The sequence below is a fragment of the Magnolia sinica genome, chromosome 6 (genome assembly GCF_029962835.1).
Source record: "Magnolia sinica isolate HGM2019 chromosome 6, MsV1, whole genome shotgun sequence".
Classification (NCBI taxonomy): domain Eukaryota; kingdom Viridiplantae; phylum Streptophyta; class Magnoliopsida; order Magnoliales; family Magnoliaceae; genus Magnolia; species Magnolia sinica.
The window spans coordinates 96,024,833-96,079,123 of NC_080578.1; the positions used below are offsets into that span (position 1 = coordinate 96,024,833).

Consider the following 54,291-nt stretch of genomic DNA (forward strand, 5'->3'; position numbering starts at 1 on the left):
TTTTCATATGGTGGTGGTCCTGGTATAACAGACGGCTCAAATTTTAGAAAACTCTGCATGTGGGCCCCAGTGAGTCCCCACAACAGAGGCAAAACAATCCTAAACTCTGATTAGGGAACACTTGTTTGTTGAAATAGGACCATTGTAAAATGCATGTAATCAAGGTATTAATAATAAAAGACTAATATAAAGTTCGTATTTGGTTATATCAGGTTGCCCTAGGCTTCAACACGAGCCACCCTGACATGAACCCAGCCCAACGCAACCCCCCCGACCAAAATTTTGGGTTGGGCCAGTTAGGTGTGGGTTGAGCCCAATCCAAGTTGAATATTCTCAGCCATACCATCAAAGTTTTGTACATGTTATTTAGCCCAAAATCAAGACGGTCCATTTTAGTATGTGCTGGCAAAAGTAAAAAATTTCTTTCTTTGAATAATCCACCAACGCAAGAAAATAACAAGCTCTGGAAAAAAAAATGGTCCAGCTTGGTTTCCCAAGAGGTTCTAACACTCCCTAGATGCAACATGGCCAAGGATCCCACTCAGTGAACGCCTTTGGATTGTTTGGGGTGAGGATTTTGCAGTGGGAATTTGTGAAACCCACAGGCTTCAAATTTTCCCTATTTGTTTATGCTGGGGAATTGCCAAATCCACAGCTCCATAAACTAATGATTTAGGGCTAATCCAATCCTGAAAAACACTACGGACTGGCAAATCCTCAAAATGAGAAACTTCAAAAAAGAAAAAAGAAAAAAACAATTCCCTTTGTTATAAATGCACTACAATGCAATAAAAACTGCCTGATTTATAGTTTGATTCCCAAACAATGGAGTTTGGAATTTGCCAAATCCAAATCCAATATAAATCCATGAATTTAACAAGTTTGTGAATTTACCAATATTCTCATTCCTTGATCCCAGACAGGGCATAAAAGAAAAGAAAGAAATTAAAAGGAAAAAGAAAAAAGGCCATCTTCTAACAAAGGGGGAAGAGATGAGAGCCTCAAGGAAGAGATGAGAGACACACGCCATGCATGTTCATCAATCCTGACAATTCAGAATTGTGACCCACAACATGGATCAGCCAATCAAAAGATCTGATCAGAGGATCCCAACCATTGGATGTTGCCACAGACATTTCGAAGGGCAAACAGGGATTTCTTGAAATTCAATATCCACAAAGCCCAATTTTCAGGCTATTCTCCATCCACAGCAGGGCTAACAATTTGAACTGACATAACTGTTTTCCATGTGAACAGTCAGATGTATGGGTATGATCAACTTCACATAATTTTTCACCATAATACATGACATGACTATGCATTTTTCACTACAACTTTATAAAATATGGCAACTCATCATCCCCCATAGAGGCTCACCTGAATTTTGGGGCCCACTTGACAGAGCACAGCCTGAAAATTACAGTAATCCAACAATTATAACTGTCCAATTGGCCGACATCAAATGGACTGCAAGAAATAAACTGGTCAGCATCCCACATTCAATGGGAAAAACAGATGGATAAGATCATCATATCAGCACAATATTTTTTACTATCCTCAATCCATTACATGGCACAAAATTTATATGGTGTGGATTCCTGTGACAAAACATGGAGAGTAGATGATCCACCGCCATCTAGAACACTCGTAAGCATCATCATCTCAGCAAAATAGCCAGCTTATTTTCTGTAAGAGTTGGTTGAACCGACCACAAAAAAGGAATATGAAAGCAATGAATGAAGAGAAATCCTATGAAGTCTTACTTGCCTCCTCAAAATATGAAAAGGTCATCAAGACCCATGTCATCTTCTACTAGCATAGCCCCTTCTCTTTGCAGCTTTCACTTCTCAAGAACCAAAAGAAAAAAGCCGCTGATGCTAGTACCCAATTGCGAATTTCGTCTGGGAATCCCAATACATTTTAGATTGCTTCACCATCTCGGCCCGCTCACTTCGCATCCTCTCTTTCCAGTAAGCTTTGCATCTGAATGATGAAGTGAACGTCAATGAGCACGCTGAGAATGAGGGGTTGTTGGGACATGCTCACCCACAGATGCATAGTTTGCTGATGAGCATGTAGGACGTAGTTAAATGATTTAAACCGCCCACATGCTCTTAACCGTCAATATGTTGATTCTCACCATGAAAAAGATTGTAAAGTATTTTTCATGATCCATGCAACTGTAGATGAGGACTTGAGGTGCCGGACAGCAACCTGACAGACATAACATGTCTGTGCAGTATATAATGATACAACTGTTACAACATGAGTTGGACTCCACAGTATGCTTAGCTACACCATGTTAAAAGGTGGTGACTGTATGTTGCATGCAAGTACATCAGTCTAGACTGTCAATACTGTGGGCCTCCATGAATTCCACACCGACTGAATGACTCATGACTGTTCAAATATCAGATGGACAGCAGAAAAGGAAATTATCAGTGATCCAAAATGGGCAAGAAGTAATGGTTAATGCCATCCCTTGTTAATTCAGAAATCGCTGCTTCTACAATAGGGCCCACGATTTGGGTGGTGGATGAGTCACTGCCATTTAAAATAGCGGGGGATGAACATACATGGCTCTAGCTCTTCAAATACTAGTACTATTTTGTAAAAGCATTAGATTTGTAGAAAAATAGCTAGATAAATACATTAAGAATAGAGGAATGATTGCCCCTAATGCACTGAATGTGAAGTCACATGCAATGATTGCACATTTGACAATGTGCCACTTCTGTAGGACATCCAAGCACAAAAGGCAGGCCAACTCGCCAGGCAGCCCACTCATCAGGTGGCCCCCTAATAGGCTACTGTTGTAGGCAAATATACTACCCCCCACTCATCATCAGAAAAGAATAAGATTTCTAAGAAGCGTAGACGGTTTGAGCGGCCCCATGTGCAAAAGAAACCTTGTGTTAAGCAATTTTTAGGCTTTTATCTGTCACAATATGGGGGCACGGCTTTGAAGCTAAGCAAAACACCTATGTTTTAGGAAAGATAGTTCTTACGTAATTATGTATCCTATTTTGTAGGAAAGAGTTTCCAAGAAGTTGGAATCCTTTAAAAGGCCTGTCATTGGTTAGCAACTGGGTCCATTTTTAGTACAGTTATTAATGTCAAAAGTGGACAACTTTAGTAAATATTGTGTTTTAGTGTTTCTTTTACACCACATGTGGGATCCAGAGATGTGTGCATATGTACAAAGAATTGGAGTTGGAACCAATAGAAGCACTTTTGGATGTTAGAAGAGTAAGACTTTTCTTCTCTCATTTCTTTGCAAAGGGTCTATACATCCCCACAGTTGGGATCTACGTAGGAATAGGGGGTGAAATTTCCTCTTGTTGTCAAATCTCAGTTATTATCTTTCCATTCTTCCATCCACATTCGACACAAAGATCACCTGGTGCAAAACTCACAGCAGCCTAGTCATCAGGGTCACACATGTACATTGAATCAGACTGTCAGAAAATATAGTTTAAACTGCCCGTCATTTTCATACATGTGAATCCCACCTGATGAATGGACTAGCTTGATTTTTGTACTTGGTGATCTTCGTGGTGGAGTCCACCTTTCGCATAGCTAGCTACATCTGACACATTGGCATGTATGCGTTGTACTGTATTTGTTCCTCCCATGAAATGCATTATAAGTGATCATTAGATAATAATAATAATAATAAACAAAGAAAGAAAGAAAGCATTATTGTATATTCCATTACCTATTCTTCAAGAGCAAATCCAGTTCTGTCATGTGTACTGAATCAGCATATACTCCAACCTGCATGCTTAAGAACCAAGAAAATAAGATCTGGCAGAGGACAAATGTAGCAATTCTGCATACTTTGGTTTTAATTTCATCTGTTTGCTGGAATATCTCCATGCTAAAGAAATGAAAGACTGTCTCACTGTTGAGAAAACTGTCTAGCCATCATGATAGATGGGATTGGCATCTCTCTGCCACATAATTTGCTAGAGATATCCATAGGAAATATTAAAGCACTCAACATGACAATTCACAAAACTCCATCTTTGTATTTTTTTTAAGAGAGTACAAATTTTGCTAAATAAAAAGATTGAAGTACGAAGATGCCTTCGATTACAAAGACCAGTAAAAACCTTGCAAATTCTTGTGGAATTAGAGTTTGGAGTTCTAACTCAGTGCCTGGGAACCGAGCCTGACTCGATGAATTTCTGAGTCAATCAGCAATCCTATATGGTGTGGCTCAGTAGAATTAACTCATATATTGATGCATACATGATCTAACAGAAGAACTTCATCCTTTTGGTTGAAAAATCTCAAACAATTAGAACTTCACACAAGTTTCATTTTGGACACATGCATACACATTGTGAACGTTGTTTCAGACTCCACTTCATGGCATCCAACTTAACCAGTTTAGGTAAATTGAAAAAAAAAAAAAAAAAAAACACTGAAGCCTTGAAAATTGGTTATCAAGTGCCTAGAAATTTTTGGGCTAGTTTCATGCTTAGTTCCTTGTTTTTAGGTTGGTTATGACGACCAATTTTGTTAGGAGTATGCCCCCGCTGAAGTCCGTTTCCTCATTTCACTGGGGATTAGGGATTGAGTCCATACAAATATGGGTTACTGAGTCAGTAAAGACGGGTTCTTTTGATTGATTAAATAAAATTCATTTTACAGGCTATATTTGGACCCTCCCCTTCCCTTTCCTTCCCTGGAGCAGTAGACATCAAAGCCAGTCTCACGTGACAGAAGCTACCAAATCCAGCCAGTAGTGAACCAATAGACCTTGTAGTGAATGATTTGGGAAAATGATATGATGCTTTTTTCATATGCATCCCTGACACAGGACTAGATCAGTCAAAATTACAACAATACAGTGTATGCATAGTGATATGTGCTGCTGCATAATGTCCTGGAATCCACAGAAACATGCTCCAATACCATTATTGAAAATTGTGCCCAAGCACTTTATGAAGGCAATTGCAGCATCCGCAAAGGCTGTTGTGCAGCTGGAGTTCACGTAGCTGCTGCTCACACAGTTATCCCTGCTAACCCGGACCTCATGCAGCAGGGTCAAGACACCTTGAATATGGAGCATTGTAAAGAAATGCACATCCACACTAGAGATCAATGGGTGAAGGGAAGCAGCAGCCAGAAATGTGGAGGCAGTGGCAAATATAGACTCCTCTAATGATGAGAAATCTCTACCAGATTAGCATACCTTTTTTAAAAGATCTCCAATTGATCGTGGATTGCTTCATTCATACATTGTCCGCAACGTCCCTTGAAATTTCATCATAGAATTGATATATGCATTGAAGAAGCAAGAAAGGATCGGAAAGGGGCAAAGTGCCAATCAACAATACCCTGTTTTTGTCACTTATTTTGTTGGCCACTCTCTTAAGAATGTTGGTGATATCAGAATTTTTAGGATTGACATTAGCACACGCTTTTAAGGTAGTTGGTAATTCACCATTATGAATGATCTCGTGGTTCCCTTCATGTGGTAGGGGAGGCTTCTTGATCTAATACTTCCTAGGGGAGCTGGTTCATGCGAGCGTAATGTGCCATGGAATGTTGAATTGTATTCATAGAATGTAATGGAACTCCACTTGGTAGCAACGAGCCAGCTGCCCCTAAGCTCAGGTGAAGCAATGAAAGAAGAGGCTTGATGTGAAGCCAGTTTTTCAAGCTTTGCCAAACAAATAATGGAAATTCGTGTTTTGAGTCTTGGGTGAAATAGGATTCCAAAAGCCAACCCAAATAGCCGGGACAAGGCTATGGTGATGAGGACCACTTCCAAATGATGTTGAATGGCATGAAATCAGCCCCAATTGAAAGCCTATTGAGTTAGCTTTAGAATGAGCCCAATACCGCTTGATTCATACGAGATTTGAGGAAGTTATGAGCCAAACAAGTTAGGGTGTAGGAGTCTAATGCAAATGTAAATTTGCTTTCATTTCAATAAGTTACTTATTAGGAGTTTTTTTACTACTATTATCCAGAGTTTTTAGTTGGATTTTATTTTTATCTCAGAAAAGAAAAGATACATTGGTTTAGGGATTATTTTAAGTTAGTCGTAAGCCTGGGATTAGATTGAATGAACAACTAGGAGAAGTTTAGTTTTTGTTTTTCCTATGCTTTGGGGAAAATATGCCACACCCCGAAATCTGGGTACCTGAGTAAGGCTACTCAAGACCCAAATCCCAAGAACATAAACTAAATACTAAGTTCTTCCATGATGTAGCCAATGCCAGGGCTAGAACTAACTCAATCTCCTCCTTTAGTGTTGGTGAGGAGATTGTGACGTACAAAAGCTCCATTTGCCAAGCCATTGAAAATTTTTACTCTAATCTATTGTCTTTTGATCAGTTGTCTCGCCCTCGTATAGATGACATGTCATTCTGATCCTCGTCTAATAAGGATGTTTTGGCCCTCTAAAAACCTGTGGATCTTGACAAAATTAAAGATGCACTGTGGAGTCTTGGAACGCATAAGGCTCCTGGTGTAAACGGTTTTCCAATGGCTTTCTTTCAATCATTTTGGGACCTTTTGAAGGGTGATCTACTTTCCTTTGTTGTCAATTTCTTTAAAAATAATAGGCTGGCGACTGAGCTGGGTAGTACCTTCATAGCCCTAATTCCAAATTTGGAAGGTGCTCAAAATCAAAAGGATTTCCGCCCTATTAGCCTCCTTGGTGGCCCATATAAAATTATCTCCAAAATTTTGGGACAAAGGCTTATGATGGCAATCCCTAAGGTTATCTTTCCCTTCCAATTTACTTTTGTTGAAGATCGTCATATTCTGGATTGTGTGCTGATAGCTAATGAATGTCTGCATTCTTGTGCTCAAGCCAAGAAACCGGGGATTATCTTTAAGCTGGATATTGAAAAAACATATGACCATGTTGATTGGTCCTTTTTGGACTATCCGTTACAAAGAATAGGCTTTGGGCCTAAATGGAGGGGTAGTATTAGAGTTTGTATTTCTTCTCCAAAATTGTCGGTGCTTGTTAATGGCTCCCCCTTTAGTTTTTTCAGAGCTTCCAAAGGGCTTTGGCAAGGTGACCCCATGTCCCCTCTCCTTTTTGTTATTGTTACCGAAGCTCTAAGTGGGATGTTATCGAGGGGGCAAGATGTGTGTCTTTTTAGAGGTTTTCGGTTGAAAATTTCCACTTCTTGATCACCCACCTCCAATTTGCTGATGATACGCTTCTGTTTTGCGAAGTTGATGATCATATGGTTAATTTTCTAGGAATGATAATCTGCTGGTTTGAGGTTGTTTTAGGGCTGAAAGTCAACTTATCTAAAAGTGAAGTCTTTGGGATCAATATCCCTAGTGAGGTAACTGTATTTCTAGCTACTTCCTTTGGTTGCAAGGTAAGCAAACTTCTCACTTCTTATTTTGGTTTGCCCCTGTGCATTAGCAAACCTCCTTTAGCTCTCTGGGATAATTTGATCGAAAGAATGGAAAGGAGGCTTTTGAATTGGAAATTGAATTTTCTATCGCTGGGAGGCAGATTGAATTTGATAAAGGCTTCTCTTTCTAATCTGCCTACTTACCTTCTCTCCTTGTTTAAATGCCTGAAGTTTGCCTGGTCGAGCATTTTGCGTATGGCTAGATTCTCTTGGTCAATGCCAAATTTTGGTGGAACTTCTATTCTATAAATGGCATGGGGAGCCTGGGGCAGGCCTTGAGAAAAGGAAATGGAGGACCCTTCTTTTAGCTGTGTTGTGGGCTATTTGGGCTGAAAGAAAAAATCGCTGCTTTCAGAATATCAGTGTGTCTGTGGCATGGGTTTTCTCTAGAGTTCTGGTGCTCTTTAGGGATTGGGCTCCTTGGTTTTTCTGATGCCAGTTGTGGGACTGGTTGTTGTAGTTGTCTAGATTCTTAGGTTTTCATTTTCGGTTTTAGTTTTCTGTTTGTTCTTGTTGCTTTCTGTTTTCGTTTCTTGCTGCTTTCTGTTTTCGTTTCTTATTGCTTTCTGCTCTTCTTTCTTGTTTTTTGGCTTTGTGCTTGTTTTTAGCAATAAATCATCACCTTTCAAAAAAAATAAATTGAACATAAATCCTAAATTTCTAGGAAAATCTTGTTGAAAAACAATCAAGGAAAACAATGTTCTCTTTCCCACAGTTTCCTATAAATAAGTTTCTCAAGAAATATTATTTCCTTTCATGTGCTTTATACGTATCCAAACAGGTCCCAAATGAAGTCACAGAAATTTGGGAAGTATAAAATGTGGATGTCGTCCAACGTATAGTTTAGATTTCACTTGCAAAAAGTCTGCAAATGGCTTAGATTTTACCCGAAAAAAGCATTCTTCTGTATATACCCCGCAATACCTTTCGTCTCTTTTCTTTCTCTGCATGTAGCCCACAGCTAGTCTCTCTCTCTCCTTAGTCCTTCCCCTCCCTTATGATCTCTGTGGATTTCTCTCTTCCTTCCTCTCTCCACATGCATTGCACATGCCATGCCCCTAGCGTGGATATGAAATTTAAAGTTTAGCAGTGTAAGGTGGTAATCCTTTCATTGAGTACATCTCAAGGTTAAATACTCATGCATCAGCTAAGCCTCAGGGCTTATCATGCCTCCATTGTACGAATGTAGATGCACTCGACACACATTCTACTCATTTTTAGAAGCAGTGAAATGCAAGCAAAACCTAACCACAGTCAACAATGGAGCGAGTAGAGGTTCTCGATCAGATGACCAGAACCACGCAAGCAATGCAAGTTGTTAATCTGGACACTTTCCAGTATCTCCCAGCTTTACCTGTGTACATTTAAATTGTAATGTAGCAAGCACAATGTTTAAAACATATTCATAATTCTGATGGAGCTATACAGGTTATTGTGAGAGAAAACATTAAACATATTCATAATTCTGATAGAGCCATACTGGTTATTGTGAGAGGAAACATTAATGTCTTCCCCTTCAGCAAAATTTGAACTGAAAGCAAGATAAGACGTACCGCTCTACAAATAGGACACTTTGATTCTGGATGTGCAGCCTTAAGGCCTTCGAAAAGTAGAACAGAAGCTGCAGAACAAACACAGCCTTTACAGAAAAGATGACCACAGCTCAGAGCATAAGGATTGAAAACAATGTCCTGTGATTCCAGCACCCAAAGAAGAGTAAGTGCAACCCTCATCCCAACAAAAAGGTAAAAGAAAAATAAATTAGAATATCTAAGAAATTTCAGGAGAAAATAACCAGAAAGCCACTGAAACTTAGGGATGAGTAGAGAAGGAAAATGCAACGAAAACTAGAAAGCACCTAAGATAGCAATCGAATGAGACGAATGACAAAATGTACAATTATTGCCAATAAGATAAAAGACATCCATTTACAAAATGTACAGAAAGGACATAGCACATGCAGAGAAATCAAACATTGCAGAATATCCTAAATAAGTTGATATTGATGAACACAAAAAAAACATGATCATGAAAGCATGGACTTGAATTTTAAAATAAAAAATAAAAAATTGTTGAGATTTCAACTTCAACATAACCAGTTACCAGTGAGAGAAAGCGTCCCAATGAAAAATCATGGTTATGTTCTCTCAAATGGTACCAAGAACCAGGATACTTCCCAATAGTTTCTAAGAGACAGGAATGTGAACCATTAAGAGAAAGAGTCCTGTTGAAAAATCCTGGGTATGTCAGGCTTCTGTCTCAAATGTACCAAAAACCAGGATACTTCTCTAAGGTTTCTAAGAGAGAGGAGAATGAACCATTGAGAGAAAGTCCTATTGAAAAATCATGGGAAGGTCATACCTCAGTCTCAAATGGTACCAAGAACGTAAAGTTTCAAAGAGATGGGAGCATGAACTAAGTATGAGTAATGGAAGAAAAGAATCACCCACAAGAATTTTGAAAAAAGCTCTCAATTTCTTCCATTAACAAAACTATTTACCATCCTGAAAAGCATTTATAACGTCAATAAATTATTTTATTGATGCCAGGATAAGAAATTCCATGTTTTATTCAACAGAAAGAGAGACCCTACCAAGCAAATAGCACAGGTCAGACTGTACTCAAGCTTAACAGAGTCTGAAAGTGTCAATGTCATTACGGATCGAGTATCACTGAGATCACAAGAGAATTTACTGAAGAACTGCCCAGATTCTCCATCATCTGACCCACGGCAATTTAGATAGAATGCGCCCAGTTCTATAAGCCAAGGTGACTGCAAAAGTTCTATGTGTTTCGCCTGCATCTTGGTCTTGAAATTTCTGCCATTTACAGAACAATGCACCTGCCAGGTACAGTTGATTTATTTTAATCTTCTTCCTCCTTACAGTCGAATATTTTGTGTTTCATGGTACAGAAAAATAAATCCGAAGAGGAATTATATGATCATCAAAAAAAGGATATGCTTAGTGCGTTTCAGTTTGTACAAGGTCACCCCATGGTTCAGTGACCAGACGATTGATCTGATGGGCCCCACAGTTAATGAATCATGCACCAAAAATATCCCAGATCGGAAGATCCTACCCATCCAAACTTTGGCCTGTTCAGTTGAGTGCGAGGACCATAGTTGTTATATATCAACTGCCTATTTGCAGACCCCCAATCAAAAGGTTAAAATTCTACCATTGAGGAAATTTCTGCTATCAGATTAATGGTATTCTATTACCAAACCATGCATCCTTTCTTGTAAAAATTATGAACCTGAGGCTACTATACATATCCTCAGTGAAGGATCAGATAATTCGTCAATGCAAAACACTGCAGATAGCAACCAAGGAATGGTCATATAGTCCCATTAGATACTTACTTTATCATATTTCTTTAGAATTTTCCGTATGGCAATGGCGTTCATTGTAACATATTCAATTAATAACTGCCCTTCTTTGACCATGGTTTGCTGATCATCCGTGAAACAATGTCGCAGGCGCCACATGTATCTCAACAATCCAGTGGACACGTGAAGATGTAGGAGGTGCCTTACTCTTGAACTAAAACAGCCAGCTATTGCAGAAGCCTCCTTTGTCAATTCAGAAAAGAACATCTGATCACACACTACAAAACAAGCATTCTTTAGTACCAAGAATCCTGTTAGCGGTTGTTTGGGGTGAGGGATTTGAGGCAGGGATTAATGAAATCCACAGATTTCAAATCTCCTATGCTTCTTTATTATTGGGGATTTGCCAAATCCGTGGATTTCCCAAATCACGCCTCCATAAATCCATGGCTTGCGGCACATACAAGTCCCAAAAAAATCTAAAGACTTGGCAAATCCTCAAAATGAGACTCTTATAAGAGCAAAAAAGGAAATTTCTTAGCAGCGGATGCTCTACCACTACAATAAATGATCATCCATGGATTTGTGGTTTGATTCCCAAATACTGGACTTCGGAATTTGCCAAATCCAAATCCAATTTAAATCAACGAATTTAATGGATTCACCAAATTCACATTCTCATTTCCTTGATCCCAATCTTTCAACAACAAAAAATCCTTGATCCCAAACAGGTCCTTAATAAACTTCAATTCTGGCAAGAGCAACGAAAGAAGTTGCATGTGTTACACATAGAAAAAATAATGTGTTAACTATGGGAAGTCCAAGAAATGATATGCACCATTCTCTTACCAGCACTTCTTTGCTGCTTTTGGAAGAACAAAAGGCAACCAATATTAAAAGAAAATATTGTGTAACAAAGGATAGAGACCTGAAGTAGGGCTGTCAATGGGTCACGTTTGGGTTGGGTCCTAGAGTTCCCTCACACAGGTTGGTTAGAGTTGGTCTGGACAGGTCCCACTTTCAGGTCCAGGTCTCGTTTTTGAGGACCTAGATGTGATTAGGTTCGGGTACACATCAGATACCCATCGGGTCTTTGCACCTTGGTCTCATATAAGGTCCACATCAAATAGAGCATTTAAATGCTCGGGCCACCCAAATGGATGGATTAGTTCACATGAGTGTGCCACTTTGACATATGAGTGTAAATGGCTCGCTTACATGCGTATGGGTAAACAAACCTCTTTTCATTGCTAGAATACTTCTATATATCCAATAAATATAAGATTACTATCGAAATTAACTGGAACCAGCATGACCAGATTTTATTCAGGTCGAAGATGGTGGCTACACAAACCCTCTTTTCATTGCCAGAATACTTCTATATATCCAATAAATATAAGATTACTATTGAAATTAACTGGACCCAGTCCAACCAGATTTTATCCAGGTCGAAGATGGTGCACCTGAACTGAACTCATTGAGAGTTGAGACCTATTTTTAAAACCTGGCCCAACATGGCAGACCCATTTTTTAATTTCAGATCCTAACTTGTGGTAGTGGGCCAAATGATTGTAGTATTGACCATATTAGCCAATACCATCGATATCACACAGTAATGATACGAAAATGGGTTGTAATTAGGAAACTTCTCAGTATTGATCGATATATTGCAATTTATCATAATGTAATGATGATATACTGATACATTGCGATATTCTGAAAATATCACTGTTATAAATTCCCCAATAACATCGATAAGTATCACATGTATGATGTATCAATACGCATCAACGATATCGCACTTGCCTTGGGCCTTTCCAAAGAATTTGAAAAAAAAAAATGCTGAAAATCCATGAAAAAATGATTTTCTCTATAAATAATAAACTCTGGGATTATGTTGCTACGGGATTTCAACCGATCCTCTTCATTTTGTATGAAGAGAAAATGGGATTTGGGTGCAGAAATCGAGATCGGAAAGTGTGTAGTACCAGAAAACCAAGCAGTGAGTTTTTGCTAATTTAAACTGTTTTTTCTTGTTTAAATTGCTTAGAATCTATAGAATGAAGTTGGTAATCCATGAATTTGCATGTTTTTTAATGCTCAATCATAGATTTTGACCTCCAATTTTTGAATTTGGGGAAAACGAAAGAACTTGGGAAAAATCTAAAATTTTCCAAATTTCATCCATTCAACTTGTGCTTAAGAGTATGGAACACCATATAAGAGTGTTTGAGGGACAATCTACAGTTGACAGAACTTTTTGAAATTTTTGAAAAAAAAAAAAATTAAAAATATCAATAAGTAAATTTTTATTTATTTTTAAAAAATTACATTGACTAGATGTTATTTGTGCCTTATATTGATATATTTATGGGTGTATGTTGAATGTTGATCTCAACATCAGCTAAACTCCTTTACTTATTTCGAAAAATAAAATTATAATATTAAAAAATATATAGAAAATAATTTTAGAATATATTTTTTAAATAAATGCATTGTATATTCTAGGACAGATTTGATTTTGAATGTATTTGTTGTGTATTCATACTTGTCTTCTATGATTTAAATTATATTAATTGATTTTGAATATAGTTGCATAGTTTAGGACCTATCATGTGCACTTGTTTTTTATGATTTGTTGAGTTTTGAGTGTACGTTAATGTCTTTGTTAAAATCCCTTGAATTTCATTGAAAAAATCGACTAATTTCCAATGTTTCTCAAAAACAACGATACATTATGTGATACATGTGATATTTCACAAGTGATACCAGATATGTTTTTCTATCTCAAGGGTGTGATACATGCATTGATACAGAAACTAAAAACACTGAGTGGGCTAACCTGAATTTCACCCGAGTAGACCTCCATGGTGTGGCACACCTTTTGCACAATTTAGAAGCTTAACATAAGTGAGATTTTCCCATACCAAGCTTGGATGTGACAATTTCTCATCCTCACAAATTATAAGATTGAGAAGACAAGCATCATAAAAGATTATCAGAATCATTGAGTATTTAGATACTTAGACAATCTGATGTAGCCATGCAGGCCCACAGCCCACCATAGGGCACAGCATGTGCTAATTTTTTACTGTTTATTTATAGATTTGGGGCCTAAATATCAAAAGCTACAATTTATTATTTGTAGGAGATATGTGATGGATGATATAGGGTTGAGTTAAACATATGATTGAAGATTTTGAGAGTTATTTTCTAGATTTGTTTTTACCATTATTAGGCCTGTTGCCATATTAGGCAGATTATATTAACAATTAGATTGATTTCAAATCAATCTAATAGTTGGGGGAGGATTTCATTAAAGATTCATCTAAGGTCTATAAAAGGGGGTTGTGCAAGAGGAGTGTGAGTTTTTCTTTAGGATTGTAAGAAGAATGTTGATATCAATAAAGTATTTCTTCCTCTCTACTCAAATATTCTTGTGGGTGTACTCTTGTCCATGCCTTTGCAATTCAGGTATGGAGATCTCATCGACTTGATAATCGGGTCGCACCATAATCATCAAATTCAGATAGACTGAGTAGTCATAAACAGATGGTGCCAATAAGTTGGATGGCCCGGATTCAACAATGCAATCACCAATCTTTGCAATTATAGAATCGAACGATCGACACACTGAAAAAATCATCAAACTCTATAAAAATCAATGTTGCAGGATAAGAAGAAGACGTACGTGGACAAGATTCACACCGGCAGTGCGACAATTCACCGCCACTCTTCTCTTCGTCCACGTCCTGCGCTGCAGACGAAGATGCTGACGCGCGGCAGATCCGACAGCTCTTGAGAACCTTCTTCAGCCGCTTGTATGGGACGTGCGAGCATTTATCAAGAAACCGCTCCTGATCTCCGTGGAGATACTCCGTGAAAGTCTCTCCAAACTTCATCGCTTCTCAGAGGGAAAAAAAACAAAAAAGAAAGAAAATAGATTTGACAGATTTCGATTCTTCACAGCTCAAAACCCTAGGAAAAAGGAGAAAAGGGGAGAAAAAAGAAAAATTCCTGTTTTACGTATTTATTTTCTTCATAGAAGAGGAAAACGGGATTTTTTTTTTTTCTATCTGGAATTCTGCAATCCCTTTTGTGAATTTAAGATCTTATTTTTTTTTTAGATTTTACAGAAAATTCAAAGAAAATGAAAGGAAGAGAGAGATCCTTAATGCGAGGAAAAGCCCGCGCTTTTTCCGATTTTGATTGGGGAGAGGGGAGGTTCCTGGAACCCGGGACGGGCATCGTCGAACAGAGAACTGATGTTGGTACTCTGTATATACGCGGCAAAACTCTGGGCCCCACAATGGTGTTTTTATCTTATCTACACCGTTCATCTATTTTTATAGATCATTTCATTAAATTATCCCAAAAATGATAGATATCTAAAGCTAAAGTGGACCACACCATGTGAAACAGTGAAGATTGAAATCTTACCATTGAAAACTTCTTTAGAGCTAGAGATATTTTGGATCAAGCTGATATTTGTGTTTTCCCATTGTCCATGTCTTCGTCACCTTATTAAAATGTTGGATGGAAAATAAACATTATGGTGTGCTCTAGGAAGGTTTAAACGGTGAGCATTCAATGTCCGTTAATTTCCTGTCTTGTGGTCCACTTGAGATTTGGATCTGACTCATTTTTGGGCTCATACGATAAAATAATCTTGAAAAATAGATGAACAGCGTGGATAAAAAATAGATCATGGAGGGAGCCCACAGAGTCCGGCCACATACATAGTACCGAGAATGCTATGTTCTTCCCTGGCAACCCGAGTCCAGATTCCTGCAAATCTGCAACACAAAGGCCTACAGGCCCACCACAATGTTGGTGAAAAGATCTATTCCGTCCATCATTTTTGGAACATTATATTAGGATTGTACTACAAACATTAGCCTGATTAAAGAACCAAGTGAGCCACAATACAGGAAAGAGTAAGGATGAAAATGGCCACCATTAAAATCTTCGTGATGTTTATATGCCATCCAAACGATTCCTAATATGATTTCCACGAGGAAAAACGCAATTATCTCTGTTTCCCACTAAGATTTCAATGGTGTTAGTTTATTTCAACTATGACTTGCGGTGTGGCTCACGAGAATCTTGGATCTGGTTCACTTTCGAGGTTTTATTGTAATTTGAACTGGCGAAACTGATGGACGGAGTGGATTTGGCTGAAAAATCGTAGTGAGATCCACAAGGCTTTGTATGGCTGAAACTCCAGTAAAAACTAAAAAGTAACGGTTGTTGCACGAAACGCGCGGCCGTTTTAACCTCTCTCTCCGTGTCGCAGGTTGAAGAACAGGGACGCATAAAAAGCTCTGGTCGGCCATATATCGTGAACCGTACACGTGTAGTGAGCGGATGATAATCACAACCGTGGATCTTCTGGATCAATCGTTGATTGGCCACTGAAGAAAGTTTTATTTGATCGGACAATCTCAACCGTTAATTTGGTGTTCAATTGTTGCGGCAGCTGAATGGATCAGATAATAAAGGCATTGTTATCTTTGGACCACCATTTGGGAATGCGAGCAGATGAGGTGTTAACCGGGTTAACACCGTAGTAGGTGTTGTCCTTACCAAAGGGCCATCTTGATTTATGTGCTTTATATCCACGCCGTCCATCATTTTTTTCAGCTCATTTTAAGGCATGGTCCCAAAAATAAAATAAATCTAAATATTAAGTGGACCACACTATAAGGAAATAACAATCATGGAACTCCGACCATTAAAAACTTCCTACTGCCCACTGTAATATTTATTTTCCCTTCATAAGGTCATGCAGATATTTATAAAGGAAAAACACAAATATCAGCTTGATCCAAAACTTTTGTGGCTCTAATGAGTTTTTAATAGTGAGAATTTAATCCCTACCGTGTGGTCCAATTTATGTTTGGATCTGCTTCATTTTTTTTATCTTATCCTAAAATGAACTGAAAAAACTGATGAACGGCCTGGATATACAACGTATACATCAAAGTGGGCCCCACATTCAAGGCAACACCCGCTAACGAGTTACCCGAGTAACACCCGTTCCGCTCCCATTGGGAATAGCAAATGAACAGCTTCGCTCTGGTGCATGCAGCATGCGTGCCACGTTTACATGGGTGTGTCATATACGGACCCGTGGCGGCACAAAAATCTGGTCATGCGCAGAAAAATCTTTCGATTTTGGAAAATATTTTGTAGATCTGAACCGTTCATTTTGTGGGGTTAAAGATGGGATTTCTTTATTCAATAAAATGTATTAATTTGATTATCATTTGTGCCATATCCATGAGAAATAAAATGTACGATTGGAAGTAAAATCACAGCTTATTTTAGTTTTAGCTTGAGGCTCATGTGATAAGTGGACTAGTCTGGTACAAGATTGGTACAAGATTCACCTGATACATGGCAGGGATCTCTTGTAGGTGCGTGCGTTGGCACGTGTGTTGCAATTCATCCATCCAGCTTGTACTCGCTCGGTGTTGGACGTGGATTAGATACTGACAGGTTGAGTAGCGCGAAGTGACGTCACCAAGTTCTGTGGGTCCCACAAAAATGTATGTTTTGTATCCACACCGTCCATAGATTTGGAGAGGCCATTTTAGGGCATGAGCCAAAGAATGAGGTAGATCTAATTCTTCAGTGGACCCCACCACATAAAACATTAGAGAGAGCGACGCTCACCATTGAAACCTTTTAAGGTGCACCGTGATGTTTATTTGAGATCCAACTTGTTCATTTGTTAAAACAGACATTGAATAAGGGAAAACACAAATATCAGCTTGATCGAAAACTTATGTGGCCCTTGGAAGTTTTTAATGGTGGAGGTCACTCTCTCCACTGTTTTTTGTGGTGGGGTCCACTCGAGCTTTCGATCTAAAAAATTCTTTCAAGAATGCCTTAAAATGGTCTCTAAAAATGGATGGACGGTGTGGATACAAAATATACATCATTGTGGGACCCACAGAAGTTGGTGACGTCACTCCAGTAGCAAGTCTCGCTACTCAACCTGTCAGTGTCCTAACGGCGTCCCTCGGTGTTAGTCTTTGGTTTCAAACAAAAGCAAGCGCAGTCCGCACTTTGGAGGGACTGGCAAAGGCCACGTGGCATGTCATTATATTTTAGTTGCGATGTGCTCGTACACAAATTTCATACGACTCATTGGTAACTAAAAGCTCTGTGGGACCGTATATATGTCTTTGATAAAATCCACCCCGTCTATTTGTTACATCAGATCATTTTAATATGTTATATAAAATTTCATATATATTAAATACTTACATGGACCACACCATAGGAAAGAGTGGTGATTGAAACCTAGGCATTGAAACCTTCCTGAGGCCCACCATGATTTTTATATACCATCCAGACCGTTCATAATGTGATTCTCGTATGGATTAAGGGAAAATATAAAAACCAGGATGATCCAAAACTTCTGTGGGCCCCACTAATGTTTCAATCATAAGTGTTCATTCCTGACTGTTTCTTATGGTGTGGCCAATATGAGTTTTCAATCTACCTGTTTTTTTTTTTGACGTACTACCAAGAGCTGGTACAATGGATGGACAGAGTGGATATAATAAATCCACCAAGGTGGGCCCCATAGCGTATTGGTAAGAGACGCCACTGGTCTTGGTTAACGCCATAGGAAGGGATCAGGTTCGTTCAACACGGTTTCGTGCTGCGGAAAACTGTGATGGAAGATCCACCGGCACTTAATAAATAATTAAGAAATTGAGTGGGCGGCGCCCACGAACACATTAATTGAATAATGGAGGAAAGCTTTTGTTCACTCATGAAGTTCTCCATTAACCATTTTGTTTAAAAAAACTTATAGTCATAACCCTATGTTTATGTTTTATTTATCAATTAATTATTTAATTATAATTATGCTTTAAGAATTTTATAAAAGCGTGTGTGTATCAATGTAGAGTATAAACCTAAAAGAATTGAAGAGGCGCATTCGGTTGACACTTGGTTTGTTTTCTTCCACGAAGAGTGTGTGCGGGCATTGCAGAATCAATATAGCAGCTCAACTTAAGTTGATTAACTTTGACCACAAGCACCAAAATAGTTAGATACATCTGACTTGACAATATATGATCAAAATTGAGGAGATCAATTGCTTACCTAGCCACTTGAAGAATATTTGTAATGAAAAGATGATAGTTAGATGGTAGTGTTCTTCATCCAAAGAGGGTTTGCTCCTTGAGTTAATTTTTATTAAAAAAAATAAAAAATAAAAGATTAAAAATTTCAACTTACCACTCAATCAAACAAAAGAAAATGCTTACCATTAGTCATGAAACAGCAACTGCAAGAATACTTCTTCCGAAAGAATTGTTTCTATTGGATAAGAATAAAGTCTAGTGTATGAGCGCAAACTTGGAATACAACTAAGATATTACCGTTAGTGGATTGTTACTACTCTTAAGATAGACTAAGTTAAAATAAATTGATAGATTTAATTATGTGTTTTATTTTTCTAATCTTCTAGATACTTATAGATCTTCTATTATAGTTATTCTTCGTATGTTTCTCTTCTTCAATTTAACAGTTGTGACGGTTGAAGCTTCGCCATCTAGATCATTCCCTTGGTGTGTTTCCTTCCTGAATGTTCATTTTCTCTCGACTGTGTTCTGCTTCTAAGCCTCTCAGTCACATCTTGCCCCCTCAGCCGCTCTTCGAGTCTTTCAGCTGCAATCTGCTTTTGGTTTTTCGACCACGTCATCCGCTCTCCAAATCCCTCAGTCGCACTCAAATATTTCCAAAGGTCTTTCACATGTTATACATTTCCCGACAATGACACTTGGTCGTTCATGATCTGTTGTTTTAGGAATGGTCATAGGTTGGATACAACATTGCTCCCCACGTCACCTCGTCTTTGGTTGAAAATGTGAGGGTGATGCTGATTTGTCATTTTGTGCAATAAATTGATTGTTCAGTCGTGTAAAAACATTAATTTTAGCATCTTAGTTGAAAAACATCAAATTTGATCGTCTTGGTTGAACTCGGCCGACCATCTTGATAAAAAAAATATATTAAAGTCGGCCATCTTGATCAAACACGACCACCTAGGTCAACAAACAACAAAGTCGACCATCTTGTTCGAACTTGACCATCCAAGTCGAAAAACACCAAAGTCGCCCATCTTGGTCAAAAAATGTCAAAGTCAACTACGACAATAGAGATTGTCGATCATTCCATTTCGAATAAGGCTTGTGGTAGACTGGAGTGGTAGTTCAATCAAGAACTTGACTTACTACTTCTTGTACCAATTACGTGATTTGGTCACAATACAAATGGTGTGATTCAACTATTGGTGGTGATTTTAAACCTACTTAATTTCATCTTCAATGATACAATGGATTCCCAATGAAGGGTTCCCCCACAGGTATACATTGGTTTTCTTCACCTCTCATTCTGGTCGCGTAAACTCAACAGGTGACGGAAGATTTCGCACTTCTTGCATCAAAAGAAGCATCAAGTGATGGACCTACAACTAATCTGAATCGTCCATCACAAAAATCTAATTCATGACTGTAATTAATCAAGAAAATACAACCAAAAAAAAAAACCCTACCAATATGAAGTTCTCTCAAACCCTCTCTCTCTCTCTGCTTTAGGGTTTTCTTTATGATAGAGTTTAGGAGAAAACCTCTGAATCTCTCTTTTTAAGAAGAGAGGCTAGAGATAAGGGGGAAGTTACAACCGTGAGATTAAATCTCTCCCCTTTTGAAATTTTAAATTGGGGGTCATTGTAGAGATCCCAACACACAGGTGAAAGAAGGGTACCTAACCCCTGCCTCTTCTGTAATCGAGACCTTTACTCAGAATCTACAATGCAGGCCAACATATGAGTTAGTTGGATCGAGAAATCTTGCAATCACTCGTCCCCTAATCGATTATACGGGTTATACCCAACCATAAATTCTGAAGTCATATCTTGTCTAGTGATGATTGCATGTCAAATAAACTTTTATATCCAACTCAACTTTGCATTTAAATCAAATCAAAACCAAAATTGACAGAAGGCAAAGAGCTGAAAAAGTGAGTGCATCATTCATCATCTTCGTGTGCAAGAGGGCATTCACATTATCCCACCTAAATTCATGATCTAATCTTGGATCTGATTCACTATTGAGATATCATTATAAACTTAGTTGGAGAAAATGATGGACATAGTATATTTCGCATGAAAATGACAGCAAACTATGAAATTTCACACACGGTGTAATAGGATTACCATAGTTGTGTTACGGAACTTATGCGGGGCTATGGAATGAAAGCTATGTCCTAGAAAAGGGATAATTAAGAACAAATAAAATTTTCGTCTTTTAAACTACAATTGCCTACTTAAGCTAATATATAAATTAAGCTAAGCAAAACAATTAACTCTAATGCTTACAAGCCAATATATGGTCCAATCATATAAACTATAAATGATATGTTAATCAATCAACTAGTCTATAAACATAATAATGTATATGTATGTGTGTGATGTGCTAACTATTAACTCATATCATTTATCTAATTATGCATGTAGTATATCTTTTTCCTGAAACCTAGAAAGTTTAGTCAAAATTAGGTTGCAAAGTTGGCTATCCAAAAGAGTCCCTAAGGACTTATGTTTAAGTAATATACTAGATGGCCAGCAGTGTAGGATATATCTCATATTAACTCACACCAAAGCCCTCCAATCTCACACACCCTACATCCCAAGTGAGCCATATGCCAATCAAGAACGGGTCCACTCCTAAAAGTACACACGCGCACAAGCTGATGAATTAGATTTATTTTTACAAGTGGGTTTCACAAAATCTCATATTGTTACGTATGTGACCAGCATAAGAGTTTATTGTCATTGCATCTTGTACCAGGGAATGTGATATTTTTAGCACACAGATGCAGAGGCCTTCTTATCAGATGTTGGGAAATCCATGTACGTTGAACAGCCGGCGGAGTCCCCATGAAGGCACCGGATTTTCATGCCTCTAGATCGTGAATGGTATGATGATCACAACTGTCTATATTGTAGATAAATAGTTGATTTGGCAACTGATAAAAATTTTATATCAATCTCAACCAGTCTTCTGGTGTTCAATTGTTGTGGCAGTTGAATAGATCAGATAATAAAGGGACTGTTATCTTTGGACCACCATAGCCAAAGGGTCCACCTTGATTTGTGATTTATGTCCAAACCATTCAGGTTTTTCTAAGCTCATTTTAGGGCATGGTCCCAAAAATAAAGCATATCCAAATCTCAAGTGGACCATGCTACAGGAAATAGCAATCACCGAACGCACACAATTAATAACTTCCTAAGGCCTACCTTAATGTTTATTTGCCATCCAGGCGAAGGGAAAACACAAATATCAACTTAATACAGAGCTTCTGTCACCCCAATGTTTTTAATGGTGGGAATTCAATCCTTACCATTTGGTCTGTTTTAAATTTGAATCTACTTCATTTTTGGTACCATATCCTAAAATGAGATGGAAAAACTGATGGACGGCGTGGATATATAACATATACATCAAAGTTGGCCCCACGGTCAAGGCAACACCCACTAAGCGAATGCCTGGATAACTAGGGCTGAAAGTTGGGTTGGGTTAGGTTGGTCCGGTTGGTGCTCAACTCTAACCCAAGGTTCATATATCTCAACCCTAATCCAATCCAGGTTGGGAATTCTCAATTCAAGCCCAACCCAAGCGGGCTCTATCAGGTTATTCAGGTGGATACATGTTACTATTTTTGTTATTACATTAGTTTATTATATTTCAATACGTCTTATTTTTTGTACCTATGATTTTATTAATTATTTAGTGTAGAGAATTTATTTATTTTTTCTAAATAAATAAGTTAAAATATAAGCCAAGTATTGGTTTAGAAGTCGTGTTGTATAGCACCCAATCTATTTGGGAGAGAGATCTGTCATATCTTGTTAACTTGATTCATAAGAAATGACGTGGACTAATGAGACCCTATGTCACTTAAATTTTTTGTGCCTTCAATATTGACAATCCACACTTAATATTATATATATATGTATATATATATAATATTATACTATTATATAATATATATATATATATATATATATATATATATATATATATATATATATATATGAGGGTGGGGTTGAGTCAAGCAACCCGAGACCTCAACCGGAACCCGACCTGAGTTTTATTGAGTCAGTGTTTGTATAGTCCAAGCTAGCCGAACCCAATACATCCTACGCCAGGCCATCCCAATGCCGGATCGGTCACGTTTCGTTGAGTTGAACCCGCCCAACTTTCAGCCCTACGGATAACACCTGATCCGCTCCCATTGGGAATAGCAAATGAACAGCTTGGCTATGGTGCATGTGCGCAATGTTTTCACATACTCTCACGCCACGGTGTTATTTCACCACAATGGGTAATGGAACCCATAACCTCATGTTAAAACTCTTGTGAGTCTACCACCACGCATGAGTATAAAGACTCCCATTTGGGGAGTCGATTGGGAACTAACCCTATCACGACTTAGCAAGAGACGGACGGTTCTGACAGGAGATCCACAGGGCAACGTGGTCTATATGTTTTTATTCACCCCAGGCACGAGACGAAAAAGGAAACAGATTGGAGGCTTAAGCAGACTACACCACAAAGTGGTGATTTAACTTTTAACGGTTGAAAACTTCATGAAGCCCACCTTGATATTTATTTACCATTCAACCATTTTATAAGGTCACATGGACCTGTATGAAGTGAAAAAATAATCCAAAAGTTGTGCGGCCTAGGAAGTTTTCAACAGTAGACTTAAAATCCCCGCTACTTCCTGTGTAGTATGGTCCACTTAAGCTTTAGATCTGCCTTTATTTTGGGCTCATGCCCTAAAATGATCTTTCAAAATAAATGAACAACACATATGAAATGTATAGAGCACAATGGGCATCACAGAGCCCCTAACAAGACCGTCCATCTCTAGTTAGGTCTTGTAGGAGTAGTAACCCTAGTCCACGACCGACTCATGGAGGCACGAAAATCTGGTGCCTGAAAAATATTTTCCTAAAAAATATTCCCATTTAGGAAAATATTTTGGCAAATTTTCATCAAACTATGTAACGGCAGGAATCGTGGTCGGGAAAGTGACTTGATCATGTGCATCCATTGAGTTTATTATTTGACTTTTACTTATTTCTTCAATCCATAAATCATGTGTAATTGTTCTCAATCTTCTTTTCTTTTGTATTATTAATTGTTATACTCTCTATTGTGAATAGTGCAAATACTTATTATTGTTGATTTGTCGGGTACTGGAATAACATACAATAATTGAATAATTATTAATTTTCTTTTATTTTACCATGAATTCCATATATCCAAAAATGCCATAAGTGATGACATGGAGAGATGGCTCCAAAATAAAGAAATGTTGTAGCATTTGTTTAACAAATCATGTTAATTTATATAGGAATTAATGTACATGACCTACAATTGAATGGTAAGATGCTTAGTTTCATCGCCGCGACAAAGAGATAATGTGGAATTAGCAGTTTTATTTTCATATTGGACGGACACCATATACTCTCCTAAAAATCCATTAAAGATATAGGCACCATGATCATCTGTTTGGCCTGTTACTACTCCGGTCTCCCATTCTTGGAGAAGCTGGTCGACCACATTCCCAGCGGGGAGGTTACGCAGATTGTTGTCTGTAAGACACATCTGATAGCACCCGTTGGGATGAAGTGCTGTCCATAGCATTATTCCATTCACTGAAGGATGGGAGAATCCTTCTCTTAATACGTCTTCAAGATAAATTGCCTGTAAACAAGAAAGCCAAAGCTAGCTTAGTACCAAGCAAATGCCAAAACAATGACTGTCTCTCTCTCTCTCTTCACCAGGTCAATCTTTCCCACCAACATAGCATTTATGTGTGGAGAGTGGATTAGCAGCTAGTTTTACCCCCAACCGGGTAGGACCAAGCTTGATGTATTTTTTGAATCTGGATATTTTGTTTGCCCTAAACAGAAATTTTTTATTTTCTTGCATTGTGATTAATCCATGTCATTACTCACTATCTCAGCACTATGATATTAAATTCACACATAACGATGTAGCTTAATTAAATTGTGACAAATATGAATTTTCTATTAGCGGCAAGCAGAGAATTCATATATATATCCTTGTTGTCTATCTGTTATCCAAATCTCAAGTGGATCATTCTACCAGAAACAGTGATGAATGACCGTTTAAAAAAAAATTGTAATCTGCAAAAGTTTTGGATGAAGGTGATCTTCCTATCTTCTTTTCATCTGGTTCTTCTTGGCATTATAAATAGGTTAGGATGGGAAATAAGGATTAATTAAACCTTATGATGAGCCCTTTGGAAATTTTAATGGTGAGGTACTGAATCAATATTGCTTCCTGTGGTATGGTCCACCTGAAATTTGGGTTTCCTTAATCTTCAGGACCACATCATAAAATGAGCCGAAGAAACAGATGGACGGCGTGGATATACAACACATCACCAAGGTGGGCCCCACGGTAAGGGTAATACCCGCTACGGTGGTTATCCGGTAACACCTATTCCGCTCCCTTGTGTGTGACATCCATGCCGTGGAAGCAGCAATGTGGGTGGGACCCTGACTGTAGGGCCCACCTCGATGTATGCATAATATATCTACACCGTTCATCTGTTTTTAGCTTATTTTAGGGCACGAGACTAAAAAAAAAGAAATAAGTAAAAATTTCAGGTGGACCACATCACAGGAAACAATGGCTATTGAACATTTAAAATCTTTTGTGAGTCACAAAAGTTTTGGATAAGCTGATATTTGTTCTTTCCTTTCATCCAGGTCTGTGTTACCTTAAACATTACAGTGAACCTCAGGAAGTTTTTAACGGTGGGCGTTCAATCAACACTGTTTTCCAGTGGCGTGATCCAGCTGACCTTTTGATCTACTTCATTTTTGGTCTCACATCCTGAAATGATCTGGAAAAATGAATGGACGGCGTGGATAAATCACATACATCATGGTGGGTCCCATAGAGCTTTGACATCAGCTAGCTGGCTGGTGTTTGGTCGCCAGCCAAACCGCGTTGCTAGTTGCGCATCCGTAATGGCTAGCGTGTGAAGAAGATATATATAATCCGGACAATTCATCAGGTGGGCCACAGCTGAAATCTTACGCAAACAATCCTCACAATCCAATCAGTCCCTTTCAAACGAGCGGTCAAAAATCATTTTTTTTTCAAAGGTCAGCCTTCCATGATCCACTCGACAGATAGATTGGATGGTTAGGATTGCACAATAAAATTTTCTTGAGGCATGGCTCATCCATGATAGGACCCACCATTTGTAGTACTCTCTAGATCCATCGATCATAAAACCATGCATGCAATGTAATTGGGCTAGTGGCCCACATCAGCTTGAAAGTGTACTGGGCTAGGGCTTGGACTGTAGATCCAGCCCATAAGCCGGGCCCGGTTGAATTCAGGCAATGAGCCAGAATGTGTAGGTTCAAGGTTGTCTAGAGCATGGATTTAAGACTTCGACAACTCGGGCTGACTCGCTCAAGTTGGGTTGACTCAGTGAGAGTCTGACCGAGTCTGAGTCGGCTCGAACCAGTCACATCCAACTCATTACAGTCTCCACAAAGCCAAGTTACTCACCTGTGTTTCCTGATCCAATTTTTTGCTGATGTCGATCTCCGTTAGCCATATCGGAAGATTGAGTGTCGCCAATTTGTCGAGGACGGCCCGCATAAGTGGAAGATTCGGCGTCGTGAAGTGGCCTTCCAGCCCAATTCCTTCAAGTATTGCACCACCTTTCTTAAACTCTTTGAGCCTTGATACATACGTATCGACCGTCGAATTACCGTCGTCGCAAGTCTCTATAACATTGAAATCATTCATGAACAATGTGGCCTGCGGATCCGACGCCTGGGCCGTGTGGAAGAAGTCCAATGAAGCGTTTGGGCCAAGCCTTTGCTCATAGAAATCAAAGTGAAGCATTTCATTACTCACATCCCAGTGTATGAACTCTTCCTTGTATTTGCACATTAGACTTTGTATACGTGAATTAACGGCGGTTTTTAGATCATCGCTGCTGAGATTACGGACCCATGCAGGTGTGTAGATTGGGTCCTCCCAGAAGATGTTGTGGCCCCTTGTGATGATTTTATTAGCCCTGGTGAAACTCAGCATCTGGTCTGCTAGACTGTAGTTGAGTTTGCCTGGGTCTGGTTCGGTCGCATACCATTTGAGTTCGTTTTCGAACACTGCAGCGTTGAATCGCTTAACAAACCAATTCTGTAGAATGATGTGAACCATATATCAGGATAATCTTCTCATTTGGTGGACAACATGTATGTGAGAAAATTGAATGGCTAAAAATTTGACCTTCGGCATGTACAAGGTCCACCTTATTAGTTAAGCAGCGTGATTTATGAGAGTTTATGTTCATATAAGATGTGTTTATATCCGTTTTGAGCACACGTACGTGGACCAATGAGATGCTATCATGTGTCAACATTATATACTAAATAATAGACGAAATCCTATTCACGCCATCCATCATTGTTTACATTGAACTAGTGCGTCCAGATCAAATGGTTAAAAAATATCACATGGCAGCCGCGCTACATGTGGTGCCGATCAACTTTAAAATGAGGAAGTAAAGATATACATATGAGAGAAAATATTAAATGTTAAAATTCTATTAAAAAAAAAAATACTCTCACAAAAAGTAAGAATATCATTAAAGTAACTCTTTCTATTAGTATCAAATGCCAGAATTCAATTGAAGGAGGTTTTTATCTAGTATTAAATTTTAGAACTTCGCCAAAAGTAACATAGATGGCAAAGTCAAACAGTGTAAGGATCATAACAACTTTTTAATACAAAGTTATAGATGTAAGGATGTCAACTGACATACATGAGATTGCAGTACTTATACACGTGGCTATATACAATAGGTTACACTGATATAACTGATGTAAAAGAATTGACGAGATCTTGTAACAACCTTAAATTTTTATGCATTAAAATAACTAAAATAAATATTTAAAGATTTTACTTTTAAATAAAAAATAAGTCAATAGTTGAGTTGGCAGAGATATTCTTAATTGAGAGAGAGCTTTAGGGATTGATTCTTGGAGTAGTAATAATAGTTTTTTATCAAATATCATAAAAAAATTCAAATTCAGGATAATGTATAATGATAAGCCCTAAAAAAAAAATGGAAAAGAGATTCTAAAAAGGCTTGATCATATAAGTTCCAATTCTTATATCTTTTTAATTTTTTTTAAATTTTGTTAATTTCTTCTTGATTTATATAACAGATGGTGTGGATTATCCACACGATCATTGTATAGCTGTGTAGAGACAATTTTAACAATGTGATGCTTTATGATTTCAGATCCGTTTAGTAATATTTTAAGAATAAATTTAATGGGTGCAATCTGATTGTGTTAAGATAGATCTGAACAGGTCATTTGATCCTAAGTACAAAAGATACTTAAAATAATAATAGTTGACATAGTTGGAAAGCCATATATGATAGCATTAATTTAATACAAATTGAATTTTGGCAATTAATTGGTATCACTTAGTGTAAGACCTGTGAATTCATACTTTCCATATTGACGGCCTTTAGGTTCATTAAAAACCATTAAAGATATGGCACCATGATCATCGTTTGGCGAATCCTACCCGGTCCCATTCTGGAAATCTGTTCGAACCGAAATTCATCGGAGGTTACACGATTGCTGTCGTAACAATCTTAACTCCTCGATTGTGAGACGATACCGCCTATCATTAGGAATGCTGTCCGAAGAAACTCGCGTTTAGAAATGAAAATTCAGAAAGTCAATAAATCAAGTAAGTACACCACCTACCCCATGCCACTCACTCACACAAGTACCAGGCAATCTTTCCTTCCACAAGATCCTTTCAGTGGATTACCTATTTTACAATTTTCCGGAAGCCCACTCTTTAAATATTTTAAACGAATTTTTTCATATTTCTTATTTTATTGTAATGAAAATCATTATCTCCACTTCTTTTCAACATTTCAAACCTTCAATACCCATAACGTAGCTCATTTCTTTGACAAATTGACCACCCTCTCATTCTCATCCCCACATCGAATCTCATATCACCATTGGAAGTTGATCATAGGAGCTAAGGAGCTAAGGAAGCAGGAGAAGGCGATAGGTGGGTGATGACCGTTTATTTTTAATTGACATTTGATGGGACACTTATGTATGTTCTTTATTATGGGACCTTTGTGGGGTTCAAATCGGTTAGGATGGAAACTGTTATTAACCTTATATGAGCCCTTTGAAATTTTTGTGAGTATGTATCTTCTTCCTGTGTTATATCACCCGAATTTGGTTTCCTAAGTTGGCCTACCCTATTAAAGGCGAAACCGATGACGGCTGGATAACACAACACCCGTTGTGTCAGTTAAGTTAATAATAAATGGTATATCGTTAACTATTTGTTTTATATAATCATGTATGAGACATTGGGTGGGACCCACTGTATGGCCCACCCACTGATGCATATGATATTCCCTTCATTGTTTTTAGCTTATTTTAGGGCACGGACTAAAAAAAAGAGTAATTTCAGTTGGGAATCACGGAACCATGGCTTTGGCCATGAAATCTTTTGCAAGCCAAATTTTGGATACTAATTAGCCTTCATCCTTTTCATCATTATTATTAAGCATTAGCAGTAACTCAGAATTTTTACGGTGGGTCAAACATTAGATAATATTCTTTGCGTTAATACCTTTTGGTTACTTCATTATGGAATATACCTAAATTGGGTTGGAAGTTATTGGAGGGTGGAAAACAACATCATCATGGTTGGATTTCAATGGGCCCTACCTAGTATTTGTGTTTGTGGCATTTAAACCGCAAGTTGGCATCCGTAATGGCTAGCGTTGAGAAGTATATATAACCGACAATTCATCAGGGGGCCAGCTGGAAACTTACGAACCAAGGTCCTCACAATGGCCCCATCCTTTAGACGATCAAACTTATTTAAGGTCCCTTCGGATGATGGGCCCCAAAATTGGTTGTTTAACATTGACACAAAATTTCTTAGAGGCCAGGATTGATGCCTCCATTAGACCTTTTTGGGGTCAGAAGTTTTGGATTAATACGAAATTTGTTTTTCCTCCTCAATCCAGGTCCACGTGACCTTATCAACAGATTGGAGGAAAATAAACATTTTGGTGGGCCCCTGGTCCGTGTGACCTCATAAACAGGTTGGATGCAAATAAACATTATGGTGGGCCCCTGGTCCGTGTGACCTCTTAAATAGGTTGGGTGTAAATAAACATTTTCATGGACCCCAGGTCCACTTGACCTTATCAACAATTTGGATGGCAAATAAACATCACCGTGGGCCCCAGGTCCACGTGACCTTATGAACAGTTTGGGTGGCAATTAAACATTTCGGTGGGCCCCAAGCCCACCCCAAGTCCACATGACCTTATCAACTAGTTGGGTGGAAAACAAACATTATGGTGGGCCCCAGGTACGTGTGGCCTTATCAATAGATTGGGTGGAAAATAAACATTTCGGTGGGCTTCCATGTCTATGTGATCTTATCCACAGTTTGGGTGGAAAATAGACATTGTGGTGGGCCCCACATGGGACCCACTAATGTATGTATTGTACCCACACCTTTCATCAAGGGGACCCCCACCATGAGGTATATGATTTATCTATGCCGTCCATCCCTATGGGACCTACCATGATGCATGTGTTGCATCCCAACCGTCCAACCATTTTAAAAGCCCGTCTCACGGCTTGAGACTAAAAATGAGACAGATATAGGATCAAGTGGACCACTCAGTACAAAGGCAGTGGGGATTGAGCTTCTTCCATTAAAATACTTTTGTAGTCACAAAAGTTTGGATTGTTAGGAAATTGTTTTTTTTTCCCTAATCCAAGTTTGTGTGGCCCCATGACCAGATTGGATAGAAAATAAATGCTATGGTGGGCCTTAAGAATTTTAATGGTGGAAATCATTATCACCACTGTTATTTGGAGTGTGGTCCAGTTAATCTTTTGATATGATTCATGATATATATGAGGCCCATGTGACTAGGCCCATCTTGATGTAATTGTGGCTCGTTGTCGAGGCCCACTTTCATATATATGAGGCCCATGGGTCAAGGCCCAATAGGATGTACATAAGGCCCATTCTAATGTGATTCCCCATGGTTTATGAGTTGACCTTTATAGCAGGCTATGCATTGGGAGCAATGATGGTTTAATGTCCACATTGTAAGGATGATGTTGGTTAAATGTCTGCATTGTCACTCTCCCTAAGGCCCATTGATAGGCCCATACCTGTAGTGCGTAGGCCATCTAGGCTCATCTTTGTTTTGAGAAGAGCCCATCACCACATAACATGCTCAGTATGGATCCATAATTCATGATCATACACATCATATGTATGCTTGATATGAGAAGTGATTGATCATAGCATATGCCTTCGGGCAGATCTTTATTGGGCTCCCTGATAGGCGGAGTTGCCCTACATGAGCGCATGGTACGCACTGGATTGTTGCATGTCTGGTAGTGTGATTCATGTACTTACATTTGTGTAGTTATGATTATTGTATGCCGTAGCAACATTAGGGTCATAGCCTCCACAGATACATCGTGAGTGGCTAAATTGGATACCAAAAATATTGTTACTAAGCATCGGGGCGCCATAGATGTCTTTGGGTAAAAATTTCTAAACCCGATGGTACCAGAGGATGACTCCAACGTCGAGCTCGAGTGGATATATGAGCACACGAGGGCCGAATACCAAGAGGCCGCGTCTTCCACTGTGTCGTAGTCGGTTGGAAAGGGGTGTGGCCTTACTCGCCCAAGAGTAGGGGGCAATACTAATTTTTTTGACGTCGAATGGGTCCACTATCGACGTGCCGGATAGGTATTGGCAGACTATTGGTCGGGATAAGTGCTCACTTGGACTGTACGGCTAGGAGAGCGGCAGTGCTATTTGGAGTATACTGAACCCCGGTGATTATCCAGAATGAGAACTGTACTTATTATGATGAGGATTGGCATGCTTGAGTTGCATCTCGCATCGCATGGCCGTGTTATGGTCGATAGCATTCATATCTTGCATTGCATAGCCTTGGTACGACTGATTGCATTCATATACTCATCACCATGATTTCACATTACTCTGACCTTCCATTCTGAGCACGCTTATATTGCGCACGCACTTATATCACCCTCTAAGCTTTCTATAAGCTTATGCACGATCGATGTGTGCAAGTGACGCCAGGACGCAATCGTAGCCTCGTCAGAGTTGGAGCATGCAATTGAGCTTTTGAGTTTCTGTTATTATCATCATCTTGTATTTCTTTTTTTTATATATTGTACTTAAAGTTTTTTATCATAGTGAATTTTGTGATGGTGTTCTTGTGATTATTGTTCGTGGGTTATGCTTATACTGAATCAAAATCATGCTTGAAATCCTCCTTGTAGGATCCCAGGATCGGAACCTGGCGTATAGATGCCGGGAGCCGAGAATGGGATACTACGGAGGCTGTCGGCTCCAGATTTGGCGATCAGAAATTTTGTGAGCCCGGTTTCCGAGTTTGAGGCATGACACTTAGCGTAGAAAGTCGAGATGGGTCATTGATGCACATGTGGTTAGATCTACATAATGCGTTAAATATATAGAGGCAAAATATGCCAAGATCTAAAGAATCTCGATGATCCAATCATCCGGTGGGCCACCCCGATTAATTATTTGACATTCAATTTCAGGATTTTAAAAAGAAAATCTAAATCTTGATAATTAAATTTAATAAACATATAATTTTAATTATTTGATCATTTAGGGTTTGGTTACTTAGGATGTATATCAAAGGTGGGTTCCACCATGTAAAATAACTAGATGAATAATAATGTTGTTGATATAATTGATAAGATCTCTGAATTCAAATCAACCTAATTATCTTATGGATTCTATACTACCAGACTCAGGTGAGTAACCCAATGTGTTTCATGATTCATTGGAATTAAAATAAATTATTTGTAATGATTTGATTGATTTATGAATTGATTTGAATATTTTATTGAAATATTGTATGATACAGTAAATTATATGCTAATTTGTATCAAATTGTATGAAATTATAATTGTACATTGAATTTATTTATCAAGACAAATATATATAGCAGTTATGAAAATAATACATTCATAAATCATCTATCATTCATTGCATTTGCATAATGCATTGTCGATCATAGGGGCCCTCCATAGAAGAAATGTTGATCCTGGTAGAGCATTACCAAATGCGGGATATTCCAAAGCCTACCAAAATGTGGAATCTTACCCAACGGGTGGATGCGGGTTGACGACATCCAACCCAAGCAGATGAACGATCATCCCATCTGATGCATTCATACACAATTTGTATCCATATCATTGTACATACATTTTTATGTTATTTTAATTGCTATGATTATGAACCATGCTGGGATTATTTCACTCAGTCTGACCTGCTTACCTTTTTATTGATGGAAAATTTGTACAGAGGAGTCATTAGGAGATGATGTTGCGCAAGAATCAAAAGGATTTACCCCACCTGAACACGACTCATGTGGAACGTGGTTATAATTATCTGAAGATGAAGTGGCGGCATTAGACCATTTCTGATTATATGATTTATTTGCTAAAATAGTTTAATTAGCTTATAACGCATATTGGTATTAATTTTGAGATTTTAAGAAATTATTTAGAGTTATCTAATTGAAATAATGTTAGTTTGGAATAAACATATTTGTAGTATGATAATATAATAAATGAATAATTTTTAATATTTATATTATTTTAAGGGTCGTCAAGATTTATATATGTCTAGTTGATTAGTGCTAAGTGTTATGTATGTATGATTGGAGTTGGAGTGAAACTTAAACTGAATATAATTATCACATCTAATTAAACTGATTAAGAAATTAAGTTAATACACTTTATGTACGAGTTACGAACAAAAACTTGGATATAAGGGTGCACACTCTTTACTCGAATTTCGGAGCGTGACAGATCCCTCGAACCAATAGTTTCATGATGAATCTGGATCTTCTATTTGCCACAGTCAAGAAAATCTTACTTTCCTGCGGTGTGATTAGTCTACATCATTATTTTCATGTGCTGTGATTAGTCAACATCATTATTGACATTGTTGGCGTTGCTGCATTAAATGCACTGGGCGATGATGTGGTCCAATTAGATTGCAAGAAGAGGAACATGATGTCATATTGACTTATCCCATCTCAAGGTACCCTTTTCAGACAAATTGAGTAGGGTATCTACTAATCTAGACCACTGGTTGGTTGATTCACATCTTGGATGGACATACTTCAAATATTCCGAGACATATAATGGTATGTAACACTATTCCGACAAAGACCAACCATTTGATCAATGGACTTCAATATGGATGGTCATGATTGTTTACACAAAAATAGGTCCAATTCACATTTTGATACGTCTATTTTTTAGGGAAAATCGAGGATTGCTTATCATTCCAAAGAATCAATTTTGTTAGGCAATTATACCCATCCCATCGATGGCTTGGAAAAGGAATGGCTACAAAAAATATGACCATATCAAGGATATATAACCATAAGATCAGCGTAACTTTCTTATGGTAGTCCATGAAATATGTCGTGGACTTAACAGACGGTTCAGATCGGTTGATTTGACTGTCGAAATGAACCAACGCAACTAGGAGTATCCCACTGCTTAGGATTTTAGGAGAGGAATCCAAAGCTTTATAGAATTTGATTAGGAATATACCTGATAAGGCAAATTTCCTATAATGGTTTTTGCTATGGCAGAACCAAATGGGAAGTCTTTGGAGATCTGTTGGACGGTGACGATTGCTCCTGGCACTCGTTGACCACCTGCATCTGAAACGTGGACGATCACCATGCGCTTTCTTTCCTAACGAGAAGAAAAGGATTTGTGTTAGAGTGTCTCGATTAACAAATGAGCGCATGCCGAGTGAGTGACATCCGAGCCGTCAATCAGGTGGCAGGATTTGATCGGCCATCGAGTCACTACCAGAGGAAATGGGATTCCTGCTGACCCTGCCAAAGAGAAGGATATCCGTGGTGGCAAGCTCTGTGGGGCCTGCCGTGATATATGTTTTTTATATCCACGCCATCTATCATGTTTGCCAACTCATTTTAGGGCATGGACTTTGGTAAGAAGTTCCTCCGCTGGGATACTAGGGGTGGGACACAGCATGATGTTTTTGAAAATTCCATCCGGTCCATCTGTTTTTCCAGATCATTTTAGGACATGAGATCAAAAATCAAGTAGATCCAAAACTCAAGTGGGCCGTACGAGAGGAAACAGTGGAGATTCAATGACCATCGTTTAAACATTCATGTGGCCATAAAAGTTTCATATTAGGCTAAGTGTTTTCTGTTTTCACTTCATCCCAATGGGAATGAATTTATAAATAGTTTGGCTGGCGTGAAAGTACGAAGGTGGAGCCAATAAAGGTCTTAGAATAGGCAACTCTTTCTTCAGCTTTCATTCCCATGAAGTGTCCTCGAGTTTTGAATCCACCTTAGTTTTAGTCTTTTCTCCTAAAATGATTTAAAAACACATACAGACAAAATTGATTTTTCAAAAACATCATGGTGGCCCCACCTAGCATCCTAGCACAGTAATTTACTGTGAAAGGCTTTTGCTGGGAATCTGCATCCCACATGAGCCCAAAAATAAAGTAGATCCAAAGTTCAAGTGAACCACACAATAGGAAACAATGACACGGACTGCTAAAACTTTCTTATGGCCCATACGCTTATCTACTAACCAACCTGCTCATAAGGTTTTGAAGACTTGGACAAATGAAAAGCACGAATATAAGCTTGATCCAAAACAACAATACTACCAAAGAGTTTCTAACATTGTGCGCTCAATCACCATTGTTTCTAATAATCTGGTTCACTTGAGCTTTAAATCTACTTAATGAGCTAATAAAACGAATGAATGCCATGGACAAAACACATAGACATCATGGTATGCCCTTCCCACAAAGGGTCATTAGGCAATCCACTTTCCTATTAGAGATAAGATAGGTCAAAAGTATTTATTTGACTAAATAACTTTCAAACAAGCTTTGCATGGGCCCATTAATAGTGGCATATGACCCATTCAAATTCCACCTCATCAACTTAAGAGAATCGCTTTGGATAGCAATTGAAATGACTTTAGTTTGTCAAATAAAGTTCAAAAATTATTTTTTAAAATATTGATAAAAAATAAATAAAAACCATTCACTGAAGCATAAACATAAAAAAGATGCAAGTAGTTTAATAGTAGAAATAGAAAAAGAAAATTGAATTGATGGTATACCTATACCGATATGTTTATGGATTTATAGAAAACGGCATAAATGGCTTGTTGGACCGATTATAATAATTTCATTCAAGTGTGGCGGGTATTTTAATATATTTGCATTTTTGCACCAAACCAGGTGTGATCGCCTATTCGATTATCATTTAGTATAACATTTTCTTAGATGAATATTTACCCTTCTAATTCCATCATCTTGGTGCATTTTCCACTGTTGGGGCGTAAACGGTTGCAAAGAAGAGCCAGTGACCGAAATCTCGATCGAGCTCTCATCGAAACTCTGCAAAAACAACCAATATATTAACAAAAGTACTTATCATGGAATAAAATGGCCAAAAAATCGAATTTCATATAGAGCTAGTTGCCTGAAAGAAGAGAACACCGAATGTAGATGATGAGTCGGGAACGAATCCGCCTTTAAGAAATGACCAACAACCACTCTTAGCCAAGACGGTCCCGACACACTTAAATGTGGAGTTATTGGTTGAGAACCTAGCCCTTATGAGAGCTGAATCTACACCGTTGATTTTAACCCAACCTGATCAATGCCCAAAAGGTGAAATATATTTAAAAAGACTAATATTTTGAAATCCAAACTAACTATAGAATTACATGGTATTTGAAATTTCCTAGCAGAAGAAATAAGAAATGACTGTGTTTAATAAATATAGAATTTTACTTGCTATACAAATAGGCACTTCATTTTTTAATTAATCTTATTTTTCAACTAATCATGAAAATTATTATTTGATAATCATTATATTTTTATGGAATTCAAACAATCCATGCATCCAAACATGCAGTCAGATTAGTTATTATCCATAATTCATATATATTTAACAATCCTAACCTCTAAGTAATCTCAACCATTGTTTGATTTCATTTCGAACTGTCATTGAATATCCACCAATCAATCAATTATAAAGAAATCCCATTGATGTAATTTCCTTTTTGTGTAATCATTTGAGTTTTGAGTTTGAACAAAGTGTGATAAGTGGGCCCCACTGCACCCCAGAATGGAAGAATCCTAACCCTTCTTTAGGTGGTCCACGATATAGGTGGTTATAAACTTATAATAGAGAATACATCAAAGATTTAACTGATCCAACTAGTGAAAAAAAAAAAAAAACAAAAGAGGTTACAACAGATTTTTTATTTTTATTTTTAAATCATGGTCTAGAAAAAGATATATGAGCAATATCTACTATTTAGTAATGCATAAATCCGCAGACTCTAATGTGCGTTTTACACCTCATAAGACGTGGACGCCATGCAACAAATATATATATGATGCCATACCCTTGTAAATATCATCTAAACGAACAAATGGATGACTAAAGGAGTTATTTTAGCCGTCCATTTGTTTTTACATTGTGGTCAATCAGAAGACATGATCAATGTGGCCCACCTAAATGGAAAGCTTGGTTGTGTTGGCTCAGAAAATCTATGACTTACCTGAATGAGGTTGCTATAATATATCTACCCAACAAGAAGTGGTGGAGGCATCTCATGCACAAGCCTTTACGAGCCAAGGTGGCACATGATCATGACATCCAAGCCGTTCATCAGGTGCAGTCCACTGTAGATTCCCTGACACTAGAATCAAGCTAGCTGGTACACTCATTAGATGGGCCAAAATGTCAGGCTCTATCGGATGGCTTAGAAGAACCAGGCCAAAAAATAATAAAAATTAATCTTATCTGTTTTGTAAGTTGTGAGCCACCTGACGAGTGGAGTGGATCACTGACCTCATTTTCCTGGCAGGGAATCTAAGGACGGTCTGGATCTCACGCCTGTGCATGCCATGCTGGGATGAAGGAAGCGGATTGGGTGGTGACCCAAGAACACCCAGCTAGGTGGTGTTGGGCGCTGTGGGGCCCACCATGATGTACGTGTTTAGATATCCACTCCATCCATACGTTTTTTTCAGCACATTTTAGTATAAAATCCCAAAAATGAAGCAGATCTGAAGCTCAAATGGACCACACCACAGGAAACAGTGGGGATAATGACAACCACTGTTGAAACCTTGGTAGGGCCCAAATTAACGTCGATTTTCCATCCAACCTGTTAATAAGGTCACACGGACCTAGATGAATGGAAAAAACAAATAACAGATTGATCCAAAACTTCTGTGGTCCCTCAAGAAGTTTTTAATGGTGGGTGTTCAATCACCACATTTTCCTATGGTGTGGTCAAATTGAGCTATCTATCCAGTTCATTTTTTGGCTCACAACCTAAAATGATCTTGAAAAACGGATGGACGTTGTGGATTAAAAAAAAAAAAAACTGGCCCACCACCCAAATACCACCTAGCTGGTCGGTGTCAGGTCAACGGTACCAAACCCGCTTCCCGGGAGGTGTACGGATGTGAATGAAGCAAACCAATGGTCTACAGTACTCACGCGGGAGTACAAGCTGTTAATTTTAGAAGTATGTCCTTTCCACGTGGATGTGGGTCCCACAGGAGGAATGGTCCAAAAAAAGACTTGGACCGAGCGTTTGGCATGGACGAAAATTACCTAGCTATGTCACGAGGAGCAACCTTCTAGCCCTATGTTCTTGGGTCCCACTCACACAATTTACGGTGGTGGTCTCACATGTGAAAATCATCATATCCAGATGGACGGTTCGGAGTTATGCCCGTCTGATCAAGGTGGGAATTTGATACTCTGGCCGAGTGTGGTGGATGATACGCGAGCACTTAGAAATTGCAAACGGGGCGTGGGGGCAAAACCGTCCGAGTTATAGTGATCTGTTTGGATGTTCAATGAAACAAAACTTAGGCTTATTTAATTATCTGATTGTTGGCTTTGTGGGCATTAACGGGACGGCTGAAAAAGGAAAATATTCAATTATCTTATTTTAATAAACAAGTGTAGAAGAATCAACGTCTAGGATTGTATAACCAATCTGATCTTGGTAATGGTACTGAAAATGATTTGATGGTATTGATTGATGTCTTAATTTTGAAAATCAATATGTTTACCGATGATAGTTCAATGTCATCAAATGAGTCATGGAGCTTATGCGTGGAGTTGCATATTTGTGAGATTTGTTTCGATTTTAATTATGATTCCTTAGAGGCTGTATATAAGGGTGTAACCAGAATCAAAGGGTATTTTAAATATTTTTTTAAATTAAATCTTAGAATTTTTAAGGGCTTCTAGAAGGAGATTCAAGGCTTTGTTGGAATTAGATACTCTATATCTTTAGTAACTTTTACTTTCATAGTGATATATTTTGGTTTGTGCTATGGTTTATTTTCGAAAGAGTTTTTCCATGTTAAATTTGAAATATCTATGATTGTGCTTGGTTATTGTTATTGGAATACTTGATTTATCTTTGTGCGCTTTCGTGGTATCCCAATCGACAAGATTAAAAACTTCTAATTTTTTCACAACCATATATTAGTTTAGTCAATTGTGGCCCACGTGATTACTTGATTACAGGACTGACTTGATTCTTGGGATAAGTAAATCTACATGGTAGCACTTTTTAATGAATGTCTTCGATATTTTACTGGTGAGCTATTTTGGCAAATGTAGTGGCATGTGTATTAGCTGACTTGTACATGTATGTGGGCTTAGCAAAGTTAGAAATTCCCTTGCACTTAAGTATCTTATTTTATTCCTGAAAAGGACAGAATTAAGAATGTTATGATATCATTTTATGGCTGATATTATTTTATAGTTAGCCTATTTTTTAAGTTTCAAAGAAGACACACGAAATGTCAAGGCCACTTATAAATGTATCATATTCCAGTGAAGTAATATATGTGTGTGTGTGGACGGATGGATGGATGGATAGATAGAGGAATGCTCACCTACTTACATGAACACCTATGTGCATCTTTGCACACGTGTCTTAGGCACATAATTTGAACGGTCCACGTGATGCGGCACCCCTTGAAACCTCACAAGCCCAACTTTCAGCCCGATGCAAAGCTCTAGTTGGCCATGGCAAAAGGAAACAATTTCCTTAATTAATTTGCATTTCTCTTTTCTATGACCCACCAAAGTTTTATATCAGGCTAAAAGTTGGGCCCATAAAGTTGCAAGGGGTGTCACTTCACATGGACCATTCAAATTTTGTGTCTAAGACACGTATGCAAAGGTGCGCATGGGTGCTCACGTAAGAAGGTGCGAAGGTGAGCATTCCTCTGTATGTGTGTGTGTGCGTGTGCACGCGCATGTGAAAGAGAGAGAGAGAGTTACGTGTCCATTTAGATTTCTGCTCTTAACTTTTTTATATATTCCTTCCATTCTAAATCAAACAAATAAGTTATAGTTTTCACAATATAAATATTTTTATTTTAATACGAAATAAGAAAAAATTCAACTCAATATTTATCTTGGTGGAGTTGAGTGACTCAATGCATAATTAATTCAATATCTGATAACTGAGGATGAAAATCCCAAGGATTATATATATCCTAGATTTTGTTCTTGAGTAAAAATCCAAAGTGCCAAAGGATCTTTTAAGATAATGGGTTCTTGTAAAGGAAGAGGGGCCACACTTGTCAAAATCGAATATTTTCTTACCACTAGAACCATGGGTAAAACCACCATTCCATGATTTTAGCATTTTCAGTTTCAATAAGGTAGGTAATGGTCAAGAAATCCAAACCATTCATCTCATGACTGATCTGTACAGGGCCATTCCATAATGATTTGAGTTCCCTGGCAAGTCACACTCTGAATAGTCAGATGATGTGGCCTGTCCACTAGACCATCATGGATGACCACCATCCAAAAGGTGCACCAACTTGACCATCTGAGCCGTCCAATACAACATACAAAATGGATGGTTAGAAAAGGATAATCCGAGCCACCCAACTTGACCATCCAAGTCGTCCAATACATCATGGGTGACTGATGGCCAACTGCTCAATTTTAATGTGCGGGGCACAATTAATCGCTAGAAATGAATTTCCTACTACCTGTTACAGTGAGCCCACTCATCAAAAGCTTTGTTGGGCCCACCTTAAGTCTCTTTGACATTCATTCCATCCATCAATTTTCCCAACTCATGCTAAGACATCAATCCAAAAACGAAACAGATCCAAATTACCATATTAATATGCTGCACATAAGATCACACAAAAATTAGGCCCGACCACTTGTCAGGTGGACCACATAGTTTGACTCAACATACAGATGTGGTCCACATAGTGATTAGAGCAGTCTGGTTTTTTAGACCTGCCACTTTCATAGCACTGATGTCATATGCAAGTGATTTATTGGTGGGAAAGAAAATAAGGTACCACTGCTATATAAAATAACATTTTCTTTAAAAACTCATTTTTCAAGAAAGAATTGGGAGAGAAATTCAAAAAAAAAAAAAAAGCACAAAGAAATTTTTATGACTTTTTTCTAAAAACTCATTCTTAGAAAAATGTTTTCTACAAAAAAGTGAACTCTAATTAGGAAAAATATATTTTTTTTTTCTTACAAAAAAAATACTCTTCATCCAAATACTTTCCAAGCTCCCAAACAGGCCTTGAGCTCACATACATTTTGTGCCTATGGGTACCCAAATTCCCACCATCCTAATACAGATGGAGGGAATTCAACACATTTTAAAATGGAATTGGGATTTTCTCAAATCCCATTTTAAAATGTATTGGGATTCCGCCATCTTAAAACCACTTTTTTTTTTTTTTTGAAAAAATAGGAAGAAATTAAACTCACAGGAGAATGCATATTTGTTGTTGGGGGTGAGATTCTGCAAGACGTAGGCCGGCGAATACACTCTCTCGGCATGATTATCGAATCTCTGCTGAATTCGCTGATCCACATTACCCATAATCCCGCCCTCATAAAGTGGTGCCTCAGCATACTCTTTACACTGCAACAAGATTGAAAAGGGGAAGTTATTTGATACTCTGGCTGCATATAACACTTGATACTAAGCACTTAGATATTTAATAACTTCTAAAAGAATTAAGAGGAGCGAAATTTTTTAAACTCTTCCTGCGTGTGACGCTTCATATGCAGGCTACCAAAACCAGTACACAAGGTATGTACTATTAACTAAAATTAAACTGACTACATTGTGGAACTAAGCTGAGTTACAATCTAATAATAAAATTGTTTGAACAATCTTAACTTCTGAATCAGGAACTCTTTTAAAATATATAAATTAAAAAAAAAAAGTCTGATTTTCTTTATTTTTAGCTATCCAATAAATTTCTGGTAATCTATAGCTAGATAACCTAATTGGAGTAATTTTGGTTCATGATGCATCCCAAGTGAAACCCATATCTTGGACAGTTTAGTTTGAGTTACTTGGTGCGCCATGCCACATATGCTAGTTCTCATTAATTTCCAACCATCACACTGCCAGAGTATTAAAACATTTCTGAAGGCATTGTACCACAACTTGCAGTACTAAACCATCTTTTCCGACAAAATGCTACTTTTGTAAGATATTAGTACAATGGAAATGGGATACACCCCAAAATGAAGATCATCCTTCTTGAAAATCAGGTTGATTCCACTCACTAAGTAAGCCACAAATGCATCTCGATTCCAAAGGTGTGGTCCAGCTTTTTAAAGAAATGGCCCCATATTTGTCCCAGGTGATCTTCATAGTGGGGCCTACCATTTCCTTGTCACCAATATGCAGGAAAGATTGTATAGTACCACAAGTTGTAATGCCTCACCCATACATTAGATAAAGTTCTTAAAAAAAAAAAATCAAATCAAATCTCATATGTGGACCACTAATATTAGCCTAAAATGTAGATAATAGAGGTACCTCAGTATATGCAGATGAATCATACCAAGGCCCATCTGCACAAAAACACAAAATAGTAAGGAGAAAGAGAGAGAGAGAGAGAGAGAGAGAGAGAGAGAGACAGACAGAGAGAGAGAGAGAGAGCCAAACCATAGGAGGCAGGGAAACAAGGACATGTGAAGAGGCATGGACAAAGGAAGAGTCTGAAAAGAAAAACAAAGGAGGGATGTGCAGGCTCTTTCATGCTTATTCCACCCTTGTAGTTAATAACAAGGCATGCAAGAGGAGGAAATAGAAGGGGTCTATTTATGTAAGGTGGGTGGAAGATATTGAAGAGGAGAGGTTGCAAAGGACGGCTGTGATCACAAGGACAACAGGACCTCTTTTTTCCTGTGAGATTCCTCCCCCCGTGCCTCAGTCACATGTCTCACTTCTAATACTACCAAATGGGGATGGTGTGAGCATGCATGCCATGTGACAACGACTCCACTTCTGTCCGACCCAATCCTGTACTGCCCCTTTGTGGCCCACATGGTGATGATCGGAACCGTCCATGTCTTTGATGATACAATGTGAGTGCCACCCTATTGAAATTACACTGAACATCTGTTCGATGAATCTTGAATGTTGAAAAGATCATCTTTACTGGTTCAGATTAACTCAGAAAACTAAAGCTGGGGACGATTTTTGGAGAGTTCTTGTCTAACGATAGCTCATTAGTTGTAGCAAACAGGAGATAGACGGTCCCGATCATTGGAAAATCTCTGCATGTGGGTCCCAAGCTGCGACGCATGCTGGTCATTCTGCATCGCCGGATTGGCGGAATGAACTCATGTAATAGAGATGTGAAAGACTGTCATTTTTACAAAATTCCAGAATCCCTTTTGCCTTCGAAAGTCTATTGGCTGGGTGGAGCCCACATGGCTGCATGAATGGAAGATCCAAACGGTCCATTTCTGTGGACAATATCTGGATGGCCTATCATCCAAAAAATCCAATGATTAGATCCTTTATTTTGATTATTTTTTTTCTAGTTGAATGTAGAGCATTGTCCAATTATATCTTCAACCGTCCGTTTTCAAGTACCAACGGTTGTGTTACGATATTATCAAATCGCGCCGTTTACGCATCATCCAACGTTTAAGGTTGGGCCACCAGATCCACGATTCTGATCATCTAGAAATGCTGTGATGGCTGGTTTAGTTTTCAGCGAGTCCATGATGATCAGAACCGTTCATTTGGTGGGGCATATCATGGATGGCTAAGATACAAAGGTCTCTTTTACTGTTTTGATGAGATTCCTTCCCCGTGCTTAGTCACATGCCTGATGGATAATGATGAAAGGGTGGTGTGGAAGGCATGCCGTGACAAGGTCTCCTCTCTACAGTTCATGACCCCTTTATTCACCTTGTTTGGGCCCACTTCCCCCACAAAAAGGGCCTTTCAATTTATTATCCTTGTATGGGAATGCAAGGGTATTTGGGTACTTTTTAGTTGACTTGTAGCTTGACTCCTAACTTGGGTTTTCAGTTTGCCCTGGTGGGGCCCACTGTAATGTGATATGGACCACTGATTTGTTGGGCCTTGCGTTGATGGACAATACCAACATTAAATTCCTAACCATTAATGATGTAGAGGACACATCCAACATGAAGAGTGTTTACCATGTATAGTAAGTTATAAATTTTAAGGAGTTTTAGTTATAGTTTAATTTCGAAGGTTATTCCAAGGCTTGATATCTTATTTGAAGGGTTGTAGATTCGTTTATTTCATTCATTGTTCAATTTACGAATTTCATAAATATCATTTATATTTTCTTGCTTTTTCCTCGTGGATTCGAGAAGTCTGTGTGAAAAGTCTAGAGAAGCTTTGTGGATCCGAAGTAGTTATCCTTTTAGGAAGACTGTGATCAACCTCATCATGTTCATCCTGCGTCAATTAATTCCCTGGGCTGCAATCTACTTGGTTTTCAGTTGGCACTAGTGGGGCCCATGGTTATGTGATCTAGGCCAATGGTCTGTTGCACCTCGCATCAATGGACTTTGCCTGCGGAAGAATCCGAACCTTTAAGTTTCTGGGCGGCAATCTACTTGTGTTTTCACATGGCACTAGTGGGGCCCATGGTCATGTAATCTAGGCCATTGGCGTGTTGGGTCTCATGTGGAACAGGATAGTCTGAACCGTTCAAATTCTTGGGCTGCAATCAGATGGTCAAGAGGCAAAACCAAAGAATTATGGACCTTTAATTGGAAGGAGGCCCAACATGCATGCCCAATATCTCCCTATTTCATCAGGTTAGGATGGGTTTAGGTTGGGTTAGGTTAAGGTCATAAGGAGGGTAGTCCAACCCAAACCCATTTAATGGTTGAAGAAATGAAAAGGATTTAAATCCTAATTCTTGAATGAAATGAGTGGATTCAACCCATTTTCTGTCTTTGTTTCTATTGCATTCTATCTTATCTCATATCGTATACATTTGTTCTATCCTATTAAAGGACCACCATTAATACCTCAATGTAAATTTAGGATAAAATGGGTGGGATATCATAAGCTATAGCCGCAACAGCTATTAAAATAGTTGCATGCAAAATAATAACTATTTGATAATTTAAAACAGACTTTCCAATGAAAACAAGAGAATTTAGCACAATAAAGACATAAAATAGGTTAAATTTCTCCTAATACTCTTTTAAAAAAGAGCTAAAGGAAAATAGTATAGATTTTATGAAACTACATTGTGGCTTGAATCCATAGTCAATCCTACTTTCAGTAAGAGCAGTTGATAGAATTATTCATTTTTATGGAAGGGAAAGTGGGGAGACATAAATACAAAAGCTTTATTAAGGAATCCAGAAAGAAACAATTCAACCAAGATTAATCCTATTTCCAGTAAGAGCAGCTGTCAGAATTATTGATTTTTATCTAAGGGAAAGTGGGGAGACAAATACAAAATCTTTATTAGGGAATCGGGAAAGAAACAATACAATCCCACAGAAGATCATCTCCATATCATTTTGCATTTCTTAATTGATATAACATGCTCTGTTTTAAATTAAACAGAGTAATTGGATTCTAATCTATATCATGAATGGGCTATTAATTCATTAAACGAATTGAAAATCTCAATTCCAATAAATGGGTTATAGAAACCCCCACCAGTCTCCAGCCAGGAATGGGCGGATCTGTTTGTGTGTATGTTGAGGCAAATCTAATGCTTGAGTAGACTACACCACATATGACTCTTGTATTTAATATGACATAAGATGAGTTGGTGCAGTCCATTTGAAAATCGGACATGCTTCAATTTTGGGCTTATAGCTTAAAATAATCTAAGAATCTAACAATTAGATGCTTTATTTTGATTATTTTTTTCTAGTTGATTGTCGGACTGTTAAAGGGACTGCGAAAGCACACAAAGATATATCAAGTAGAGTAATCTAATAGTACAAAGCAAGTACAATCACAAAGACTCCAAATTTAACATGAAAAAATCATGGCACAAAGCAACATATCTCACTATGAAAGTAGAAAATTATAAGATATAGAAATTATCCGATTCAAACAAGCCTTGAATCTTTCCTTATAAGCCCTTTGAAACCCTAAGAACAAGTTAGAAAGCTCTGATATATGTCATTATCTTAATTAAACCCATATTTATAACCTCTGAGATAATCACATTTGGAATAAGAAAGAAGGCCACAAAAAATCTTGTACTTTCGCAATTCTGTGTATTTTTTGCGTGACGGTTCGATGACATATTCAATGAGACTACAATGGCATCGAACTCACTTAATTGTATCAAACTAATATCAAAACATTCAAACGACTAAACATGAAAATCCTAGATTTTATCGGTGGCATCGATTAGGCCTTCAATGACATCGAACAGCCTTAACTAAAGTATCCAGCAACCAAATCGATAATTTTTAAATTTTTCCAATGACATCAAAACTTGTCCAATGGCATCAAACTGTCACCGATGGACATGTTGATTTATAGATTTAAGACATCTATCAACATGGACAGTTGAATATTTTATTCTAGTTGAATGTACAGTGTTGTCTAATTCTATCTTGAACCTTCCGTTTTAAGTACCATCGGTTGGGTTACGATACTATCAACTCGTTCCATTTACCCATTTAAGGTTGGGCCACCAGATCCACAATTCGGATCATCCAGAAATGCTGTGATGGCTGGTTTAGTTTTCAGCGGGTCCATGATGATCAGAACCGTTCATCTGGTGGGGCATATCATGGGTGGCCAAGATACAAAAGTCTCCTTTACTGTTTTGATGAGATTCCTTCCTCGTGCCTTAGTCACATGCCTGGTGGATAATGATAAAGGGTGGTGTGGAAGGCATGCCCTGACAAGGGCTCCTCTCTACAGATCAATTACAATGACCCCTTTATTCAACTTCCTTGGGCCCACTTCCCCCACAAAAAGGGCCTTTCAATTTATTATCCTTGTACGGAAATGTAAGGGTATTTGGGTACTTTTTAGTTGACTTGTGGCTTGAATCCTAACTTGGGTTTTCAGTTTGTCCTGGTGGGGCCCACTGTCATGTGATCTGGACCACTGATCTGTTGGGCCTTGTGTTGATGGACAATACCAACAGAAAATTCCTAGCCATTAATTTCCTGGGCTGCAATCTACTGGGTTTTCAGTTTGCACCAGTGGGGCCCATGGTTATGTGATCTAGGCCAATGGTCTGTTAGAGTTCGCCCACGGAAGAATCCGAACCAATAAGTTCCTGGGCTGCAATCTGCTTGTGTTTTCAGTTTGTACCAGCCGGGCCCATGGTCATGTAATCTAGGACATTGGCATGTTGGGCCTCATGTGGAACAGGATAGTCTGAACCTTTCGAATTCTTGGGCTGCAATCAGATGGTCAAAAGGCAAAACCAAATAATTATGGACCTTTAATTGGAAGGAGACCCAACATGCATGCCCAATATCTCCCTATTTGGTCAGGTTAGGATGGGTTTAGGTTGGGTTATGTTCGGTTTCAAAGTAGGGTGGTCCAACCTAAACCCACTTAATGGTTAAATAAATGAAAAGGATTTTAAATCCCTATTCTTAAATGAAATGAATGGATTCAACCCATTTCTTGTCTTTGTTTCTATTGCATTCTATCTCATTGCATACATTCTATTCTGCCGTGTTAGATGATAACCATTAATACCTCGATATAGATCTGAGGATGAAATGGGTGGGATATCATAAGCAATCGTCCAAACAGCTGTTAAAATAGATGCTTTAAAATAAACTTTCCAAATACTTAAATGATTAATAGGTGAAAATGGGAGAATTTAGCCCAATTAAGACATTGTAAAATAGGCTAAACTTTTCTTAATGCCTTTTTATAAAAGAGCTAAAGGAAAATAGTCAATCTTATTTCCAGTAAGAGCAGTTGACAGAATTATTCATTTTTATCCATGGGAAAGTGGGGAGACATAAATACAAAAGCTTTATTAAGGAATTCAGAAAGAAGCAATACAATCCAGTGTCAATTCTATTTCCACTAAGAGCAGTTGAGAAAATTATTCATTTTTTTAAAAAGGGAAAGTGGGAAGAGATGAATACAAAAGCTTTATTAAGGAACCAGAAAGAAACAATACAATCGTCAGAAGATCATATCCATATCATTTTGCATTTCTTAACTGATATAACATGCTCTATTCCTAATTAAACAGACTAATTGGATTCTTATCCGTATATGAATGGGCTACTAATTCATTAAATGAATTGAAAATCTCAATGCTAATAAATGGGTTATAGAAATCCCAACCGGTCTCTAGCCAGGAACGGGTAGATTTGTTTGTGTGTGTGATGCTCAAGTGGACCACACCACAGATGATTCTTATATTGAATGGCACGCAAGAGGACTTGAATTTAATGCAATCCAAGCTTACTATTTGGTGTAGTCCACTTGAACATTGGATCCACCTCAATTTTGATCAAAGAAAAGAGATAGACGACGTGGATAAAAAAAATACATCATGATGGGCCCCACGTAGATTTCCCATGGATGAGGGTAGGATGAAAACGGCTTCAACTCACTTGATCCATTTAATTAAAAACTAAAGATATATAGAGAGAGTGGGAGAGTCATGCTCACCTCCGAACTTCTTATGTGAGAACCCATGCACACCTTCTTGCACGTCATTGGCACAAAATCCGAATGATATATGTGATGCGGCACCTCATGAAACCTCTAAGGCCTAACTTTTAGCTTGATCCAAAACTTTAGTGGGCCATAAAAATGAGAGGTAAATCAAGGGAGGTAATTATTTCCTTTCACCATGGCCCACTAGAGTTTTAGATTAGGCCTAAAGTTGGGCTCTAGGGGTTTCATGGGGTGTTGCATCACATGGACCATTTAGATTTTGTACTCATATCACGTATCAAAAAATGCACATAAGTTCTTGTGAGAACCAATTTCAATTGAGCGCGCGCGCACACACATATATAGCTTTAAATGTTGTCGTGTTGCTATCTGTTTTTCATTCAGAGTATCTAGCTGTATTAGCCTTATTTTGGTGTTTCATATTCTATTATCCACTCATGTGTTGTCACCCTGAGTAATGCAACTTATGTTTTAATTGACACAATAACCTCTACTCCATATACTAATGAGTATGGGATGACTTTTGCCACTATTCGATGAGTTGTTCGATAGACTCACAAAGCTTCTAACAGTTTTTCATCCGTCATGCTTATTTTCCGTGATGATTTTCTTTGGAATTATGACCATCATCTTATTAAAATCTTCCGTCAATTTATTTACTAACGGATAATGTAGTAGTATATGCAACCACTCTTTAACTTATGGGTCCTTACTCTTGCTCGGGTGATAGACTTTCAGGAGTTTCAACTCTAGGTCAAGGATTCGAGTACCCATAGGTGGTGAAATTCCACTAGCGTGAGTGTGTGGGGTATGTGTGCGTGTGTTAAAATAAATAAATAAATAATTTAAAAAAAAAAAAAAACCACTCTTAACTCATACACGCAGCATTTATTTTGCTTTACATGTAAAGGTGTTTTTACAAGTGTACCCTTAACTTCAGTAAATATATATTAAAAAAATAGTGCGTAGTTTATAAGTTCTCTCTTCTGCTTTTATATATATATATATATATATATATATAACCCTTAATTAATATTAAATCAAATCCTTATTATAATTAGACTACAGCTAAAAATAAATCCAAAGCGTTTAATTTCTGGTTGAAAGAACACGTACAACCCATACAAACCTAGATACCAAATCGTTTAATTTCTGATTGACAAAACCCAACCCAACCCACGCCCACGCCCCAAAGCGCTTAATTTCTAGTTGACAAAACGCACCGCCAACCCCAAAGCGTTTAATTCTGTTTGACAAAATACACACATCAAAAGGCATCCGGTTGACAAAATACACACCTCAAAAAGCGAGCGTCTGGTTGACAAAACACAACCCCCACACACCCACCCACCCACTCATCCATCCCAAAGCGACTGTTTCATAAAACACAATCCTTCGTAAACCACACTGATAACAAAAAAAAAAAAAAAAAAGCAGCACTGCGACAACAAATATGTAATAAAATAAAATAAAATAAAAGATTAGGTGGAAAAATATTCTCAACTTTCTAAAAATATTTCACCTTTTTTAGATAATAATACTAATATTAAATGGGTGAAATATTTTCAGCTTTCAAAAAATATTTCGCCTTCCGAAAAAGAAACTTGGGTGACAGAAAACACATTGCATTAAAAAAGGATTGCATCATGGCCTATAACTAATTTGAAGTAGAGTGTCCAAATTATAGTTATCAGCTTTTACTCGGTTATTTGGATTTGTCGATTTTTATTACTTGGATGGGTGAGAATGAAGAATATCCACTGCTCCTATTTCAATAAAAAAATGTATCCATAGAACGTGATTTGCCTGTGCCCCTGCCAACAAGTGAAGTTCCCGTGGTTTGAAGCGGTGTAGGGCACACAGAGATGCCCATGACAAATCCACTCCGTCCATCAGTTTCGGAAGATCACAATAGAGAATGCAATAAAAATCAGGCAGATCCAAAGCTTAAGTGGGCCACACCACAAGAAACAGTTAGAACCGAAACGTCCACCAATGAAACATTCCTAAAGCCCGACCATGATGTTTATATGCTTATCCAAACCGTTCATAGGGTTTTTACCACTCAGATAAACTGCAGGTACAAATATCATCCTCATATAAAACTCCTATGGCCCCCAAAAAAGTTTCCAATAGTAAAGATTCAATCCCCACGCTGTTTCACGTGGCGTGGTCCACCTAAATTTTGGATCTGCCTGATTTTTGGACTCTTCCGTTCATTTATCACGGGCATCTCTGTGGGCCCTACATAGCTTCTGGGAGCACAGCACAGGCAAGGCGTGTCCGTCCACAAATAAGAGGTTAGGATTGCTCAACCGATTGTGACTTAACAACACACGTTTCCACGACATTTGAGTTAATGCTTGCCGCGTGTACAGTACCTAAGTGGTTGCCTGTCATGCGTCATGCCCTGCCGAGAGCCCTTGAAAATCTGGCCTCGGGATCTCATCCTTTGTCCACGTGGCACATTATGATGAACAAAAGTTATCAAAATGTGGGCCCCAAAAATATGGGAGCAGAGTAAGTGTGCGGCCCTTATCGTGGGACCCACATTAGATGCATGTATTCTGTATCCATGTCATCCATCCATTTTGCCAGATCATTTTAGGGCATGGACCCAAATATGAGTAATATCCAAATCTCATGTGGACCATACTCTAATAATAAGAGTTGCTTGAAAGCCCTACCATTAAAAACTTCCTAGGGCCCGCCGTAATTTTTATTTGCCATCTAACCTATCAATAAGGTCAAATAAATCTGGATAAACAAAAATCATCTTCATCCAAACCTTGTGGCCCATTAATGGTCAATCACCACTGCTTCCTATGGTAATGGTCCACCTGAGAGCATTGAATCTCCTTCATTTTTGGGCATCAGCACAAAAATGATATGGCAAAACGGATGGACGGGTGGATATAGAATACATACATTAAGGTGGGTTCCTTGGCATGGGCTGCACTGTCTTGGGCGAGGCCCGGGCCGCACCTGATCCTCTCCCGATTGAAACCTATCCGTCGAATAGGTAGGGTGCAAGTCCCCAGAACAGTTGCGATCATTTGATTGGTGATTTTTTATTTTATTGTATTTTTTTTGCCATGTTGGTCATCAATAACGTTTCCTAGCTTTTTAACAGGTTATGATGATATTGCTGCAAATGGATACAGTGCCTTTCCAAAAAAGATGGAGGAAGCTGTAGACCATGATTTGAAGAGGTCTTAAAGGCCACCTTCCTTTTCCTAATAGATGCATTAGTCAAAAAAATCATCAGACCATGTCTCAAGAATCACTATGATCATGACCATCCATACATGGATGCAAAAATGAGCAGCTACAACAAGGTCAAAGATTGAACGGTCAGCATCATCAGCATTAGCAGAGCTTCTAAAAGTCATATTTCAAAGAAGCATTCTTCTTCCTCTTTTGAAAGATGAGCCGAATTGCAATTTCTAACCAGAAAAACATGCATGACAAGATAATAAGGTCGTGCCGAAGGTTGAGACGAGACATGAACTAGGAAAGCATTACCTAGTCCTGATAACTGGCAGACTGCCGACTTGGGGTTCATTTCCCGCATCCCCAAAGGACCCTTTTGAACGCACCCTCCAAAAGGCGTTTGAAGCCTAAATGCTGTTTGATTCAAACAGCGGATGATTTTGTGCATTTGGATTCACTCTGCAAAACCCCATCCCACCTCCTGCTCGACAAAAATAGGCGAGAAAACTCCGACTCGGCAAAAAGTAACCGGGAGTCCACTGAAAAAGCAGGTTGAAACCGATTTCTTCGGAAACTCCCTTCTGAAGAGGTGCATCCAAACAGGCCCAAAGTGACCCTACAGGTGGGCGACTGGGATTCCTCATCCAGTCCTGAGTCAGGGCTCGCCCGAAACGGAGGTCAGAGTCAGGGGATTGTAAGTTACTTAAGATAAGCTACTTATGCCTAAAGTAGCTTATCTTGATTTGTACTTATTAAACCGAAGTGAGTAACTTTAAATAAAAAAGGTACTTATAATTGATCATAAACCAAACTTACTTATCTCAAATAAGTTACTTACCTACTGCTGTGAGTAGCAAAGGTAACTTATTTGGTGGTATCCCAACGGATCCTAGTAAGTTCTCCTATAGCTTTGAGACTCAGGCCTAGCATTACTGTACCATCACACTGTAATTTTAATAAAGCTAGAAAACCGAAAGCTAATGGAGATTGTTCAATACAGAGGTAAAAGTCTTAAACATTGAAAGTTAAAGGAGGATTGGATACAAGACATGAATAGTCTTCCCATCTCCATAGAGCTCTCACGACTGGTCTTTCCAAATCTTTCCAAATCTCGGGTGATTTGGAGAGCATCAAAACACTTACTCTACTCCCTTCAGCTCCATGAAAGAACACCGAAAGCCACACACACACACAGATAAACTAGTCAAGCAAGAACCACACTATGGTAGTTCTGTCTCAATGGGGCTAGCAGTATCCACTGTGATGTTTGAAAATCCATGGGTTGCAATAAGCTTTGGTGGAAGACTAGTAGACAATGCTAGACACCAAGTGCCAGTAATCGTGTATTTGGGAGGAGTCCAAAACTTGAATTTTTGCAACGCTTCATGATGTTTGGTGCAACCAAACACACTCATCTAATTGGATATACAAGTACACAACTCAAGAGTCATGAATACTATGAATAAGTGGTGACGAATGTATTTTGGAAGTCTGACGCTTTTGAGGTTAAGGGAATACATAATGATAGATTCACATACATAGTTATGCATCTCTTTATTTCTTCTTTTTGGGCAAATGACCTGATTTTGATCCCATTCCATACATAGAGATGTTATCGAAAATCTTGATTTTACACAATTAAGGTTTTTTTTATGATGTGAATTTTACATAATTTTTTAAAAACAAAACTTTAAAAATGAAAAATGAAAAACGAAAAATAAAAATACATTGTAGCATACGCTACACACTGCGTAGATATAGCGTGTGCTATGGCCCTGTAGCATACGCTGTTTGAAACACTGCACTGAACGCATGTTTAACATAGCAAAGTTCCTTGGGTTCAAAATTCCAAAGAACGTCTTCATTTGTCTTTGGTTCCAAATCATCCAAAGATGTCCATTAGAATAAATAAATAAAGTAAAATAGCTAGTAAGAATATTGTTGTAACGAGGGGATCAGCAGAAGACTACATGAAAGAGAAAGATTGAACCTTAGTTGCAGCCTCTCCCGCTTTGAATGGCAGTTGGATTCAAATGCTAGAGAATTCATTTCTAATAGATACTACTATTAATAAATTC

The 54,291-nt window shown here is 38.2% G+C and overlaps 2 protein-coding genes across 12 annotated transcripts; both read right to left on the bottom strand.

Annotated features, from left to right (window-relative positions):
• Positions 1-1,135: 1,135 nt before the first annotated feature.
• On the bottom strand, positions 1,136-14,955 carry LOC131249160 (probable E3 ubiquitin-protein ligase BAH1-like 1). Of its 9 annotated transcripts, XR_009172688.1 has the most exons (8): positions 14,423-14,955; positions 10,765-11,009; positions 9,994-10,242; positions 8,954-9,091; positions 8,650-8,754; positions 8,288-8,458; positions 3,719-3,777; positions 1,907-1,983 (listed from the first exon to the last, which is right to left on the bottom strand). XR_009172688.1 is itself a non-coding variant. In XM_058249757.1 (6 exons), exons 1-6 carry the CDS (start codon positions 14,631-14,633, stop codon positions 1,374-1,376), a joined length of 939 nt encoding a protein of 312 aa, XP_058105740.1. In that variant the 5' UTR covers positions 14,634-14,955; the 3' UTR covers positions 1,136-1,373. The 9 variants fall into 9 exon arrangements, 6 of the variants coding, with proteins under 6 accessions (XP_058105740.1, XP_058105743.1, XP_058105739.1 ...); XR_009172686.1 differs by lacking the exons at positions 8,288-8,458; positions 8,650-8,754 and adding an exon at positions 1,136-1,410 and having other exon boundaries at positions 1,764-1,983; XR_009172689.1 differs by lacking the exons at positions 1,907-1,983; positions 8,288-8,458 and adding an exon at positions 1,136-1,410.
• A 9,159-nt stretch (positions 14,956-24,114) lies between these two features.
• Positions 24,115-43,178, bottom strand: LOC131249162 (endo-1,4-beta-xylanase 5). 3 transcript variants are annotated; one of them, XM_058249762.1, is made up of 8 exons: positions 43,025-43,178; positions 42,896-42,930; positions 41,827-41,983; positions 36,499-36,671; positions 36,312-36,413; positions 34,562-34,708; positions 26,388-27,026; positions 24,116-24,536 (listed from the first exon to the last, which is right to left on the bottom strand). In XM_058249762.1, the coding sequence occupies exons 1-8, from the start codon at positions 43,116-43,118 to the stop codon at positions 24,201-24,203; spliced, it is 1,683 nt and encodes a 560-aa protein (XP_058105745.1). In that variant the 5' UTR covers positions 43,119-43,178; the 3' UTR covers positions 24,116-24,200. The 3 variants fall into 3 exon arrangements, with proteins under 3 accessions (XP_058105748.1, XP_058105745.1, XP_058105747.1); XM_058249765.1 differs by lacking the exon at positions 34,562-34,708 and having other exon boundaries at positions 24,115-24,536; XM_058249764.1 differs by lacking the exon at positions 42,896-42,930 and having other exon boundaries at positions 43,025-43,151.
• Positions 43,179-54,291: the final 11,113 nt, after the last annotated feature.

Bases quoted from the DNA above. Each gene is read 5' to 3' on its own strand.
- LOC131249160 (XM_058249756.1), bottom strand. From the start codon at position 14,633: ATGAAGTTTGGAGAGACTTTCACGGAGTATCTCCACGGAGATCAGGAG. The intron at 11,010-14,422 runs GTACGTCTTCTT...CTTGTTTTGTAG, and splicing joins CCGGTGTGAATCTTGTCCAC to TGTGTGATCAGATGTTCTTT. The intron at 1,984-3,718 runs GTAATGGAATAT...TTCATCATTCAG, and splicing joins GATTTGCTCTTGAAGAATAG to ATGCAAAGCTTACTGGAAAG.
- LOC131249162 (XM_058249762.1), bottom strand. From the start codon at position 43,118: ATGAAAGAGCCTGCACATCCCTCCTTTGTTTTTCTTTTCAGACTCTTC. The intron at 36,672-41,826 runs GTGAGTTTAATT...GGCATTGATCAG, and splicing joins CAACAAATATGCATTCTCCT to GTTGGGTTAAAATCAACGGT. The intron at 34,709-36,311 runs GTAAATATTCAT...TCTTCTCGTTAG, and splicing joins AAGATGATGGAATTAGAAGG to GAAAGAAAGCGCATGGTGAT.